Source organism: Triturus cristatus, chromosome 3_1, assembly GCF_964204655.1.
Source record: "Triturus cristatus chromosome 3_1, aTriCri1.1, whole genome shotgun sequence".
In the NCBI taxonomy this organism is placed as follows: Eukaryota; Metazoa; Chordata; class Amphibia; order Caudata; family Salamandridae; genus Triturus; species Triturus cristatus.
Window position 1 is genome coordinate 1,060,810,099 of NC_140583.1, and position 72,089 is coordinate 1,060,882,187.

Here is a 72,089-nt window from a genome sequence, read left to right on the forward strand (position 1 = left end):
CTCTTTGTTCACTATACTCGTCTCCGAAGACCTCTTTCTGAAGTCCTCTTTGTCCACTAGACTCATCTCCGAAGACCTCTTTCTGAAATCCTCTTTGTGCACCAGACTCGTTGCAGAGGACCTCTTTCTGAAGTCCTCTTTGTCCACTAGACTTGTCTCTGTGGGCCTCTTTCTGAAGTCCTCGTCTCCGTGGACCTCTTTCTGATGTCCTCTTTGTCCACTAGACTCATCTCCGAGGACCTTTTTCTTATCTCCTCTTTGTCCACTAGACTAATTTCCATGGAGCTCTTTCTGAAGTCCTCTTTGTCCACCAGACTCGTCGCCGAGGACCTCTTTCTGAAGTCCTCTTTGACCACTAGACTCGTCTGTGGACCTCTTTCTGAAGTCCTCGTCTCCATGGGCCTCTTTCTGAAGTCCTCTTAGTCCACTAGACTCGTCTCCGAGGACCTCTTTCTGAAGTCCTCTTTGTTCACTATACTCGTCTCCGAAGACCTCTTTTTGAGGTTCTCTTTGTCCACTAGACACGTCTCCATGGACCTCTTTCTGAAGTCTTCTTTGTCATCTAGACTCGTCTCAGTGGACCTCTTTCTTAAGTCTTCTTTGTCCACTAGACTAGTCTCCGAGGACCTCTTTCTGAAGTCCTCTTTGTCTACTAGACTGATCTCCATTGACCTCTTTTGGAAGTCCTCTTTATTCACTATACCCGTGTCTGAGGACCTCTTCCTGAAGTCCACCTTCCTTCCCACATGCCTGCTGTTTACTGGTTTCTGGTTGCTGGAGAGACCTTGTCTTTAAAGGCTCTGTGTCCCAAGGTCTGTAGTAGAGATAGGTGGGTGTAGACAGACAGAGCAGATAACTTGACAGATAATCTCACAGGTACAGACCTAACCGGGGACAACTCTACTGCCTGCAACCGGTAATGAGACAGAATATCGAGGGTAAAAAATTCGAACTACCATAATAGCGAGTTAAAAATATAGTGGAATGGAAATACTGAGTGCCAGAATATCGTTGTGAAGAAGGTAAGTAGTATTTATTTAAAAAATATAGAAGTTATTAATATCATTTGGAAAAATATATTTGTTTAAAATATCGATTTTATAATTAGTGTTATGTATTTTGGTATATGTTTTACATGTATGTGATGTATTTTTTGTATAAGTATTGTTTATGATTTTAATATATGTGTTACATTTGTACCAGTTATTGATTTTATTTTAATTAAGTTTTGTGTTTTTTAGTTCTGTAGCGGGTTATGGGTTTATAGGGGAATAGGTTGGGAAGTAATTTAATTATAATAAATTAATGAATATTTTTTATTTATTAATATTTATTTAACTGAGATGTTATAATGTTAATTGTGTTTGTGGTAAATTTTAGGGGAGGGTTGTGGGGTTTATAGGGGTAAAGGGTGGGAAGTAATTTATTTTTAATTAATTAATAATTAGTTGTTAATTAACATTAATTAATTAATTCTCAATTAATTATGGTAATTGTGTAGTTAATTTTAGGTGCAGGTTGTGGGGTTTATGGGGTAAAGGGTGGGAAGTAATTTATTTTTAATTAATTAATAATTAGTTGTTAATTAATATTAATTAATTAATGACAATTACATATAGAAATTGTCTAATTAATTTTAGCTGTCGGTTTTGGGGTTTGCAGGGGTAAAGGGTGGGAAGTAATTTATTTTTAATTAATTAATAATTAGTGATAATTAATATTAATTAATTGATAATTAATTAGGGTAATTGTTTGATTATTATTTTTTGTGTGTGGGTTCCGGGTTTATAGGGGTGAAGAGTTGGGAGAAAATTAATTTAAGTTGCTTTATTATTAGTTGTTAAATTCTATTAGTTATTTGATTTAATTTTTCTTTAATTATGTAATACATTTTTTGACAATGTAATTTTAGGTGTGGGTTGTGGGGATCATAGGTGTAAAGGTCGGGAAGTTAATGACATTTTATGTATTTTATTTGTTTTTTAATTAATATTTGTTTAATTGAAAAATAATTATGTTAATTATGCAATTTTTTTTTTCAATGTGGGTTGTGAGTTGTATGGTGTTATAGGGTAGGATGTAAATAGACTAAATGTATGTAATAATTAATGTTTTTGTTAATAAATAATTTCTAAATAAAAATATTTATTTGTTTGAAAATAATTTTTTTCTTTTGTTTAATATAATATTTGTAGGTATTTGTGAAATGTATTTAACAATATAATCTGTTTTTATTTTTAATTAATAGTATTTTTATTTTTGACGCATTTATTTTTTTTATTTACTTTAAAAAATTTTTTTTGTTATGTTGATGATATTTTGCTTGTTTTTAATTTTGACCTGACTGGCAGTACATTTTACCCCTCCGCAATCCAACACTTTCCCTATTGATGCACTGACTGGAGTGGGAATCCTAAATGTTATCCCTCCGCTGTCCAACACTTTCACTAATGTTGCTCTCACTGGAGTGGAAGTTGTAAATTTGATCCCTCCGCTATCCAACAGTTTCCCTAATGTTGCACTCACTGGAGTGGGAATCGTAATTTTTACCCCTGCGCTATCCAACACTTTCCTTACTGTGGCACTCATTTGAGTGGGAATATTACGTTTTTACCCTCAGATATCCAACACTTTCCCTACTGTTGCACTCACTGGAGTGGGAATTGATGTTTTTTTTTGTTATTTATACATTTTATTGCTGTGTTAAGTGTAGTGGGAATAGTAAATTGTAGTATTTAGTAATGGTATATTTTATGTAATTTTATATTTATTGTCGTTAGAATTGTAAATCTTATTTTTGTGTGGTGTAAAATATTTTGTTACTGTTGTGTTGTGTTGGGTGGGTGTTATTGTTTTTATATTTATTTAGTAGACAAATTCTTTCTTTTTAATGTGGTAGGAAATGTATATGTATTTATTTTAATTTATAATCATTTATTTTATGTTGTCATTTATATAATTCCATGTTTGATTTATTATAATAATAATATTATAATTTGCAATATTTGTTGTTTGTAACTTATTTTTAATTAAATTGTAAAATATGTGTCTTTGATTTTTATCCTAAATTAAATTGATTCACTTTTTTAATATCTTTTGATAATATTCTGCTATTTAAGTTTTTTTAAATTATATAATTAATTAAAATATTAGGTAATGTTTTATATAAATATATATATGTGTGTGTGTGTGTACATTTTTAAAAGGAAGTTTACTTGTTGTATTTGTGAAAATATACATTGAATTATAATTTTTAAAATAAATTAAAGTTAGTAGTTAATTCATGTTTATTTTAATATTTCAAATCATATGTATTTTAAAATCGATATTTAATACAACAATATTTTTGTAAACGGTAATTGTTTTTCAAAATTTTTGTACTTACCTGTTTGAGTATAGAAAGTCGATATTTTTGTATCCTATATTTTTGACTCGATAACTTTGCCATCGATATTTTCATTGTCAATGTTATGTCAGTGAATCCTGCAACCTATGCCAGAGAGCTCTGCTGTAACCAACAAGCGCGAGATGGCTCCACTGTCTTAGACAGATGAGGGGTAGCTCTGCTGTCTGTGGCAAGCAAGGAGGTTCTGTTGTCCGTGAAAGGTGAGAGATAACTCTGCTGTCTGCATTGAAAACAATATAAATCAGTAGAGCAAGCAAATGATTGATCGGTCAGAGATGAGAAAGTGCTCTTCTGATTAAGATAAGTCAGTTGTAGTTCTGCTGTATGGGACTGGTGAAATACAGCTTTGCTCCTTGCACTGAGTAAATTATAAGCCAGCAAAAGCAAGTGTGTATCTGCCACGATCGACTGAACCCTATTGTTAAAACCGTTGTCTGCATTTTCTTTAAATATGTTATCCACTTGTTGGTTGACCTTCTGATTTTTTTCTCTCATTATTTTGTTTGCTGATCATAGCTGTTATACAGTTTATTTATGTGAAGCGCTCCATCACACTTGGACCTTAAACGTGCTACACATAAACTTCAAAAACAATAAATACTATCTTTTATTAGACAGGCTCACGTGTTTCCCAAGACTGGAATCTATTCCCATCCTCTCCTTACTATTCCCAAGCTGAACTAGTCCTCCCAGGAGTGAAAATATTTGTTGGGTCTGAGGGTCGCCAAGGCGTTCAAAGCATCAGGAGTTACAGCACCGTCTTGATGGCTATTAGGGGCCCCAGCACAAGCTGACTCCCTCAAGAAGTGAACGGTTATCAATGAAGAGAATATCCCACTCCCAAAAACCTATGAAGAGCAGGGACAATATTTTTTTTTAAACTTCTGGATGGTGTTTCAGTGGGTTCTAAAATTAGTATGAAAAAATTGCTATTGTGCGCATCATTAAATGTTCTTGATTTGAAAATATTTGAGCGCGTTATTTGTAAATGACGACACATCTTATTGTTTTAAATGAAAAGATAATGATGGAAATTGAATTAATCCATAAAATGTTTGGAATACAGACGACCTATATATCCATGGCTTTAAAAAAAATATTTTATTGAGCAGTACATATCCCATTTTTTTTTTAACCGGGTATATATAAAATAGGCAATTGCAGAGCGTATCCTGTATCGAAGCTGTCCCTGAGACCAAATATGAAGTGAAAACCGAAAAAGTATCTAACGCAGACATTATGATCAATTCATGCTGTAGTAGATGAAATCTGAATGTTATCACATATAAGACAAGGTGAAAATCCCTTTGTGAAAAATTATGGACACTGGAAAATCAGAACGTTAACAACTTTACAACTCATCAATAAGAACATTTGGATGTATGATATGACTTGATTGGAGAGAAATTCTGGAAGGATTAGTGTAGAAAATGAGTAGAGGTGTCATTTAGAAGCAGAAACCATGAAGCAGATAAATTGTCAAGTGCAGGTAATATCGTAAATCCATACAGAGCAAACTATAACCTTATGAGTTGCTTTTTTTCTCCAAGCACAGCCAATAAACAAGAACTGGGTAGGTGGAATAGTACCCAAACTGCCTCGCATACCATTGCATGAGGGCCCGATGGTCCTCTGACACGATCAGGGTCAGACGTGGAACAAGGCAGGAATGCCCTTTGTCCCCATTGCTTTTCCATGGGACCCTTAGCAGTTCTGCTCCGTAGAGTGGCGCGAACTGGGGTATCCCCTTGGATGATGGTCTCCACACGGTGTCCCTATATGCTGAAGACCTACTGCTATACATAAGGGATTTGCATGCTATACCGCCAGCCATATCTGTGCTATTCCGTAACTTCGAGGAAGTGTCAGGGCCTTCGGGTAAATTGGGCTAAACCGGGCGCCTATTCCTTCCACGAGGATGTGGTCGCGACAGACGTAGTTATCAATGGAGCTGTGCTTGCCTGGTACCCGACCACGTTTAGATACCTGGGCATACATATTTACAGATCCCCAGCAGACATTCTGGAGGGTAACTTGGTGCGAGCCATCTCCTCTGTAAGGGCGCAGACACAATTCTGGAAGACCCTGCCGCTCAATGCGATGAGCCGTATTACCTTAACCAAGATGATAGCATTGCCAAGACTTGTATTATTTTGCAAACCTCCCAGTATATGTTCCGGTGCGACTGTTTCGGGAGCTGGAGGGATTAATAAGAGGTCTAATCTGGATTGCGGGACGGCCCAGGATAGCACTGCAGAAACTATATGCACCACCGGAAAGGGGGGGCTTAGCAGTTCCTCACTTAGAATTATATTACCTAGCTGCGCAGCTACAGTGAGTTGCGAAATGGTTGAGTGGCAGGAATCTGATGGATACTGTGACTGAGTCAACATCCTGGACACAGACTCAAATCTACAGTTTATTTCACCCACTGGCGAAACTTCCCCGCCCGACACAGATACATATCGAATTGGCTCACAGATGTTACCGGAGGAGCCTTCAACTCACAAAAGACACCACCCCTTATGCCCCAATACTGCCACTTGTCGGGACGCCCAGAGGCCGAGCTTTCGTAACAGATGCAGTGCTGACTCCCTGGGCCGAAGCAGGGGTGGAGACACTAGGAGACCTATATGCGGATGGTGCCCTGTTGCCTTTTGCGACCCTAACGGCAGACACCGGTTTGCAGGTGGGTCAGTTCCTCCTGCACGTGGCCATCATGCGGACGCTGACACTAACATGGGGAGACTTGGTAAGTGAGCCGCCGACACATCAGTTGTTGCAATATCTGCATGTGATGGCAGAGGGGGTCACATGTGATGCACTGGCTGGTGCAGGCCCTGCTTCCGCATGTGTTAAAACCACCACAGAGACTCCGTGCACAGTGGACTGAGGACAGAGGTCGACTCTAGACCGATAAAGAATGGGAACGTGTCTTAGCCGGTGCCACACACATACCACGCAATTCACGATTTAAACTTATACAAACATTCATACTACACAGAGCGTATCTCTAGCCAGATAAGATCAATAAATACTTTAACATCACCTCCTCTGATTGTCAGAGATGCCATCTTCTGGATGCTGACCTACTATATATGCTGGGGTCCTGCCCCCTTCTTCTGTCCTACTGGCACACGATAACGGAAACACTCACTAGCAGCACTAACTCCGAGGCCCCGAACATGTGGGAGGTTTGTATATTGAGATTTTACAAGCTTACAAAAGCTAACAAAGTAAGCTCTAGATTTCATGACTTGGGCCTAATAACTGCAAAAAGATTGATAACAAAGAGATGGAAACATAAAGACCCTCCGGAGGTACCCCACTGGTTAAAATTTCTAGAGATCTGGGCACAGGCAGAGAGCACCATTCTCCATAGGGAAGAAACGGCTGGGTTGCGCAAGTTTCCCATCGTGCAGGCCTGGGATGACATCCTGAAAGCCCTTACACAGACTAATGCTGTATCACACACACCTCCCACGCAGCAGGCGGGAGTTGATGCCTAACGTGTTGGCTGGGTGGAGCTGATGGTATATACTTACGAGATGTCTTGGCTGTAGCTGCCGAATTGCGCAATGACCCCACATTCCATCATGACACTTCATAGACATAATTTCAAACATGAGAAACCTTAGTGCCCATGCAACTATGCACAGTCCAGGACAAGTAACTTGCATCCACCATGTACACACAGCCCTCGGCATGACTTCACTCGAAAAGCGCATATTACGCTAGAAGTACGTTCCTTTAAGTATTAGATATCTCCTTTTCTTTTGCTTTTATTTTATCCCCCTTTTTATCATTTGGTTGTGGTTAAAATGTTAAAAATGAAGATATCTTGCAATCAGTTGTGATATTCACTTCCCATCGCCCATGTACTACTGTCTACTATGATCGCAAAGCTAAAACTTTGTATGGGCCTTGCATCTCTGTAACACTTGTCATGTCTGCATATGGTTAATCACTGATGAAAAGAGTCGCATGTGATGAAAAAGCCCTGCTCCTCAATTAGAGGTAACAGTATGCGTGGGTTGCGGACACCCATGCTAATATGCAATAGCACGTCTACTCCTGAGATACAGATGCTGCCTGTGTTGTAGATATGAGATGTTAATACCCAGAACTGTGGATATAGCGACACAGTAACAATGATTTTGTAAAAAGTGCACCATATACTAATGCTTAGATTGGTTGTATCAGGAAATTAATAAAAAATGTAATAAAGATATTTTAAAAAAAAACAAATGAGGGCCCGATGTTCGTCGAGCACCCATAAAGAGTGGCAGTCCAATCTGCTGATGAAACAAACAGTGTGTCCTCACCCCTCAATACTAAGCAGATGATACAAATATATTTGCTCTTTCTCTCCGGGGCCTGATGTCCAACTGACCAGACTATCAATTGTGCAATTGTGCACCCCGACTTTAGCCCAAACTATGGAGAACCTCGAGGAACACCCCACTCGCCTGGCATAAGCTTCCTCAAATATTTTGGTTCTCTGCATTTTAGTCTGCCAATGATCTAGAGATAGAATGTTGGTTGTCCTCTATTTTTGTAAAATTAGGCTACGGGCCACTACAATGCCGATGAACACCAGGTACTGGACATTCCTGCTAGATTTCCGAACTGCATGAGAGCAGCTAAATAACGCAAGTGTGACTTCGGGGAATATTGGGAAATGCGCAGTGTCTGCAAGCACGTGAAATACTTTGACCCAAAAGTCATGAATAGCTGGACATGTGAGAAAAGATATGGGCTCAATCCCCTTCTCCTTTTAACTGACATCGAAAACATTGATCAGGGACTGTGCTGACCATCCTACGTAATCTGTGAGGGGTATTATTGCCCAACCAACTAGATAGGGAGGCCATTCTTTTCAAATTTGCAGCCCGCAATTGATTTATAGCCGAGTTCTGCAATAAAATGTCCACTCTCTCTTGGTGATGGCACAACCAGTAGTACGAGGATGCTTCCAGATACAATTTGGTTGGACTCTTTGGGAGCATATGTACCTAACTGCATCGTAATCTGGTCCTCGGTCGGGAAGACACGTTCCTGATCCAATTCGGATGGAGCAAATGCCGTTAGGAGGCCTTCCTAACCGCATTGTAATCGGGCTCTAGGTGGGAATGCGTTCCTAACCGCATTTTAATCGTGCCCTTAGTATTCGAACGGAGACCAATTGCCTACGTCCATTACCTTACTTTTATATAGAAAGTGCATTATCACATGCGTCTCTGGGCTCTATATATCCATGGCTACAGAGGAAACAGTTCAATATTTTTCTTTAAAAGGAATTTATAAGCATCTTCATAAAAAATTGAAGTCAAGTAGTTTTGAGTACAGTGATAATGCTGTTTATGACATTTTGTATTTAAGATATTTCTGAATTTACTTGATGTCTATTGGATTAGAGTTATCTGTTAAGGCGGAAGAACCACTGAAGCTTGTGAGTTGTACATCCTATTGGTGAAAATCATCCAGTTTTAATGTCAACGGGTATCTTAAAGTACATGCAAGCAACCACAGATAATATCAAGAAAAAAGCATGCAGGGAGCACTTTAGGTCAAATAAAGGAAATAAATGGCCCAAACCCCCCTTCTCCGCCACCACCCGATAAACTGTTTGAAAAAGAATTGGTTGAAAAGTAATCAGTTCTAAATACAGTTTGAAACTAAATATGGGAATTTTTTGTGGGCAAGTTTGAAGGCTTGATAATTTATTGCAATTACTAAAACGATAAATTCACCAACAGTTAAGTTTATTTTTAACCCCTCTGGTGATAAGGAAGTTGAGGTCATGCTCTGAACAATGGAATTATTAACTCTTTATTATAAATGTGAGAACAATTTGTATAATATTTAGTGTATATAACCACAGAAAGGGCAAACAGTACTTTTTGGCACCCACAGGTAGTGGGGAGCCTAGAGTAGGTGCCCATGATTCAGGAGAAGAGCACTTTGAGACAAGGGAGGCCTTGGGTGAGTACCCCCCGCCTGTTATCGTTTTGTTGCTGCTTGTGTCATTTTATTTAAAAACACACATCCATGCCAGTCAAACGTTAGCATTTGCAGCAACACCCTCTCACCCCCGCTCAACTTGCTGGCTGTGTGGTTGTGGGGCTAATATAGTCAAAGAATGCTGTGTAGCTGTAATAAGAAAGCTAGTGCGATAAAACAAGGACTTTCTTTTTTTAGCAGTTGAATGTTATTGTTGCAAACAATCACTCATATAGTGAGAATCCCATGATGGGTCACCCTGTATTCTATAGTCTCTGTCAAATGTATAATATAATCTACCTCAAATATAGCAAATCTAGGCCAGCTCTCATTCCCTTTCGTACTTGTAGTAACAATTTTACAAGGTGTGTACACATTTGAATTATCTAGTTTACTTGAAAAGTTTTTTATAAAGTGGTATTGCATATGCCTAGGGCCTGTAAATTAAACGCTACAAGTAGGCTGCAGCACTGGTTGTGCCACCCTCGCAAGTAGCCTTTCAAACCTATCTCAGGCCTGCCATTGCAGGGCCTGAGTGTGGAGCTTTACTGCCACTTCAACCTGGCATTTATAACTACTTGCCAAGCCTTAAACTGCCCTTTTTCTACATGTAGGTCACCCCTAGGATAGGCACCAGGTAGCTAATAGGGCAGGGTGCTGTGTAAGTAAAAGGAGGGGAATGTACTTTTAAGTTTTACATGTCCTGGTAGTGACAAACATCCACATTTGTTTTATTTTCTCCCTTTTTTCTACTGTGAGGCCTACTCCTCTCATATGTTAACACTGGGAATTCCTTACTAGAGAGGAGTAGCTGTTTTTTTAAATATCTTTGGAATGGTATTGATAAATCCTCTTTACCATATTGAGTTCCTCTTTACTGGTAAAGATGGCATTAATATTACTTCTTTTTAGAAATGCCACTTCTAGAACATATGCATTACTCTGCTCTTACAGCTCTGGGGCGGATGTCGATCCGGGTCAGAAGGGCACCGAACGCGAGCCGGCCGGAAAAACTACGAGCCGTACGCGTGATTTCCGGCCGACTCGTACGGCTGTACGAGCGAGCAAGTACGATGCGAACTACATTAAATTCACCGACCGAGTCATTTCTGGGTCCGAACCGCTACGTACGTCTCGGTCGTAAGCTAACCGTGGCATGCAATGGATGCGATTCACGACCGAGCCAGTACGATGCACGCGTTGGACACCCTGTGCGAGCCGGAGATTCCGGCTTGCAAATCGTCCGGGTGGTTGCCTTTGGGGGTCCGTGTCGGACCCCCTGTCACCCGCAGCCCTACGACTCGGACACAGGGGTTGACCCATGGGTCTCCCCAACACAGGCATAAACGGTGCGGATGGCACCAACGCGTACCCACTGTAGGAGGTGCCCTTGCGCAAGACGTACCCATTCAGTCAATGGGAGCCCATGAACGTGTCGTACGACCGGCTCCCATTGACTTCTATGGGAGTCCGACTGAACCGAGTCCGGCAGCATACGGCCGCATTGTACTCGCTCGGTCGGACTGCAGGACTCCGGCTCGGTCGGAGAACACTCCGGATCCGGCTCGGTCGGAGTGCTTTCCGACCCGGATCGGAATCGGCCCCCAAGTTTGCATGCAGCCTGTCTCCAATGCACATCCGGGCTGGGTGACAGCTACACTTTGTACCTTCCGTCTCCCTGTCCACACTAGCATTCCAAAACTATTTTACATAATTTAGACAATTCAACTGAGAGAGAGAGAGAGAGAGAATCAACAGCTGTCTACACTTTTACATATTACTCAAAGAAACACCATTCTATGCAAAAATGTAACAAAAACTTATCTGCAGATGACCATGTAAGTCAAATACAGTTATTGATCAATAACATATTTAATTTTTGCACATTGCAAAATCATTTTCTTCCTTTCCAAAGCAACTTGCCAATCAGATTTCCCCTCACTGTACCCTGGGAGGATACCCCTGCTGGGATATCCAAATCTTCTCTGGCACAGGCTCTCCTGTGTGGGTTGGGATCCTCCATAAAGATCATCCACTGTCAGCTGATATTAGTGGCACGTAGTAACCATAGTTACCTCCTCAGTTCCCTGTTTCACTGCCAGCTATATTCTAAGTGCTGCAAGGTACTCACTTTCACTTACCGGGTGACATTTCACACTATCTGAGTCCGGTCACCATTTGTCAGTGTGAAACTTTTGCACTCTCACAAGAGAAATGAAAGAAACACACCAGACACAGCAGTTGCTCAGGAACAAATTTAAATGTTTTTGTTGGTATCAATATTGTTAGCTAGCAAGGAAGAACAGGAGACACGAAAACCATGTGCATAATACAAAAAAGCTTCTTCTTCGAGTCACTCTTGTGTGGCCCTTATATACCTTACAGAAATGCCACCTAAGCACAACCAAAAGGGTCAGAGAGTCAAACATGGACAACCATAGTAATGCAACAGAGGCACTGTGCCACATATACAGAAATGCAGTGTAGACACAAATGAACAACTTGATGAGAAAAACTAACGTGGAAGTCAGAAAAAGCGAAGTGACCTCTAAGTAGGATCTGAACAGCTGGAAGCCTCTGCAGCTCGGAGCAGCTTGTTACAGGGAGAAGTGAGAGAGTTCAGTAGGTTTGAGATAGTGCAGTTGAGCACTGGAGCTAAGTATAATATCTAAGTAGTGCATACACATGGATATATATATATTCCCAACACTGGGGTCCACAATAATGTTCTTGAAATGGTGGCAAAAAGAAGTATAATGTGAGAGTCCAGTGCTGAAAAGAGGCGTAGGAGTGATAAGAAGCGGTTTTGTGGTTAACCCCATGCCATCGCCAGAATTAGAGAACTTAAAGCATTTTCTTGATTGAAAAGTATAAAAATAAATGGAATTAAAACAATTTGTTATTGGAACATTAATAGAATTTCCAACAATAAGCTTCAGACGGTCTCCTGGGATCAAATGCAATTTTTTTGATTTTTCATGAAAACATGCTGCATTCCTGATTATTTTCCATCTGCATTTACTTTCTCCACTTCAGGGGCTTGTTAGTGACCTGGTGCTATTGCCTCCCTTTATTCCCCATGGAGTTTACGCTGATGGTTTGCAAACAGATGTTGTAGTTCTAACTTCCTGTCTTTCCTTTGGAATAGAAAAAACACAATGGGGTCCATTACGATGGCGGGCGGACTGTAACGGAATGCGGGACCGTCTGCCAGGGGTGCAGCGGTCCCGCACCTGCAATTAGGATGCCACCGTGGCAGTGGCATCCCCTATTCCCAGCATTGTAGCGGGCGGTGCTCACCGCACCGCCCACCACAATGCAGGGAATGCACATTGTGCATTGGCATGCACAAGGTGACAGGCACCGCGCGGTGCCTGCCACCTTCTCCATGCCAATGCAGGGGGGTACCATAGATACCCCCCATGTGCACCCCCCCTCACCCCTCCAACCTCCTGGGGGCCCGCTACGGGCCCCCAATAGCAAAGACCACATGCCTATCCATGGCGGCAATGCCGCCATGGAAAGGCTGATCTCAGCCATAATTGTAATATGGATGGCGGTGTCTTGCAGACACCGCCACCATATTAAACACGTTTTCTGCCCGGTCAACGAGTCAACTGGCGGAAAACCGGCAGGCCTTCTTTCCGTCCGCCGTGGTGCCCCCCCCGCCATCGTAATGTGGCGGGTGGGAAATGGTAGGCGAGCGGTGGGAATTGGCAGGCGGATCGCCACCGCCATACGGGCGGTGGCGATCCGCCCACCAACATAATCGACCCCTATGTAATGTGCTGCTGTTTCCATTATTACCCATGGGGCACATCGTTTTTGTTAGTTACCTTTGTGATTCACTTTTTGTTTGTGTGATATCCAAGTAACGCCAAGCTTTTTCCTTCATTACCCAGGCGGTGCACTGCTTTTTCGGTCATTACACATGCGGCACTCTTTTCATAGGGTACCCACGTTACACACTGCTTTTTACTCGGTGACACTACTTTTTTCATTTGTTACCCATGTTATGCACTGCTTTTGCTTTGGTTACCTGTGTGACACATTACATTTTTCTTTGCTTACCCATGTAATACGCTGAATTGTCTTTTGCAAACCAGGTAAAACTGTTCTTTTCTTTATTACCTCAGGCGATATGGCTTATTTGTTTGCTACCCAGGATGTACTGTTTTATTCTTTAGGTGTGTGAGGTACTGCTATTTCCTTTATTACTCTTGTAATGCACTGCTTTTTGGTTTGTTGTCCATTTAGTGCTATTGTTTCACTGCTGAAATGTTTTTCCAAGCTGTAAAAAATGTATTCCAAAATCCCTGCCATGTATGCACACTCGCGGAAGCAATATGTGGGAAAAGCATTGGGGAAGCCAAATATTCTGGCCCACAATTGAAAGCAAGACCTATTGACTGTGCCAATACATGTTTGTTTTTTTGTCATCCTTGAGTGCTTAATCTATGTGTTTGGGTTACAGTAATTGAATGTCAATTGTATATTTTTTGTGCCTATAAGAATCATCTAAAACTAAAAAAAGGTTTCTGTAGGAAGCTGGCTTTTTATGTAGTGGGCCAATGTAGGGGCACACAATGCAAAAGGTCCAGATGACCCATATTGTTTTACAGGGGCTTACTTTAATTATATCAAGTACTCTATTTGTGGTAGTGTGGTCGGCAGTTTAGGCTTATCAGAGGGGAGTGTTAAGCATTTACTGCATACGTAGAGTCAATAAATGAGACACACACTCAAGAAGAAACCCGAGACCAATTTATAATAATTACAAAGATTTTAATTTGAATTTAGACACCATGATCTTCAGAATCAGGTAAGTATTTCGGAGTTATAGATTTTACAAGAAAACGGTAAAATAAATGAATGGCGTTTTTTGAGGTATGAGCCTCGAACACGGTAATGTTATCCTACAGGAGGAAAGACATATACTGCAAACATATACTTGCAGCTGAAGTTGGAGTTGACTGTGGAACTTAAGGTGCTAGGGGGCCAAGCCAAGGTCCAAAGAACCACCAGCAGTTTTCGTTTACCTGCCCTGCTGTGTCAGGATGCAGAGGTGCTGGTTGGGTTGGTAGCCTCAAGCTCTACACCGCGGAAAACAATGGGCACCTGAAAACAAAGGCTGCAAGGGGGGGACTTGGGACCAGTCCAGCAGAACCCAAAGGGGGGGCTCTGCTCGTGAGGGTCTTTAGCACAAGGATGCCCAGCGGGTTCTCATGAACCCTGATTGTGGGGCTTGTTGCAGAGGTGTTTGGCCAGCTGGCCTCTTGCGCTAGAGGCTCTCACGTTTCTCGGTTGACCTGTAGGGACCATTACATATCTAAAGCAGATATGTTGGATACCTACTTAAACAATTAAAAACAACAACCTCAACCCGTTTCCAACACAGCGACTACACTCCTTCAAAGAACTATCGCCAACTGAATTTCTGGAACTTGTCAAAGCAAGAAAGCCAGCTGGGTGCCCCCCTACCCCTTGTCCACTTCAAATGTTAAAAAACATTCTACTATCAACTTCAGTGGCCACCCCAGTAAGAACACTTGTAAACAATTCCTTCACTTCAGGAAATTTCCCAGAAGAGCTTAAAAAGACATACATACATCCCTTTTTAGAAAACCTAACCTGGACAATCAAGACCTCAACAACTGCAGACCAATAGCAAACAGACCATTCCTTTATAGGAAGAGCAGTTTTCACCCAGATGTCACAATTCATTGAAAACAATTCCATACTTCACCTCCGAACTGGATTCTGTCCAGGAAGAGGCACAAAATCGGCCCTAATTTCTATCTGGGATGACTTTAAAAACATATAGGATCAGAACAGAGATGCTGCCCATATGCTCTTGGACCTATCAGCAGGCTTTGACATAGTGCATCATTATACATTTATTTATTTATTTTATTTACAAAGTTTTATAAAGCGCGAATGTGACCCAAGCGGGTATCAGAGCGCTTTACATTTAGGATAGGTGGGGTAAGGAGGTGAGAAGGGCAAGCATAACTAGAGTATACATAAAAACAGGAAAGATAGGAGTACATCACAAATAGGGTAGGATGGATACGATGCATGTAGAAGAATATTCAATACATAAGTGAGCAGAACAGTTGAGTGCTGTGAATCAAAGGTGCACAATAATCTGGTAGTCAATCAGTAGTCAGTCAATCAGCAATGGGGCCCAGTCCGTTTAAGGCAACAATTTAGTAATTAGGATTTTTTTTAACTTTCTTTTTGAAGGAAGCAGTAGAAGAAATTTGTTGGACTTCCGGTAGAAGGGAGTTACAAATGTTTGGTGCAGCGCCTGAGAAGGCTCTGTGGCTCGTTCTTGTTTTGTGGAAGATCTGTGGTTTTAGGAGCAATGAGCTTGCACTTCTTGAGTGTCTGCAACTTCCAGATAGTTCTAATTTTTGAGCCAGATAAATAGGAGTCTTGAGATGTATGACTTTGTGTGTCATGCAAGCTATCTTTAGCGGTATTCTTGCTTCATATGACAGCCAGTTTAGGGATTTGAGGGGTGAGGAGATGTGGCCGTTTCTTTTTGTACCCGTGATCAGCCAGTCTGCGGCATTAATGGAGGCTCTTAGTGGGGCCAAGTTATATTTGGGAAGTCCATATAGCGTGGAGCTACCATAGTCGAGCCTGAGCAGTACCAGATCTTCTACTGCCATCTTGAAATCCTCCTGTGGAAGGAATGGTTTGAGGTTCCTTAGTATGTTAATCTGGTGAGTAGCACCCTTGCTTACATTGCTGATATGAATCTGCATGTTTTAGTGCTTATCTAGTGTAATTCCGAGGGATTTTGCAGAATTGATAATGTGGGGAGTGCAGCTGAAGGCCGAAAGGAGTTTCAGCCAGTGGTCGATCTTGAGGGTGTGATTAGGCGGAACAACAAGAAGGAATTCTGTTTTGGATGTGTTGAGCATGAGGTAATTATCAGTTAGCCAGTTTTGAGTAGTCATAAGGGTAGAGTAGAGTGAGATGAAGTCTTCAGGGGAGGTGATTTTCAGATAAAGTTGAGTGTCATCTGTGTACATATGGAAGAGAATGTTCGCGGAATTCAGAGTATTTGCCAACGGTTCCAGGAATAAATTGAAGAGTATTGGTGATAATGCAGACCCCTGTGGAACCGCCATAGTAACTGAGGAGGGTTGGCAAAGGGTGTGATTCAGCAAAACCAAAGGGGATGATGGACGAAGTGTTGAACATTGTAAGCACTCACCCCCAGTCAACTGATCTGGGTTTAATCCATCATCATTCTTTAACTCACTCCGCCACCCCAGTTCAGACATGGACGTGAAGATAGGAGGTCAGCTGGAGGGCCAAGATGGCGGACGCGCTGGCGTTCGAGTGAGGAGTACTGAGGCGCTCTCGTTGTGCTCGCTCAATCTGAAGATATCAGCGCTTACCTTGAAGACTTGGGGTGTAGCGTGGTTAAACTGGCTAAACCGGCGAAGCGGAATCCGTATGTTTGAGGAAACGCTGTAGAGGAGTTAGTACTTGCAGTTTTGATGCGGTCGGATCTCCGTGGCTGTTTTTGTCGCTCACTTCAACGGGTTTGGCGTTCTTCGACCGTTGCTGTGTGGCAATGATGGAGTGTAACTGACTTGGTTCTCTGCTTCTCGGATCAGAGACGGACGCAGCTTTTCCTGTTGTGTCATCAGGAGAAAGACCGTTTCTTCAGCATGGCACATAAAAATCCGACTCCTGCCATAAACTCTAAAACTCAGAAACCTAAAACTAGAGCGGTTACGGCTGCCGCTTCAGTTGTTACTCAGAACGCTCCCGCCGTCAGTTCCTCTGCTGGCAACGGATCTAGTCAAGTCACCCAACCTTCACCAATCGATCTAGGAGCAGTATCCTCCAATGCATCTCCCGTTTTTACTCCATCTAATTGTTCACTGGCTGCCCAGGTGGATTCTGGGACATGTAGTCCTGGCATGACATTAAAAATACCAGGAATGTTTAAAAAGAAGAAGAGTCAAAGCAGTCTTAACTCGACAGATACTGCGGAGTGTGCAGTTAAGTCCATCGACAATGCAAGCTTACTTCAGACTGATCCTTCTGCAGCCGTGATTTCTGTCGGAGAAAACATACAGGAGGTTTTGGTACCGGTGGGTGATACTGATTCTGATACACTTGACTCTGCAGGGAATTTTTATTCTATGTCAGATTTGTCTAATGCGTTGGAATCCGAGAGCCTTGAAGGGGACATAGATCTGCATGGGGCGACGGGGGATGCAGTCAGTGTTAACAGCTTGAGTAGCTCACAGGACCACAGGAGTTCTCTTGATGAAGATGATGAGGAGATTGAGATGGAGGGGCTCCCGGCAAGCTCAGAATGGGAGACAGACGAAAATACTGTTTTATTGATACAAAGAACTAGTGTTGGCTCTCCCACTATCAAGAGCTCAAGCAATACAGACGACTCTCAGGCTCCTGTGGTTACATTGAGCACTCTTTACCAGCTTATGCTCCAACATCGTGAAGAAACGAGAACTGAGAATCTACGAACACAAGGGGCTGTACGGAAGTTGCAAAATAATTTAAGACGAGTGGCTAGATCATGCTCCGAAATTACTGCAAGGGTGGTTGAAGTTGAAAGGAGGATCTCTGAAATTGAGGACAGGATGAATACTCAAAAAGCACACCTATCCTCCTTGGAGGGTTTAAAGGAAGAGATTAACTGGAAACTGGTTGACATTGAAAATAGATCACGGCGTAATAACCTACGTATCTTGGGTATTCCGGAGGGGAGTGAGGGGGGGAATGTTAGGCAATTTGTTAGTGAACTTTTTGTTGAAGCATTTCCAGAATTATCGCATTGGAAGTGGGATGTGGAACTTCAAAGGGCCCATAGATTTCCATTTCAAATGAATACTAGATCTAGTAATACTGTTAGGCCAAGAGCCATACTGATCAGCCTGAATAACTTTTTGGCCAGAGAAGCTCTGTACGATTTAGCCAGACCAGATCGTAAGCGCAGGGGGAAGGGCCAGGAATTTTTTGTTCGGCCTGACTATTGCCATGCGACTGTCCAACAACGCTGGCAGCTGATTCCGTCTTCTCTGGCTAAGGGGGCCCAAGCATTCCTCCTTAACCCCTCCAAACTGAAAGTAATTCATAAATCAAGAACAAATGTTCTTGTATCTGAAGGAGCAGCTAAGGAGTTGTTAGCCACATTATGAGTATGTCCCCTGCACTTTTTTCTATGCCGCTGAGATATTAGTTTTCACTGTTTTTGCGGTCTACTCGACTTCATTTAAATTAATTTGCAGTGAATTCTATTTTGGCTGGTTCTTTCATTTATTAAGCCCGACATATTATACGCTGGAGAGCGAGCCACGAGACGCAGGATACTTCTCACACATCACATGGTAGGGACTTTTCAGTCCCTCGGCCCATTATGGGTAGGGATCAGGGAAGGGACAGGGGAGGGGGTGGGCACCCATGTGAGGTGGTGCTTTCGGGGTGTGGGGGGGGCAAGCCTGGTTACAAAAGAATGTTCAGAGAAAGACAAATGCTATAAGATGATTATGAATCTGATTAGCTATATCTTCTTGCAGATATACATACAGTTTAATGTTATAATCAATTGGAGTTCTAAAATAAAAGGGCACTCTTTCTGGGCTTTGTTTTTTTTTTGGGAGACTTGTGCTAATTTGGATTCATGTAGAGATAGTATGCTATGATTAATTTTAACAAGATGGGTATATTGAGGATTTGCTCTTGGAATATCTGTGGTCTAAATAATAGGGGAAAAAGGGGGGGGGGTGCCCAATTAATACAGAATATGAATCTTGACTTATTGTGTCTTCAGGAAACGCACTTGGTCTGGAATGATAGACACTTATTTAATGATTTGGGTATGCAGTTATTGGGCTGTACCCACCAAGGTAATACCACTAGAGGTGTTGCTATTCTTATGAGGAAAGGACTGGCCACTCTGAAACGATCTAAAGTAGACGAGTACGGCAGATGGATGATTATTGAAATCTGCTTTGATAATAAGCTATGGACTATATGCTCAATATACGCCTCCAATACAGACGATCCTGACATACCCAATTTCTTAAATCTAGAATTAGCAACCTGGCCATCCCCCCTAATCTTCTGCGGAGATTTAAATATTCATATGGAAGATGGCTTGGACATACGGGCACTTCAATATATTCAGGCTTGAAAAAAAAGACATTTAAGGCATTAAGAGCTCTAGTGTTGGATTTTGGTTTGTTTGATGTCGGGTTTGAGAAAAATCCCCTGTCACCGGGGTATACTTTCTTCTCTGCACCACATCAGAAACTCTGTCGACTGGATTACTTTTTTGTTACTTTAGGACTCAATCATAATACTGGCTTTCAAATTTTTCCATGAATAATTTCCGACCATAACCCAGTTCTGATAGAGGTTAAAACTGACAGATCAGATACACCTTCGGTCAGGGCTTGGTCTTTTGACCAGAAATTATTGGCGGATTCAACATATATATAGAATCTATGGGGAAATGGATTAGTGATTTTTTTTAGCTTAATAGAGGGAGTGCCTCGACACAAAATGTCTGGGATGCTTTTAAAGCAGGTGTTCGCGGGGAGACCTTATCGTATTCAATTAGAAAACAAAAGAATACCCGGATTAAGCTTGATGGTTATTATAAAGCGATCCAGGAATGGGAGGCCAAACTAATTATTTCTATTAGTTTATCACAAGATACAGACTACATTAAAACCATTCTAGATGGGGGGAGGAGCCTAGCGCGCAACCAAGATGGCCGCGTAGGCACAGGGCTCCCGCGGGCCTCCACAACTTCCCACGTCTATCCTGAATTTATCCTGATTCCATCGACGGGCTTCTACGGGCGAACCTACGCGGAGGTGATACTTGTTGTCCAAATTTGAATCGGACATCGGGAACCAGAATAGCATCGATTCCAAGTTGGCGGCCTACTCAGGACCTTGCCCCGGACTCGAGTTGGCATGGTGCCCGGGCAGAAAGTGAACAACAACGGCATGCGGGACTTGGACCGGTGCGCACCCCCTACTTTCACTTTCGGTTTCGGGTCTCCTCGCTGAAACTGAGGGGCCCTGGATTGTCAGCACAGATTTATAGTGGGACGACTGAGTATCCTGCCTGCTCTTGGACACTAGCCTGGGCTACCTTTCGGGATCACCGAGGCTCCCTAGATCGGCTCTCTGGGGATTGCTCATCGTGTTGGTGGCCGACACCCTTGGCGACCATCTGACAATGGCGGCTAGACTGGACGGGGATAAGCAAAAATCCAAGACGACTAGGCGGGGAGCTCATACTCAAGCTAACAGCATGGATCGCTATACCCAGTCGAGAGGTTCCCCTGGTGGCCCTCATAAGTCACCGGAGAGACCCAAGGATGGCCCGGGATCGTCGTCGGAGTTAACATTGCAGGACGTCATGGGTGCCATCGATGAGATGAAAGTGGCGGTCGGTCAGCAATTCGACACATTGGCCCATAAATTGGACGCGGTCTTGATCGACGTTAAACTAGTCAGAGCGGACCTTTCACAAACAAATGAAAAGGTCAAATCCTTGGGCCTGACGACGTCGAGTCTGGTAACAGACGTTTCTGACCTGCAAGCGGAGGTCCGTAATCTGCGGGCGTCCACTGCTTTGTCTGTCCGTCGACTGGAGGATTTTGAAAGCAGGGCTCGGCGGAATAATGTGCACATAATCGGGGTACCGGAGAAATCGGAGGCCCCTGCGGCTGACCTCTTTGTGGAAGACCTTGTGATCAACCATCTCGCACCCAAATGCTTGAGTAAATTCTTTGCAGTTGAGCGGGCCCATAGAGTTCCGGGTGGTAAGCCCAAACCGGGCGCTCCCCCACGGCCCATCATCGCCAGAATTTTTCATTTCAGGGACAGGGATGCTATACTGCAGGCCTCCAGGGTGAGTGGGCCGACGAAGTTCGAGAACACTCATATCAGCTTCTACCCGGACTTTACACAATTGGTCCAAAAGCAGCGACAGGAGTTCATGGGCGTTAAACGGCGGCTGAGAGACATGGACCTGAAATATGCGATGCTCTTTCCGGCCAGGTTGCGTGTTGAGTTTGAGGATCGGACGCACTTCTTTGATCGGCCGGAGGAGGCTGGAGATTGGCTTGATACCCTGCTTCAGCACCGACGTCGAGAGGGACAGACCGAAGGGAACGGAGCGGGTTTGGCTGGACAGGAATAGACTTTTGGTTCCCGGTGACTGACTACTGTGATGACACTTCCATATTTTGGTTTGGTGTTTCTATTCAATGCCCGGGGGTTGTGGGGTGCTCAGTGGGGCTCTTTCCTCCTCTGGGGTCTCTTTTTGTAGCGTAGTTCATGTTAGGGCGACAGGCACAATGCAAGTTGGGGGGGCTACATGGGCTCACGCAGGGGTGCAGGGGTGCAGGGTGGGGGGAGTTGTAACGGGACGGTTGGGGGGGAGGGGGGGAGTTGGGGAATGTTTGAATGTTCTACAAGGCAACTTCACGCTATACTATTGGTGGTCGGGATCGTGTTCTCTGGGGGGGGGATTGTGCGCTGGGATGGGATGGGGGTAGTGGATTGAGGATACTCTCGTGGAATGTGAATGGCTTGGGAGATAGGATTAAACGCGGAGTAGTGCTGCAGTTTTTGAAACGACTGTCGCCAGATATTGTCTTTCTGCAGGAAACGCATCTAATTGGGAATTCTTGCCATGCTATGAATAAGAGGGGATATCGTCTTGTTGCGCACTCTGGTTTCACTTCTGGCTCACGCGGGGTGGGCATCCTGATCAGAGCCTCTCTCCCGTTGGAGGTGGACAATGTGATCCTTGATGATAGGGGGCGGTATGCTGCACTTGTAGGCCGATGGGAGGGCAGAACCATCTCGCTTGTTTCTGCTTATGTCCCGTCAGGATTACAGACCGTAACTTTCGCTGATTTGGGGCGCATGGTCCTGGGACTCACGGGGGGGGGTTCTGGTGGTGGGGGGCGATTTTAACTCTGTCGTATCTGGCGGGGCGGATCGTCACCCTCCCAGGGATCTCCCAGGGGCACAGGCCTGGCTGAGTGAATTTATAGACACCCTCGGACTGATAGACTGCTGGAGACTAATGCACCCGGGGCAGGCGCAATACACCTTTCACTCAGGAGCCCATGGGAGTTTGTCGAGAATTGATTATGTCCTTATGCCGGCGGCCCAAGCTGGGATGATTAGAGAAGTAAGACATCTGGCCCGGGGTATTTCCGATCACTCCCCACTACTGTTGCACCTTGAGGTCACACACGGGGCTGAAGGGAGGGTGGCACCGATAAACCCCTGGTACCTGCGTGACCCTAAAATCCGGGCGGACCTGGTCTATTGACCGCTATTTCACTGAAAACGTGGGGTCAGTATCCTCTGCTGTCTCGTTATGGGAAGCCTTCAAAACAGTGCTCCGTGGGCAGGCTCTTTCTCTTATTTCCCACTCCAAGAAAAGCAAGACTGAAGAGGTGGTTCGCCTTGAAAACGACATAGCCAAGTTGGAGGGGGACCTGGAACTGGGTGTTACGAAAGAGGCGTTGCATGTTCTCAGTCTTAAGCAGCTCGACTATAGAGCGTTGGTTACTGACGCAGCCAAAGTGATGAGTAGAGAGCAACAGGGGCGCTTATACGATGTGGGGGACAAGGCTGGTAAATTGATTGCATGGTTGGACAAGAAGGAGAGAGCGAGTCGAGTGGTGCCGGTTATTGAGAGAGCGGATGGCGTGCGTGTGACTGACCCTGCGGAAATTGTTGATTGTTTCGCGACTTATCTCCGTGACGTCTATTCTCCAGTCTCGAATGGTCTTGAGGATGACTCTCATCTGTTGCTGAGAGATATAGTGTTGCCGTCTTTGTCTGAGGCGGATAGGGCACTGATGGATGCGACGTTGTCGCCTGACGAGATTGCTTTGGCCATTCGCTCGATCGCTTCCGGCAAGGCCATGGGTCCCAATGGTCTTCCCATTGAACTGTATAAATTGCGCCCGGACAAGATGGCGCCTCATCTCCGCGACATGTTTCTTGAGGCACGTGACGTGGGCTCCCTCCCCTATGATCAGCGTCTCGCTACCATAGCTGTGATTCACAAGGAGGGGAAGCCGCGGGATCGGTGTATTTCTTACAGGCCCATCTCCTTATTAAATGCTGAGCCTAAAATTCTTGCTAAGGTTTTAGCTAACCGTCTGGTTGGGGTCGTCGGCGACTTGATCCATCCGGATCAGTCCGGTTTCATTCCTCACCGTAATACGGCCCTGAACCTGAGGCGTCTTCATGGAGTGCTCGCCAGAGCGGAGTACATACGTGAACCGGCCGTTTTGGCGTCCTTGGATGCCACTATGGCGTTCGATACCCTAGAATGGCCATATCTTTGGGCGGCGCTTGCGAAATTTGGTTTTGGCCCCGGGTTTATCGGTTGGGTGAGGTTGCTGTATGAGGAACCGTTGGCCCAGGTAGTTGTGAATGGAAGAGTGTCGGCTCCCTTCGGGTTGGGAAGAGGCACGCGGCAGGGTTGCCCGCTGTCACCTCTCCTTTTTGCGCTTGCCTTGGAACCTCTGGCTGCCTGGTTACGATGGGAGCCCTCATTGCGCGGCATTAGATGGACACCTGAATTTGAGGACCGCATTTCTCTTTATGCGGACGACATTCTCCTGTACCTCACATCTCCCCGGCAGTCTTTGATAGTACTGGTCGATGTTCTCAACTCATTTGGTCGCAACTCCGGCTTGGTCATTAACTGGGCCAAGTCAGGCGTCTATGTTCTCTCTGGGGACGCTCCTCTCCTTCCGCGTGGCTGCCCTATTCAGATTGCGCTGTCAGGGTTCAAATACCTGGGAGTGTTCATAACTTTGGACCCTGTGGCCCGTTATGAACGGAACCTACTCCCCCCACTCCAACGACTGAGGGCCGACGTCTCGAGGTGGCGACAGCTTCCGCTTTCGCCGCTCGGATACGCGGCGTTGTTTAAAATGATGTCGCTGCCACGATTCCTGTATGCACTGCAAAATACACTCGACGTCATACCGGCCCGCTATTTCCGTGAGGTTGAGAGTTTGCAGAGGCGGTTGTTTTGGGACGGGCGATCCCGAATCGCTCTCACAAAATTGACACTCCCTTGGTATGACGGGGGTATTGCACTCCCCGATATCAAGCGATATTATTGGGCGTCCCAATTGGCGGCGGTGAACCACGGGATGTACGGGCCGGCCCTGAACCCGGCGTTCGAGATGGATAAAATGCTATTGCCTGGGGGGGATTATAATAGAGCACTGTATTCAAGGTTTCCTGGTGTGCAGTTGACAGGCCCAACAAAGATAGCGGTACGTGTGTGGCATGCTGCTAATGCTGCGATGGGTTGGAAGGGCCGCCTGACTCGAGCGACTCCACTGTATGCTTCGGATAGGCTGGGCTGTTTGTGGAAAACCAAAGGGTTTGAGAAATGGGATATGATTGGCATATGTAAGGTGAGTGACCTCTGGGTGAAAGAGGAGTTTAAAACGTTTGAAATGTTGAAAGCGGAATATAAGCTAAACGATAGAGAGTATTTCCGATATGCCCAGGTCCGTCATGCGTTGCGCTCGGTTTTCCCTGATGCCACCGCTATCCCGTAAAATTCCCCGCTGGAGGATAGGGTGCTCGATGGCTACGTGCCTGACAGCACAATCTCCTTGATCTATAAAAAGCTTATCAACGATCGGGCGGATCTGTTGACCCGCTTGAGGGAGATCTGGGTGGCTGACGGTTTGGAATTAGATGACGAGGACTGGGTCTCGGCAATAGCCTCCCCGCGGGAGGTGGCAATTCCAGCCCGCCTTCGGTTCGTACAACTAAAGATACTCCATAGAGTGTACGTTACTGGTCCCCACCTGATGCGCATGGGTTTCTCCGAGGATGGGATGTGTAAGCGTGGCTGTGGTTCGCTGGGTACTTTCCTTCACATTATATGGGAATGCCCTGAGGTGGCGCTCTTTTGGCGTCGGGTGCATGCGGTAATGGAGGAGGTCACTCATGTTGCGCTGCTTCCAGAAGCTAGGAGGTGCCTGCTGAACGTGTGGGAGCCAAACGATTATAATGTGGCACAGACGCGGTGGGCGACTTTGGGAAATATGGTGGCCAAACGTAACATCGCCCAGTTATGGGGTTCCCAGAGGCCGCCCACGGTCTCGGTGTGGAAGGAGAATATGGATTGGTGCATGTTTAGAGAAAAGACGGTGTATGTAGCGAGAGGCAAGCCGCGGAAATGGACTGGGGTGTGGGGTCCGTGGAACGCCTATCGCGGAGACATCTGTGCCCCTCCACTGGCTGTTGGGCTGGATGCCTCTTCGTCCCCCTAGCCGAGCATTCCTCGTCTGTTCAGTTATGAGTGTGTTACAGTTTGCTTTTTCCTCTGCTCCTGTGCCCCCCTCCCTTCTCTGCTACTGATCATTGGTTCCCTACCCCGGGGAGCGCGTCCTGCTATTCACACTGTCTATTGCCTTGTTTGTGTGTAATGTTTCTTAATTTTAAATTGAAAACTGAAACCGTATTTAATACTGTCACTCAACTGTTGCTTTCGCCTTCATTGGGTGAGATGATGGACCGACGGGCTACCCGGATTGATCAATTTGTATAACGGTGAATGATAAGTTTCATGCTACCTAGCGGCCGGCCCAAAGGGTTGTAGGCCCCTGTTTGTAACTCATTGAAGTCCAATAAAGGTTTCTTTTAAAAAAAAAAAAAAAAAACATTCTAGATATACCTAAAGCTAGACTGTATGAGGTGTTAGCAACTAAAGTGGCTGAGCAGACGGCAATATTTAGATCACAGATTTATGAAATGGGGGAAAACTCTGGTAGGATTCTTGCAAAAACAACAAGACAAAAAGAGGCCATGAATGCAGTCACTGCAATTGAGGATGCTAATGGACTGACTCATAATAACCCCGATGAAATCCTTGAGGTATTCCGACAGTTTTATTCAAAGCTATACGAGCAGGACGCTCTATCATATTCTAATGAGCTTTTCCTGAATTTCTCCTCATTGGATAATTTTACAAAATTAACTACCACTCAAGTTCAGACTTTGGACGCCGAAATTACATGGGATGAAATCGAGTTGGCTTTATTTTCACTTGCCTCAGGCAAAGCTATGGGACCTGATGGCATCCCTCTGGAGTTCTATAGGCTCTTCAGGAACTTATTGAAAAAAGACATGCTGTCCACGTTTTTAGAAGCACAGAAAGGGACAGCACCTGTTTCTTGGAGACAATCAACAATAATGGCTTTCTTGATGAAAGATAAACCTCCCACCAACCCGGCCTCATACAGGCCAATATCGCTAATTAATGCAGACAGTAAAGTCTTTTCTAAAATATTAGCCTCAAGAATATCAGGGATAATTGCTACTATAGTCTCTAGGTGGCAACATGGGTTTATACCGGGGCGGGACACCACTGACCATGTCCGCAGGGTTATTGCCCTCATGGATTGGGCTCAGGGTACCAAAACATCTTGGGCTCAGGGTACCAAAACATCTATGGCAATCACCCTGTTGGATGCTGAAAAAGCATTCGACAGGGTGGCCTGGTCCTATCTCTGGGATATGCTTTAATTGAAGGGGTTCGGACCTATTATGATCTCAGCTCTGAAAGCCCTTTATAAATCCCCTTTGTCTTCTGTTAGAATTGGGACAAAATCCTCTGCCCTGTTCTCCATCAATCGGGGGACCAGACAGGGCTGTCCAGCCTCACCATTACTTTTCGCTATTTATATTGATCTTTTTCTTAAAGAATTGAATCGAACGGAGGATATTTCTCCAGTTTTGGTCGCGGGAGTGAACTATAGAGCTTTAGCCTATGCCGATGACGTGGTAATGATCACGACAGATATTGTCAAAGCTATCCCAAAGGTGGAAGCGTTGGCAATTAAGTTTGGTGTATTTTCTGGGTACAAGCTTAATGTGGCTAAAACGCAAATTCTTTTAGTGGGCCAGACTTCTCTGACTCGTCTTCCGGCTCACTTTAATATTGTCACGGTGGCAACATATTTGGGTATTCAGATTACTACCCCAGTTTCTGCTATTCCGGAACTTAATTATAAACCAATTCTAAAAAAGGCTAATTCTATGCTGGAGCGCATTAATCATTTGCATTTGTCTTTATACGGGAGGAACAACGTGCTGAAAATGTTAATTCTCCCCAAATTTTTATATTTATTTCGTTCTATCCCTTTAGAATTTCCTCTTATTTTTTTTAAAGAACTTGAGAGAATGGCGACCAGATTCTTGTGGGGTTATAAACGTCAACGCAGAGCCTATAAGAAGATGATTCTTCCCAAGGATAGGGGGGGTGGAGTACACCATACTTCTTATTTTATTATTTAGCATCTGTTTTACAGTTTATTTCTCCTTTGATAATTGGTGCGAATGCGCAAATACAAGAATCTCATGCCCCTTCAATTTATGAATTCGCGATGGGAGTTGAGGCGCGAGGATGTTTGCTATCTAATATAGAACCTAGTTACTATAAAAAACCAAAATTTAAGATATTGAAAGCCACTTTTTTTGTTTGGAGGTTAATCCGTCGCTACGTAGGGTTTCACAATATTAGTAGATATACCCCTTTGACGTCAAGACATATTTTTCCTCCTATCTTTTGAGATCACACAATGACGAGATGGGGAAATAGTGGCATCTATTCTTTAGGTGACTTATGCTATAAAAATCGTATTATAACATTTGTGGAACTCCAATTTAAGTTTAATCTTACGAATGTGGATTATTTTAAGAACCTCCAGATCCACAGCTTTCTTAAGAATATGATTTCTTTGGATCGCTCCGGATTTGTTGAAATCCCTATTATCGACGCTTTATATACTAAAAAAAGGATAGGCGTATACTACAACTTTTTATTATCTTCTTGCTCTGATGATATGTCGGATGTCCGACAGCGATGGGCGGAGAAGACGAGCTGCGATAGCAATTCGATTCAGACATCTATTTTGCTTGCTAATTCTGTGTTGTTGACGGGTAGAATGCGTGCTCAGCATTTCATGGCCTTATTTGATCTATATTATACGCCTGCAAAAATCTCCAAATGGGGATCAACAACTGGCGCTGCATGTGGTAGATGTGGGTTATTTGCTGCTGACGCAGTTCACATGTTCTTTAGTTGTCCACTTTTAACATCTTTGCTGCATGAAATTCAATCTTTTCTCACTGTAGTACTTGGATCTGTAATAACAATAATAACATCAGAATTAGTATTGCTAGGAGTTTCTCCTGAGATATCGAATGTGTATAACAGAAACCTGGTATTTATTTTCATGGCAATTCTTCGAGGATGTATTACTCAAGAGTGGATTAGTCGTGAACCACCATTGTTTTGTACTTGGCGTGCACGGTTACTAGCAATATATAATCTGGAATATGCTATCTATAGAACAAAAGGGTCTAAAAAAAAGACTATGGGAATGAAAATTTGGGCGCCAATATTGCGATGGATTGAGGGCAAAGTAGTATAATTTTTTGGGCCACTCTTCTCTTACTTATAATATATGTTTCTATCTGGTCTGCCATTTCTTTCTTTTATTTATGGGTTAAGATTGGCTGTTAAATATAAACTGTGTGTATGCTCATTCTTATTACTTTGCTGTTGCTTATTCTTGTTTTTCTGGCTTATATGTTTTTCTGCTGTATCCGGCTTGCATTAAATCAATAAAATAAAAAAAAATTTAAAAAAAGATTTTTTTTAACTTTCTTTTTGAAGGAAGCAGTAGAAGAAATGTGTTGGACTTCCGGTAGAAGGGAGTTACAAATGTTTGGTGCAGCGCCTGAGAAGGCTCTGTGGCTCGTTCTTGTTTTGTGGAAGAACTGTGGTTTTAGGAGCAATGAGCTTGCACTTCTTGAGTGTCTGCAACTTCCAGATAGTTCTAATTTTTGAGCCAGATAAATAGGAGTCTTGAGATGTATGACTTTGTGTGTCATGCAAGCTATCTTTAGCGGTATTCTTGCTTCATATGACAGCCAGTTTAGGGATTTGAGGGGTGAGGAGATGTGGCTGTTTCTTTTTGTACCCGTGATCAGCCTGGCTGCGGCATTAATGGAGGCTCTTAGTGGGGCCAAGTTATATTTGGGAAGTCCATATAGCGTGGAGCTACCATAGTCTAGCCTGAGCAGTACCAGAGCTTCTACTGCCATCTTGAAATCCTCCTGTGGAAGGAATGGTTTGAGGTTCCTTAGTATGTTAATCTGGTGAGTAGCACCCTTGCTTACATTGCTGATGTGAATATGCATGTTTTAGTGCTCATCTAGTGTAATTCCGAGGGATTTTGCAGAATTGATAATGTGGGGAGTGCAGCTGAAGGCTGAAAGGAGTTTCAGCCAGTGGTAGATCTTGAGGGTGTGATTAGGCGGAACAACAAGAAGGAATTCTGTTTTGGATGTGTTGAGCATGAGGTAATTATCAGTTAGCCAGTTTTGAGTAGTCATAAGGGTAGAGTAGAGTGAGATGAAGTCTTCAGGGGAGGTGATTTTCAGATAAAGTTGAGTGTCATCTGTGTACATATGGAAGAGAATGTTCGTGGAATTCAGAGTATTTGTCAACGGTTCCAGGAATAAATTGAAGAGTATTAGTGATAATGCAGACCCCTGTGGAACCACCATAGTAACTGTGGAGGGTTGGCAAAGGGTGTGATTCAGCAAAACCAAAGGGGATGATGGACGGAGTGTTGAACATTGCAAGCACTCACCCCCAGTCAACTGATCTGGGTTTAATCCATCATCATTCTTTAACTCACTCCGCCACCCTAGTTCAGACATGGCCATATGCAAATCAGTCTGACCCTGTGCCTCATGGCAACAGTCCAGCCCGAACTGCCAAGCCATGTCTTCCCTGGACCGGAAACAAGCATCCTGGGACTGGTTTCTGGCTAATCAGCCATCATCAGCCAGGCTAGCTTGAATCCAGTGGCAAATTGAGCAAGGGACCCACATCTGGGCATACCCTGCCAACTTAGGGCAAACAAAGCAAAACCAAAGGGGATGATGGACGGACGGAGTGTTAAACATTGCAAGCACTCACCCCCAGTCACCTGATCTGGGTTTAATCCATCATCATTCTTTAGCCCACTCCGCCACCCCAGTTCAGACATGGCCATATGCAAATCAGTCTGACCCTGTGCCTCATGGGAACAGTCCAGCCCGAACTGCCAAGTCCTAGGATGCTTGTTTCCAGTCCAGGGAGGACCTGGCTTGGCAGTTCGGGCTGGACTGTTCCCATGAGGCACAGGGTCAAGACTGATTTGCATATGGCTCGGTTCAAACTGGAATGGCATGGTGAGCACAAAAACGATGGATTTAGGCCCAGATCTCTGTACTGGGGTGAATGTATGACATTGTTCTGCATTCTGTCCATCACTGTTGTTTTTGCATGTGTCACCCCGAGTGGGACGGGTATGCCCAGACGTGGGTCTCGTGCTCTCCATGCCACTGGAATCAAGCTATCCTGGCTGAAGAGGGGTGAAACCCCCAAACTGGTCCTAGGATGCTTGTTTCCAATCCAGGGAGGACCTGGCTTGGCAGTTCAGGCTGGACTGTTCCCATGAGACACAGGGTCAAGACTGATTTGCATATGGCTGGGTTCAAACTGGAATGGCATGGTGAGCATAAAAATAAGGGATTTAGGCCCGGATCTCTGTACTGGGGTGACTATATGACATTGCTCTGCATTCTGTGCATCAACTGTTGTTTTTTCATTTGTCACCACGAGTGGGACGGGTATGCCCAGACGTGGGTCCCGTGCTCTCCATGCCACTGGAATCAAGCTATCCTGGCTGAAGAGGGGTGAAACCACGAAACCGGCCCTGGGATGCTTGTTTCCCGTCCAGGGAGGACCTGGCTTAGCAGTTTGGGCTGGACTGTTCCCATGAGGCACAGGGTCAAGACTGATTTGCATATGGCTGGGTTCAAACTGGAGTGGCATGGTGAGCAAAAAAACGATGGATTTAGGCCCAGGTCTCTGTACTGGGGTGAATGTATGACATTGTTCTGCATTCTGTCCATCAACTGTTGTTTTTGCATTTGTCACCCCGAGTGGGACGGGTATGCCCAGACGTGGGTCCCGTGCTCTCCATGCCACTGGAATCAAGCTATCCTGGCTGAAGAGGAGTGAAACCACGAAACCGGCCCTGGGATGCTTGTTTCCCGTCCAGGGAGGACCTGGCTTAGCAGTTTGGGCTGGACTGTTCCCATGAGGCACAGGGTCAAGACTGATTTGCATATGGCTGGGTTCAAACTGGAATGGCCTGGTGAGCAAAAAAACGATGGCTTTAGGCCCAGATCTCTGTACTGGGGTGAATGTATGACATTGTTCTGCATTCTGTCCATCAACTGTTGTTTTTGAAAGGGTTTGATTTACCTTGATTTTTTGTGATCTATTGTGGAGGAAGGAAGTAAACCATTGTCGTACCAGTCCTGAAAAGCCCATCCTGTGTTCTAGGATGCATAGGAGATTGTCGTAGTTAACAGTGTCAAAAGCCAAGGATAGGTCAAGGAGAATCAGGAGGCATGATTAGTTTTGGTCTAGCATTTTTAGAATGTTACCCATAATGTGAGTGAGAACAGATTCCGTGCTGTGACCTCCCCGAATCCCCGATTGATATTGGTCCAGGAGTTGGAACTGCTCCATGTATGCACAGAGTTGCGTCTGCATGCATTTTTCAAGCAGTTTAGCCAGCGTGGGGATGGTGGAGATTGGCCTGAAGTTATTGAGGTCAGAGTTTTCTGTATTAGTTTTTTTTTAGGATGGGGGAGATCTGCGCTACTTTTAGGCACTCAGAGATCGTACCTTGTAACAGTGAGGCGTTGACGATCCTTGTCCCTAGTGGGATGATGGTCTCCTTGATATCTTTGAAAATGAGCAGAGGTAGCGGGTCCATGAAATGTTAGAAGGGTTGATCACCAGTAGAGTGTTGTAAATATCTCTTTCCCTGAGGAGAGTGAAGCAGTTCCAGGAGGCGTTCTTCTTGGTGCTGACTCTGGAGGGAATGAGCCGCTCATGGCTAGCTGGATGCGCAGCCCTCCCGGGGGATGGGAGAAGGGCCCTTTTTGCTTCAAGGTCGAGACTGATGCTTTTTGTTTTTCCAGTGAAGAAGGCTGCCAGGTCGTTGCATGAAGGATTGCTGTTGCTTAGGTTCAAGCTGTTCGGTGTCCTACCCGATTGTTGTTTAACTATTTCAAACTGTTTCTTGGGGTGGTTTCTGGCTTGATTGAGTTGGGATCTGAAGAACTCGGCCTTTGCATTCTTGATTTTTCTGTTGTAGGTATTCCTGACAGATCTAAGGTGAATTAGATGTTCAGTGGATGGTACCGTTCTCCAGGATCTTTCCGCTATCCTTAGGTTGCGACGTTCCGAGTTTAGGTTGTCGTTAAAACATGGTTTGGATATTTTGAAGGAGGCATTTGTCTGTTGTAGAGGGGCTATTTTGTCCATGATGCCAGAGATGGTGGAATTATAGAAACCCATGAGAGCATAAACATCAGACATGTCCGATTGGGGAGTCAAGGCCTTTCTACAGTGCATTGCTAAATCCTTAGAGTTAATATTCCTAATGTTTCTCTTCTATTGCTTCGTTTTTGTGGGCGGGACCCTCTTCGGGCCACCTCTTTGTTAATTAGGAAGATGATGCATTAATGGTCAGACCAATCGCAAGGGACAATGGAATCAATTGAGATGTTTTTTCTTTAGAAATGATGAGGTCCAGAGTTTCACCTGTGTTGGGCTCTCACAGAATTGTGTTAGCTCATGTTCCATTATGAAGGATTTAAGGCAATTTACTGCTTGATCTGTTGAGTTAGACCAGTGTAGGTTGAAGTCTCCCAGGAAGATTTGGCAAACAAGGGTGTCATCATTGAAGGAGATAATTTCTATTAATTGTTCAATGAAGGAGAGATTGTCTCCAAGAGGGTGATAGAAAGTGTGAAGTTTGCATACAGGTTGGTGATTGCTTGAGATGTTGAGGCATAGGTACTCACTGGGGGTCAGCGCGGAGGAGTCAGAATGTGAGACCGAGAGTGTATTTTGGTGTATACAAGCTAATCCAGCACCCTGTTTTATAGGTCTGTCCATACGAATTATGTCATGGCTAGGCGGGACTAGAAGGTCAAGGATAGGGGTGGACGAACAATTTAGCCAGGTTTCCGTGAGGATGATAATATCAAGCTCATTGTTTAGAATGAGGTCAAAGATATTGGATGCATGTTTACATGCTGATCTACAGTTGAGTGGTGCGCATTTCAATTGTAGAGGTGTGTGGGCAGTCGGGGTCTGAATGATATTCACATGCTTGAGGTTGTCTTTGTTTATAGCTCTGATGTTGCGGAAAGGTTCCCTGTTCGGGTTTGCATGAATGGCTTGGATTAAACCCGTAGGGGCCTTGTCTGAGTCCATAGGGGTCTTGTCAGTATTTAATGGGCGGGCGTAAGAAAGGAGATGAGTATCAATATCAGTCGTCGATAACTCAGTCTTTATTCTTCTGGGGTGGGAGGGATCCTTAGGGAGGGGTGTGGTTTTTGAGGAAGGGTGAGAGGAGCGATTGTCTGGGACAGGTGCTGTGCCTGTGGGGATCAAGGGCAGGTTCGCTAGTGCACATAACGTTCTGAGCAGGGGGAGATGATCGATAGCGAGGGCTTTCAGTTCATGAAATTCATCCGTGGGTAGGCGCATGTGGAGTGAAATCTCATCAAGGCGAGCAGCTAGGTCTGAGTGTTCATCCAAAGACTTAAGGAAGCCGGAATAGAGAGCTCAGCTTCCATTTATTTCACATCCTACCAACACAACAGAACGAATAGAATATATACACACCCCTCATTCTCTTCTAAACCATACAACATTAAAGCAGGAGGCACTCAAGGCTCAATTACCTCACCCATGTTGTTCAACATCTGCATGAAATCATTACCAGATGTGATCCATCACTATTGATTTACAAAAATATGTAAAAATAAATAAATAAAATTAATTCTTTTAAAGTACAACAATACTTGAAAGCCTGAGTTTATTTAATGTATCTTTAATCTACTCATACAACCTTCCTTTATGCATCTATATACCTTCCATTTACTTATGGATCTACATATTTATTACTTTTCTTCTAGTTCAGCATATTCAATGGACTTCCCTATTTCTCCCCCGGTACCACTCAATATATCCTCTACCTCAACTCTTTGGCTCATCCCAAACCTCTTTCCACTACTCTTTCCCATGCACTACCCTATTGCTAACCCTATACCTCTATCAATATATCCTCTACCTCCACTCTCTCATTCATACCAAAGCCCATACCACTACGATGATCCCGAAAACAACTCTTTCTAGGCTCTTCCCTACTCTACCCCTCCTTGCATCATTTCATACCTCTTTTACTATTATGATTCCCCAAAACAAGCCTTTCTAAACCCTTCCCTCTGACTCTTCCCCCTCCACCTCCCTTTTACTCATCCCAATCCTCCTCCTACTGTTATGAGCTTCAAACAAACAAACACAAACAATAAAAATATTTCTAAATCCTTCCCTCGTCTATCCCTCCACTATCCTTTTCAATCCAAGTAACAGACTAACATGTCCGCCACTCAAATTAATTTCAAATGTCACTATACTTATTCACCTCTAATCCTTTATGGGTTCCAGAGTAGCGTGCTACTCGCCAAAAAAGCACTTTGACGCATCGTCAAGGGTAGTAAGGGCTATATAAATGCAATTACAATACAATATCACCTGCTATACTATGCAGATGACATGCAGATACTTCTGACAGTGAAAAGCCTGAAGGACATTAAAATATCAAAAATCTTTGATGCCTCTGAGCCATAGACCAGTAGATTTATTTATTTGAAACTTTATTTACAGTTTTCATTAAACAGTTCACATCAAAATGCCAGCTCCAACAAAATGGCATGGAAAAACGTTCATTTTCAAGAACAGGTGTTTTGGACAACATATGACATTGATCTCTACATTTTTAGACTGGAAAGATTTGCTTAGTCGAGAATGCATACAACATATATCTACATGACCCTTTAATTTGCAGCTTTGTATCATACATTACGTCAGCCCGTGATGCCAGTGACTCACGAGGAGCTAGGTGATGAAACAACTTTTCAGATAAAACATACATATCCCCGCTGATTAACCTACTCCAGCAGGAGTTGGGCGTCGTGTTGTGAGTGCGCTGTCGTGTTGTAGTGCCTAAGGGGGGCCCAAGAATGTCACGGGTGCGAGATGTGCTGGGGGGCGTGGCAGCATATAAATCATGGTTGAGGTTGCAGTATGCTAGGCTTGTAAGCCAATCCTTATGTCGCGGCGCAGCCCTGCGCCCCCATTTTAATGCTATTTCCCGCTTGGCAAGTAATAGACACAGCGCTGTATACTTCCTGACTGACTTCGGAATGTTTTTAACGTATCCCATCAAAGTCACCTCAGGGGTGGGAGTCAGGTCCAGCCCTATCATTTCCCCCAATGTGTGGTGTATGGCAGTCCAATAACTATTGAATTTGCTACATGTCCATGTGAGGTGCGCAAAGTCTGCATGCGGGGATTTGCATTTGAGGCAACAGTGCGGTCGATCCGCGTCTAGTTTGTGCGTTCTCTAAAGCGTGATGTAAATCCTCCAAAGGAACTTGAAAAGCCATAGACCAATAGATGACATGAAGCCACCTGAAATTGAATGTCTCCAAAACTGATATAGTCCCCTGTGGCCACTGGAAAACCTATGACCTTCTCTGCACCTGGCCTGATGATCTAGGACCACCTCCAAAAATATCTAAGGAGGTAAAAAACCTTGGAGTTACCATGGACGCTAAACTGTCAAAGAGTGAACAAGTGGATAAGGCAGTCAAATCAAGATTCCTCACAAGGAAAACACTATGATGCACTCCCCCACACCTATGACTCCCACACAAGGGTCAAGCTATAGTCTCTCTTGTCCTATCAAAACAGGGCTAAGCTAATGATCTGCACCAAGGCTCGCCTTTGTCAGCTATGAGGAGACTACAAAAAATTCAGCACGCTGCTGCTAGACTCCTCCTGCATGTAAAGCCACAATCACACATCTCCCCTGCGTTGAGGGCCCTGCACTGGTTACCAGATGCCAGAAGATTCACCTTCAAGCCTCTTTGTATCACACACAAAGCAATAAATGGCAAAGCCCCTCTCTTCATCAGGAAGAAAATCAACAAATACATCCAGCAAAGGAACCTACAGTCAAGAATGCTCCCAGAATCATAATTACTACATACAAGAAGAAACCCACGAGTAGAACATCTTTCTATGTTCAAGCAGCCAAACCATGGAGTTCCCTACCCTCAAACATAAGCTCCAGAGACATCTCCTCTTCAGAAGGTTATTCAAGACCTGGCTCTTAACAAAATGATGTCGGCACTCATAACTCAAGAATATACCAGAATAGTATACTCAGACATGACATGGCAACCTATCCTTCTCACAGTATGGAAAAGAGCTGTCGTTATACAACTACATGGCGTTGTACTTTGACCTATGCCTCCTGTTAAGAGTAGGTACATTTAAACTATTTTTTACACCACAAGATACATTTGTGGATCATACCATGTCAAAATTGCTTCTTTTATGTACATAGAGGTGGATATATAGAGGGATATGCCTGCTACTAATAACTCCAATAAGTGGCATGTGTATATTTATGTATGTATAAGTTAATTACGGTTATTTGAAACCATAAAAAATTTATCACAAGATAAATATGGACAGCAAAGGATGTAAATATTGCCGCTTCAATTTACATATGAATATTTATATAGAGGGGTTTAATCAACCAAACATAACTTTACCAAGAATTTTTTTTTTCCTTTTAATCCATCCAAGTTTTTCTTTTAATCCGTCAATCGTTGTTACCGATTTTTTATGATCCAATCACTTTATCATCCTTTTGATCCATCCATCGTTACTTTCCAATTTTATAATATATTGTATGATCCAATCATTAGATCGAGAGGTTATACTTCCATTCCTAATGTCCAATACTCTCAACAGCCGACGCGTTTCGTCCCCTCCCGGGACATCATCAGGGCTGTGAAATAAATGAGAATATGCCATCATAATCAAGACTTTCCTGTCCATATATTCACACCTTCAAATCAAATCCTGCCTATATAACATGCTCCAAAGTAAATCAGAATAGTAAACAAGTTGTTCTAATTTATTCCTACCTATATAACAGGCTCCAAAGTTAATCCGGATGTTAAACCAGTAGTTCTAGTTTATAACAGACATCATCTCTATCAGTCAAAAATGACAATTGGTGATATAATAAACCACATGGGTAATATTAATAGCACTCATTGCAATAAACACCACATTTTTTGTTCCAAAAACCAAATCCTTCTATAGAACCCTCTTCATATGCATCATTCTGTCCCTGTTCTCTCCTTAGTCTCAATTCCTACATTCCTGATCAAAATCTGCCCCTTTTATGACCCTACTTCTGTTGTCTCTACCCTGTTCTCAAAGTCCTAAGAACCAATCATCTATAACATCCTTAATTAATTCTCAGCTACATTTCTATATTCCCAGATCAAGTACAATTGAACCGGTCTCACCTTTATCCAGTAATATTGGTGAGTGCATCCAAGACACGTTATTTCTAATGCAGTCTGTTCAATTCGACGAACACAAATATTATCTGTATCAGAGAAAAAGAAGAAAACACTTTCTATAACCTTTCCCCAACATAAAAAGTAACCTAAATATTCCAAAAACCTATTTCCCAAACTCTCTGTCCAAGTACCTGTGAAAATTCAGAAGTCTTCACCATCCTCTACGCATCCCCTCGCGGTTTCTCTGCAACTCACGCTCCGTATTTTGAACAGTCCGCTCCTCTGGTTTATAAAGGCAAAGTAGCCAATCACTAAGCCCCCTTTCTAATTGTTAACCCTGTTCCCTCTCTGGTCCGCTCATTCAGTGGGCCAATCACTAAGCGGCATTTCAAAGCCTTACTTCCGCACGATTTCTCGTCTACTTGCACTTCGTATTCTAACAATTCCGCTCCTCTAATTCGACCAGGCAAAGTAGCCAATCGCTAAGCCTCCTTTCTAATTCCTGACCCTGTTCCCTCTCTGGTCCGCTCATTCGGCGAGCCAATCACTAAGCGGCATTTCAAAACCGTACTTCCCTGGTCTCAAGGCAAAGTAACCAATCACTGAGCCTCCTTTCTAATTATTGACCCTGTTCCCTCTCTGGTCCGCTGATTCGGCGAGCCAATCACTAAGCGGCCTTTCAAAACCTTACTTCCCCACGATTACTCATCTACTTGCACTTCGTATTCTAACAAATCCGCTCCTCTAATTTGACCAGGCAAAGTAGCCAATCGCTAAGCCTCCTTTCTAATTCCTAACCCTGTTCCCTCTCTGGTCCACTATTAAGCGGGCCAATCACTACGCGGCGTTTCAAACTGTAGAATAATAATCCAGTTTCCTATATATCCCGCCTAGTCCAACGACCGGAATCATGGTCATTAAAACAAAAATTTTAATGAGCATGATGGACGGATTGCATTTTATTTTGGGTCCGATTCATAGATGACATTCTATTGATATGGAAAGGGAGTGGGGGAGAACTACATGAATATTTTGATTTTCTTAATAAGAATGAGTTCAATATAAAGTTCACTATGAATTACAGCTCAAAGGGTTTAGCATTTCTGGATGTGGAACTTTTTACGGAAAATTATCAAATTAAGAGTAAACTATACAGAAAAACCACGGCCACTAATTCTATCTTGTGTGCTGATAGTTTTCATCCAAAATCCGTGATCAAAGGGATCCCTTACGGGGAGATGATCAGGTTAAGAAGAAACTGCAGTACCGAAGGGGATTTTGATAACGAGTTGGATGGTCTGTACAGCAGACTATCAAAGAGAGGCTATAATAGGACTGATCTATTAGAGGCCAGGAACAGAGTAAGAAGGGTACAGAGGAAAACTACTCTTGTTCAAATAAAAGAGGACAACTCAAGGAAAAAGTAGCTTTTGTGACCACGCATTGTATTGAGGAAACTGGAATTTACAAAGCACTCAAGAAAAATTGGGGCTTATTGACGGGTGTACCAGGATTAGTCAGTTCAATAGGGGACAAACCAGATATAATCTACATGAAATGTGTAACTATAAAAAATATTATCACAAGGAACTATATACCATCAGATGTAACGGAGGGTCTTAATTGGTTATCCAAGCAACCAAGAGGCTTTTATGTGTGAGGTACATGCATTATGTGTGAATTGGGTATTAACAAAATCAAAGAATTCATGTATAACACAAAAAAAAGATTTGTGATAAGAGAATTTATTAACTGTAACAGCACAGGAGTGGTTTATGTAATTATTTGTTCTTGTAAGAAGATCTATATTGGTAGCACGAAAAGGACTTTGAAATTGAGAGTACAGGAACATAGACGTGCTATTCGCAATTGTGATACCAGATCACCTCTGTACATGCATATCAAGGAATGTCACAATTCCCAACAGGATTTTAAATTCCATGGTATTCAGAAGATATTTCCCAGTAAGAGGGGTGGAGACTGGGAATTGCGAATTAGACAGGAAGAAGCAAAATGGATCAGAAATGCAGAGCAGTTACTATGGGTTTAAACAGTGATAATGAATTTCATTATTTTTTGGCCTAAGGACTTTATTCAATGTTGTGTGATGTAGCAAAGGGTGTAGAAACTTCTTTGATAGATGATATTTTGGGAGTGAGGATTGAAGTTCAATTTTGATATTCTGACAAGTACCTTGTGCTTTAAGGTCGACCTACGTGATCAGGTGACAAATCTGCAGATTAGGAAAATAAGGAGTGGTGAAGTGGAGGGAGGAGCCGTATAGTGAGGATGGAAATGAGTCCAATTGAGTGGAGATTAGAAGATAACTACGACTCCACTATATGTTGCTTTGGATGAGACTGGGGATTTCATGTGGACTGGAAATTCACACACTTTGGAAAGGGGCACTAGAGTATTGTGTTGTAACTTTAGAATATGGAATGGCTGCCCATTGGTAAAAATACGTAGTGGAGACAATACGGGGTAACAACCATACAGTTATATATGACAGTGGTGTTATGGGCGACCCTTCCCGTATATAATTACAGGAAAGGGGTGAATGATGGGGGAGAATTTGACAGGATTCGAAATAACGCATCATGATGGGGCATCGTGAATAAGAGATTTGAGGTGATTGGTGGGTGATATAAATAGTTGGAGCAGGAGAATATAGCGTGAGTATGGGCCACCATACTAGTGATGATTTGAAGAGCGGGAGGTATGAGTGTGTGGATTATGTTGAAATATGACATGGATATTAACCGCATATGGCGGAATAATTCATACAGAGGGTTTTTATTAAACTAGTCGGGAAACCCACGTATTTGGAAAATAACTGGATTCAGATATATATGCGTGTTGGTGGCAAGATATGATTATTGGAATTTTTGTTTTAATGACCATGATTACGGTCGTTGGACTAGGCGGGATATATAGGAAACTAGATTATTATTCTACAGTTTGAAACGCCGTGTAGTGATTGGCCCGCTTAATAGCGGACCAGAGAGGGAACAGGGTTAGGAATTAGAAAGGAGGCTTAGCGATTGGCTACTTTGCCTGGTCAAATTAGAGGAGCGGATTTGTTAGAATACGAAGTGCAAGTAGATGAGTAATCGTGGGGAAGTAAGGTTTTGAAATGCCGCTTAGTGATTGGCTCGTCGAATGAGCGGACCAGAGAGGGAACAGGGTCAATAATTAGAAAGGAGGCTCAGTGATTGGTTACTTTGCCTTGAGACCAGGGAAGTACGGTTTTGAAATGCCGCTTAGTGATTGGCTCGCCGAATGAGCGGACCAGAGAGGGAACAGGGTCAGGAATTAGAAAGGAGGCGTAGCGATTGGCTACTTTGCCTGGTCGAATTAGAGGAGCGGAATTGTTAGAATACGAAGTGCAAGTAGACGAGAAATCGTGGGGAAGTAAGGCTTTGAAATGCCGCTTAGTGATTGGCTCGCTGAATGAGCGGACCAGAGAGGGAACAGGGTTAACAATTAGAAAGGAGGCTTAGTGATTGGTTACTTTGCCTTGTGACCAGGGGAGTACGGTTTTGAAATGCCGCTTAGTGATTGGCTCACCGAATGAGCGGACCAGAGAGGGAACAGGGTTAACAATTAGAAAGGAGGCTTAGTGATTGGCTACTTTGCCTTTATAAACCAGAGGAGCGGACTGTTCAAAATACGGAGCGTGAGTTGCAGAGAAACCGCGAGGGGATGCGTAGAGGATGGTGAAGACTTCTGAATTTTCACAGGTACTTGGACAGAGAGTTTGAGAAATAGCTTTTTGGAATATTTAGGTTACTTTTTATGTTGGGGAAAGGTTATAGAAAGTGTTTTCTCCTTTTTCTCTGATACAGATAATATTTGTGTTCGTCGAATTGGACAGACTGCATTAGAAATAACGTGTCTTGGATGCACTCACCAATATTACTGGATAAAGGTGAGACCAGTTCAATTGTACTTGATCTGGGAATATAGAAATGTAGCTGAGAATTAATTAAGGATGTTATAGATGATTGGTTCTTAGGACTTTGAGTACAGGATAGAGACAACAGAAGTAGGGTCATAAAAGGGGCAGATTTTGATCAGGAATGTAGGAATTGAGACTAAGGAGAGAACAGGGACAGAATGATGCATATGAAGAGGGTTCTATAGAAGGATTTGGTTTTTGGAACAAAAAATGTGGTGTTTATTGCAATGAGTGCTATTAATATTACCCATGGGGTTTATTATATCACCAATTGTCATTTTTGACTGATAGAGATGATGTCTGTTATAAACTAGAACTACTGGTTTAACATCCTGATTAACTGTGGAGCCTGTTATATAGGTAGGAATAAATTAGAACAACTTGTTTACTATTCTGATTTACTTTGGAGCATGTTATATAGGCAGGATTTGATTTGAAGGTGTGAATATATGGACAGGAAAGTCTTGATTATGATGGCATATTCTCATTTACTTCACAGCCCTGATGATGTCCCGGGAGGGGACGAAACGCGTCGGCTGTTGAGAGTATTGGACATTAGGAATGGAAGTATAACCTCTCGATCTAATGATTGGATCATACAATATATTATAAAATTGGAAAGTAACGATGGATGGATCAAAAGGATGATAAAGTGATTGGATCATAAAAAATCGGTAACAACGATTGATGGATTAGAAGAAAAATTTGGATGGATTAAAAGGAAAAAAAAAAATTTTTTGGCAAGAACCTTTATTAATGGATAAAGGACTAACCGACGCATCAAAGCAATAACACATTGGTACATGAACAATTGGACATTCTCCATGTTAAAAAATATGCGATTTGAGAATAAATGTTTTTGAATCAAAGACATTTGTTTGGAAATATTGTGTATATTTGTAGTGCTCCTTACAAGTGTGAAATTATTTCAATGTAGGGATGGTTTAATGGTGACCATTTGTTAAGTGAGCACTGGTAATTTAAATATTTTGAGGAAGTGACTCCCTGTGCGCATGGGTGCGGGACCCTCATCGTTGTGGTACAATTTTTTTGATAAATTTACCAAGCATCATGTGTATGTATTAGGACCCGGAACCCCAGGTTGCTCTCAGCCCCGCTCCCATCAAAAGCGATTCGACTACCAGTGCTGTGGGTGAAAGAGGCCATGTTTATTAGCATAAAAAACATTCAAAATAAACACAACAATTAATAACTAGAAATTCAATAATTCAACACTACAAAACTAATCAAAATTTCATCACAAATTAATCCTTACATAAACGTTCATCCTAATATCATAATCCATTTGCAGCAATGCTAAAAACTTAATTTTCATATAAAAGATGTTATCCATTGCTCCAGCACTAAGGGGCCCTCTAACTCGCACCCCCCAAATGAGAACCACGTAGGCGCAACCCACCTGCGTCCTTGACAGGTGGGCCCCTGCCATCTGGTTCTTGTTCACAGCCCTAGGGACCCACCTCTCCACCACCAGGCTGCCCAAGGGGGGGGGGAGTGGTTCGTAGGGTAGAATCAGGGGACGCAGCCCCATGCCCTAGTTTGTAACATGACGCCCATGCACAGCAGCCGGTGTACCCATTCCCTCTGGGGTGAGTTTACCATCTCTCCCCCTCAGTGCTGGCCTATGGAGTATGCAGGAGGACTCTACGTAACAATGCAAGGCACTCTATGTGGCCTCCTTACCGCCACCACACCTAGCTTGACCTATACCTATCGAAACCCTAGCTCTAAGGGATGGGTGGGAGTGAGATTTGCCGAGGTTCTGCAGACTCCGGGGCCGACGCTGGAAAGAAAAGAGGACAAGTGCCCGGGCAATGCGCCCTAAATAGGCCCCCATCCACCCCTTCCCCTCCAACACCGGACATAACGTCATGGACATCTCCCCGGAAGCAACACCCACCAGTCGCAAAGGCCAATCTGACCACCAGGAAGCAAGGAGGCGTGGCCAGGACCTTGGGGTTCCGTGCCCATAAGGAGCACTTCTTAGAGTACGCGCATTTCCATAGGACCCGGACGACCCAGGTTGCTCCAAGCCCCTTCCCATCAAAACCCACAAATCAGTGATTCAACAACCAGTTCTGTGGGTGAAAGAGGCCATGTTTATTACCATACAAAACATTCCAAATAAACACGACAATTAATAACTACTAATTCAATAATTCAACACTATAAAACTTATCAAAATTTCATCACAAATTAATATTTACATAAGCGTTCATCCTAATATCATAATCCATCAGCAGCAATGCTAAAAACTTAATTTTCATATAAAAGATGTTATCTATTGCTCCAGCACTAAGTGGCCCTCTGGCTCACACCCCCCAAAGGAGAACCACACAGGCGCAACCCACCTGCGTCCTTAAGAGGTGCCCCCCCCCCCATCTGGTCCTTGTCCGCGACCCTAGGGACCCACCCCTCCACCACCAGACTGCCCAAGGGGGCGTTCGTAGGGTATAAGCAGGGGCTGCAGCCCCATGCCCTAGTTTGCAGCATGGCGCCCTTGCCCCCCAGCCGGTGTACCCATTCCCTCTGGGGTGAACTTACCATCTCTCCCCCTCAGTGCTGGCCTGGGGAGTATGCAGGAGGACTCCTCTTAACAATGCAAGGCACTCTATGTGGCCTCCTTAACGCCACAACGGCGACCAGGGCCAACTGGTCCTTCGCCCACCCCACCACAAAACAAATTCCGCACGAATGATCAAATGCCATCGATCCATAAATCAGTCCCAATGTCCGACAGGTGCACACCATCGTGGTGAAACATGTGGTCCCCGCTCAGCAACCTGTGAGGTATGTGACATAAGTGGCCCTGCCCGGAACACAGTTTAGCCAGTTCCCCATTCAAGCGTCTCACTGACACGTTCAAGGCCCTTGACCTCACTCCAGACCCCCATCTCTGCCGTGGAATCATGAAGGACCACGCGATCCACGCCCCAGGTAAGTTCCTCCCCAACCACGCAAACTCTGTCAGCAACGCTTCTCTGAGAGCCCGATGACCCAGCTCCACCATGTTGTTTCCGCGCAAATGAAGGATGATTAAGTCCAGGAACTGGAGTCCCTCGTGTGCCCTCGTCTCTTCCACCAACTGCTGTAGCTGCCTGATCCGGAGGCCTCTAACGCCCGCCAAAGAAATGACATCCCATCCAAACACGCCGGCCTCGACTTACGCCACTGCTGCAAACGATAAGGAGCCTGCCGCACGAAAGAGTGTCCCAACACCCATATCACCTTAGAGGGCATGCTACTTCAGAAAAGATAAGACAAATATAAGAGTGGCAACGCACAAAATTGACTCATCAATATTACAACAACTCTGGATGCACATAGCACTTGAAACAAGAAAAAGACCAACGCCCACATGCTTAACTTCATCAATGGAGAGACCCGCTCATGCTGCTAAGGTCGCCGCCCCAATTCTAAAGGAGTGAGAAGAATAGCCAGCCAAGTCCAATCTTAAGCTTCGCAAGGTGTTTTTGAATACGGCTATGAACTGATATTTTGATAAACACCCTCCATTCTCATGTACGAAAAAGAGGTGAAGCAGCCCATGCGGGCGAACCGCCAAGTACGCTGCCATCCGAACCACCGGACACACTAGGGCCCCAGAGGCGGGTTCAAGCCGAATTGTGGTCCCCTTGCCCAAGGGATCTGTCTTTGATCTACGCACTAGGATGGAAAGTCCGCCCTGCTCTAATTTAACATCTTGCCATTGCAGGCCACCCGCATTATCAGATTTCGAAGCCCCCACTAACTCGCCTATTCTGAAAGCCCCATAAAAGGCTAAAGTGAAAGCAGCGGCAAAAAGGGTCGCCTCATAGGCGGATGAGCACACCGACTGCAGTGCATGCAACATCTCCCCCAGTGTGCGCAAATTAAGGGGCCTTTTACCAGCTTTCTTGGGACCCTCTAATCTGGACCAGCCGGGCAACGTGTCCTAAATAGGCCCCCATCCACTCCTCCCCCCCTCCAGCATCAGCACGGCCCGGAAATGACTTCACGGACCTCTCCCCCGGAAGCAATACCCGACTGTCGCGGAGGTCAATCTGACCACCAGGAAGCACGGGGCGTGGCCTAATGGCGTGCTTCTTAGGGTATGCGCACTTCGAATATTTATATATATAATATAATATATATATATATATATATATATATATATATATATATATATATATATATATATATATATATTACCTACTGGCGGTCGCCAGTAGGTAGTTATAGTTAGGACCCCTTTTCCATAGGAAAACCTCAACATTCTATTTTGAATAACTTTGGCGCCGGTCGACGAATCCTCGCGAATTTCTCAAAATAGGTGGGGCGCTACGCTCCGCTCCTACCCTGAAAGTCTCGGGGGGATTCGTCAAGCAGGGGCTGAGATAAAAGGGGGGTCCCAAAACGCGTTTTTCCCATGCATTTTTCCATAGGACCTTTAGAACGAGCTACAGCCCGAACGGCTGAACAGAATTACTAGAAATTTGGCAGAGAGGTAGTCCTCAGGTCAAGGAAGTGCCTTTTGTAGGTTTGGTGTAAATCTGTTCAGTAGATCCTGAGAAAATAGCCTTTAAATCAATATATATATCTGTGGAAGCTTACGGTGCGCTTACCGTGCGCTTACGGTAAGCTTACGGTAAGCTTATGGTACGCGTACGGTGGCGTGCGCGAGCGCGATTCTGATTGGCTGTTAGATCTTAGTAAACATTCGAATCGGTCGAAACCAGGAAGCGGCGGCCGCCATTTTCTCTCTCGAACTGTCAGGGGGGTGAATAAAAAAGGTGGATAATGTGAAAAGGGGGCAGGCTCGACAGTTCCTGACCCCCTAGCCTTGGTCAGGGGGTCCCAGAAGGACCCTCAAGGGCAAAAAAAAAAAAAAATATATTTTTCGAAAAATCGCCGTATGCGCGTAGCGTACGCGCACGGCGACCTGCGGAATTACGCGTACCGTGCGCGAACGGAAAAAAAAATTTTGCAAAAAGGGAAGCTTAAAAAAAAATAAAAAAAATTGTGAGGTAAGGTTGGCTCTTATAAGAGCCGTTGGGTTCATACAGGGATGGAGGAAAGAAAGAATGGGAGTATTATGAGCGTCTACAAACATGCTGGTCTATCTTATTGTTAATAAGGGGAAGACTGACCTCCCCAAAAACAATAAGACCACCACATTTTGTACACCTCATTTCAACACTCGCAAATCGAGGGTTGATGTCCAAAGGAAAAGAAGAAGGTGATGCTCCAACAACAGAGGAAGGGCTCAGCTGAGCTGCCGATGATGTACTCGGCTGAGCATCTGAGGCTGGGTTCTGGTGACTTACTGAAGAGTTTTCTCCAGTATGTCGAGCAAAGGTCCTTGGGTGTTTTGTCCTGAAGGTGTCTCATCATAGAGTGATTTCCAAAGGAATATTTCCTACTTGGATTTCCTCTTGATAAAACACGATCACAAAGTATGCAAGTGACCTTTGGAGCATTGACCTTTTTCTCCCCCTCTGGAAAAGTGAAATACTCCCATACAAAAGAAGTCTTTTGTTTCCTCCTTCTCTGGATCATGGTGGTGCTGCTGGCCTCACTCTCAGAAGAGCCCTGCTGTTCTGCCATTGTATCCCAATGTCAATCCAGCTCCTGCTCCTAGAGAATCACAAGCAGAAATGAGGGGAATGGGTGTGGTGTGGGAAGAATCTGGAACTGAAAGTAGTATCAACCAATGAAAAGTGTTCTTTCAAGCAGTAAAGAGGGGAATGGGTGTGGTGTGGGAAGTTTCTGGAAGTGAAAGTAATTTCAACCAATAAAAAGTGTTCTTTGTAAGTCACATGACCTACCGTGCGCGCACGTGACGCTTACGGTGCGCTTACGCAGCGCTTACGTCACTTTCGCGCATGCGCATTACACGCCCCTGCGTAACCGCAACGTTGCTTCCGGGTGTACGCGTACGGCACGCACGTATCACGTATCGCGCATGCGCATTACACGCCCCTGCGTAACCGCGACGTTGCTTCCGGGTATACGCGTACGGCACGCACGTATCACGTAGGCGCGCTGCACTAATTACGTCCAGAGCGCGTAGCGTCAGCTTACCGTACGCGCACGGAAAAAAATGCATAAAAAAAAACCTTTCGATAATGCAGGATATAGTACATAAATTATTAAAAAAAGGCTTACAAAAAATGAAATAAAAAAAAATTGCATTAAATTATAATAAAAATATAAAATCGAAATAAAAAACCACTATCCACATTGACCCCACCCCCTGTGCTTTTGGTGGCGTTAAGTGGGCGCGCACGCCACGAATGGCGTAAAGTAACTTAGCATTTAAAAAAACGAAAAAAATAAACTGAAAAAACCATAGGTTTCACACACGTTATAGTTAGGAATTAGCATTTAAAAAACCTTGCAAATTCACTGAAAAAACCATGGGTTTCACACACGTTATAGTTAGGAATTAGCATTTAAAAAACCTTAGAAATTCAGTGAAAAAACCATAGGTTTCACACACGTTATAGTTAGGAATTAGCATTTAAAAAACCTTAGAAATTCAGTGAAAAAACCATAGGTTTCACACATGTTATAGTTAGCTGGACATTTTACTCGTAAAAAACCAATGAAATTGCCCCGTTATAGTTAGTTCAGCTAACTATAACTCGCGCGCCCGCAATGCACTGCTGATGACGTCACATATTACATCACTCATGACATGGTCAGTGACATCACTCATGACATCACTGATGACATCTCAAATGACATCACTGATGACATCACTGATGACATCATCCTTGTGATAGAGTGGCAGACCTCCTCTTCCCCTAATATAACCTTTGACACACACATTCAAAAATAGAGACTAAAATTTACAAAACAATGGACATACCAATAACAGTTACAACAACCTCTTCAGTAATTCTAAGATCCACATACACATCCACTCATTCACCAACAGTCCAATACAGTCACTCATACATGTACTCACTCATCATATGTACTCATACACCTATACATCCTGTTACACAATGCCACTCATCCATAGAGCAACTCACACACATAGTCACTCATACTAATAAAGAATCAAACATACATTTACTTGCATATACAGTTATACACACACCACCACACTTACTTCTACGGAAACTTACACATACTTAGTCTTTTAAACAATCACTTATAGAAACACATACTTATTCATACAGGAACTCTTTCAATCTCTCACATATACTCACATATATACACCAATAGTCACATATACTAGTTTTAAACATATGTAGTTACTCATAAAGACACTATTGAGACAGTCATTCACTCACTAACACACCCATACACACACTCATCCACCCATGCAGTCCTGCACACATGCTCTGTTCAACACATACAAACAGTGAGTCACTCATTCATGCACCTATGCACTACGTAATACCCCCCACCGAACCATGCAGACACTCAGACTGATACTCAAAAAACCAACTAATAACCTATATAGACACCCATGTAGCTACTCACCAACCCATGCAGCCACTTATACACAAAGTGAGAGACTGATACAGATATTTACATATTTAAACATTACTCACTAAGCCATGTATTCACTAAGATACACTTAATCAGTCAGTTATACAATCAACTTTTCAAAAACAAATCATCCATTTAGACACTTATATACCCATTTATTCTTCCATCGTCCTTGAGATATACATATATAAAACATATTTAATTTTCAGAAAAATACACATTCACTGGATGATGTCATCAGTGATGTCATTTGAGATGTCATCAGTGATGTCATGAGTGATGTCACTGACCATGTCATGAGTGATGTAATATGTGACGTCATCAGCAGTGCATTGCGGGCGCGCGAGTTATAGTTAGCTGAACTAACTATAACGGGGCAATTTCATTGGTTTTTTACGAGTAAAATGTCCAGCTAACTATAACATGTGTGAAACCTATGGTTTTTTCACTGAATTTCTAAGGTTTTTTAAATGCTAATTCCTAACTATAACGTGTGTGAAACCTATGGTTTTTTCACTGACTTTCTAAGGTTTTTTAAATGCTAATTCCTAACTATAACGTGTGTGAAACCCATGGTTTTTTCAGTGAATATATATATATATATATATACTACTTCAGCTTTCGTTCCATGCAGTCCCCTATTTCAGGAAAAATGAATGTGGGCTACAATTTAACTGGCGCAAAGAGAATTTATTTGTCCTTTACACCGCCATGACGCGTTTCGACCTGAACAGGATATAAATACATATGTATGTACTATATATATATATATATATATATATAGATTCGCCGAAGTTCAGCAGACTCCAGGGCCGGCGCTGGAAAGAAAAGAGGACGAGTGCCCTTGCAATGCACCCTAAATAAGCACCCATCCTCCCCTCCCTCCTCCAGCACCGACACCTCCCGGAAATGACGTCACGGACCCCTCCCTGGAAGCAATACCCGCCAGTAGCGGAGGCCAAACTGACCACCAGGAACCACGGGGGCGTGGCCCGGACCCAGGGGTTTCGTGCCCTAATGGCACCCTTCTTAGAGTACGCGCTCTGCCAATACATATATATATATATATATATATATATATATATATATATATATATATATATATGTATCTCAATCAAAAAAATACCCTTTCAGGCATAGAGTGACGAATAAATTATGCAAAAAAGAAGTAGAGAGCTCTGGGTAGTTCTCAAGTTTAGGTAGAAAGCAGCTCCTGTATAGAGCACTCTCAACACCTGCGACACTATATCTGCTCACCTCAAATGTCTGCTTTTCTATCAAAGTCTTTAAGCATAGGATTAGCACAGTGCTATCCACGCCGAGATAGAAATGGACAAAGTCTTTTGCCATTTCTACAGCAAAGTCTTTAAGCGTTCTTTGTTACTTTCAGAACTTTCATTGGCATATATATATATATATATATATATACACATATTACCTACTGGCGGTCGCCAGTAGGTAGTTATAGTTAGGACCACGTTTCCATAGGAAATCCGCAACATTCTATTTTGAATAACTTTGGCGCCGGTCGACGAATCCTCGCGAATTTTTCAAAATAGGTGGGGCGCTACGCTCCGCTCCTACCCTGAAAGTCTCGGGGGGATTCGTCAAGCGGGGGCTGAGATAAAAGGGGGGTCCCAAAACGTGTTTTTCTCATGCATTTTTCCATAGGACCTTTAGACAGGGCTACAGCCCGAACGGCTGAACAGAATTACTAGAAATTTGGCAGAGAGGTAGTCCTCAGGTCAAGGAAGTGCCTTTTGTAGGTTTGGTGTAAATCTGTTCAGTAGATTATGAGAAAATAGCCTTTAAATCAATATATATATCTGAGCCAGCTTACGGTGCGCTTACGGTACGCTTACCGTACGCGTACGGTGGCGTGCGCGAGCGCGATTCTGATTGGCTCTTAGATCTTAGTAAACATTCGAATCGGCCAAAACCAGGAAGCGGCGGCCGCCATTTTCTCTCTCGCACTGAGAGTGATGTTTAAAATATAAAGCACAAAAACATGTAAAGGGGCTGTTTAGACAGCTCCCACACACATAGCCATGTTGAGGGAGTCCCCAAAGATCCCCCAAGGGCAAAAACGGAATTTTAATTTTTTTGCTAATTTCGCCGATTACGCTTACCGTACGCGTACGGTAAAAAATTATAAAAAAAAAAAAATTATCCACACTCTCCCCACCCCGTGTGCAATTGGTGCCCGAAGGGCACCATTTGTGCATGGCTTATAACATATACGAAAAAGTAAAATATTACCTTTCAAAACGAAGTGCATCATATGTCCTCCATGTGCGCACGGTGCGCGAAGCGCATCGTGCGTACATGGCCCATCTAGCGTAACGTGGGCACGCGGTGCGCGTAGCGCACCGCGTGCCCACCGTGCGTGCACGGCACTAACTGCGTAAAGTGGGCGCGCGGTGCGCGAAGCGCACCGTGCGCGCACGGAACGAACTGCGTTAAGTGGGCGCGCACGCCACGAATGGCGTAAAGTAACTTAGCATTTAAAAAAACGTACAAATTCACAGAAAAAAACATAGGTTTCACACACGTTATAGTTAGGAATTAGCATTTAAAAGGGCACCAATTGTCCATGGCTTATTCTTGCTGAGCTAAACTAAAATATTTAAAAAAAAAAAATTATCCACACTCTCTCCACCCCGTGTGCAATTGGTGCCCGAAGGGCACCATTTGTGCATGGCTTATAACATATACGAAAAAGTAAAATATTACCTTTCAAAATGAAGTGCATCATATGTCCTCCATGTGTGCACGGTGCGCGAAGCGCATCGTGCGTACATGGCCCATCTAGCGTAACGTGGGCACGCGGTGCGCGTAGTGCACCGCGTGCCCACCGTGCGTGCACGGCACTAACTGCGTAAAGTGGGCGCGCGGTGCGCGAAGCGCACCGCGTGCTCACTGTGCGCGCACGGTGCGCGAAGCGCACCGTGCGCGCACGGAACGAACTGCGTTAAGTGGGCGCGCACGCCACGAATGGCGTAAAGTAACTTAGCATTTAAAAAAACGTACAAATTCACAGAAAAAAACATAGGTTTCACACACGTTATAGTTAGGAATTAGCATTTAAAAGGGCACCAATTGTCCATGGCTTATTCTTGCTGAGCTAAACTAAAATATTTAAAAAAAAAAAAATTATCCACACTCTCTCCACCCCGTGTGCAAATGGTGCCCGAAGGGCACCATTTGTGCATGGCTTATAACATATACGAAAAAGTAAAATATTACCTTTCAAAACGAAGTGCATCATATGTCCTCCATGTGTGCACGGTGCGCGAAGCGCATCGTGCGTACATGGCCCATCTAGCGTAACGTGGGCACGCGGTGCGCGTAGCGCACCGCGTGCCCACCGTGCGTGCACGGCACTAACTGCGTAAAGTGGGCGCGCGGTGCGCGAAGCGCACCGCGTGCTCGCGCACCGTGCGCGCACGGAACGAACTGCGTTAAGTGGGCGCGCACGCCACGAATGGCGTAAAGTAACTTAGCATTTAAAAAACCGTACAAATTCACAGAAAAAACCATAGGTTTCACACACGTTATAGTTAGGAATTAGCATTTAAAAAACCTTGCAAATTCACTGAAAAAACCATAGGTTTCACACATGTTATAGTTAGCGGAAATTTTACTGATAAAAAAACCAATGAAATTCCACCGTTATAGTTAGTGCAGGCAACTATAACTCACGCGACCGCAATCTTCTGCTGATGACATATGTGTCTTTATGAAAAAAAAATATTTGTAATATATGTATAGCTAAAAATGTATGGAAGAAGACATGGGCAAATAAGTGTCTAAATACAGTATTAGCATCAGCAGAGGATTGCGGTCGCGTGAGTTATAGTTGCCTGCACTAACTATAACGGGGGAATTTCATTGGTTTTTTATCAGTAAAATTTCCGCTAACTATAACATGTGTGAAACCTATGGTTTTTTCAGTGAATATATATACAAGATATAAGTGCATATGTATGTACTATATATATATGATGTAAGTACATATGTATGTACAATATATAAGTATATATATGTATGAATGATTTTGTTTTTGCTTTTAAAAACAAAAAAAGTCCCCTCCATTCATCCCATTCCTCCTCCCTCTGTCTCATCCCAAACCTTTCTGACTACAATGAGCTCCCAAACATCCTTTTCATCTTTCACCCCTCGTTTGTAGCCACGCCAACCAATTAACAAGCACGAACGGCCACTATTTACGCAACACTTACTACTTCCCCCTTTTCAATTCCATTCTTATCATTCTATTCCTGCTTTAAATTCGCCCTTTTCAAACCTATTCCTGCCATTCTATCCCTATTCCAAACTCTACTAAACACACATGCAGTGCCTGCTCCAGGGCGATGCGACCGGTGCCGCCGCACCGGGTGCTAACTTCGCATGGGGGCGCCTGTTTGCTAGTGTATATTGTGCTTAAAAGCACCTGCTGCCGCGTTCCTGGCCTCCAGCAATTTTCAGGCAACAATTAATATGTGAAGAAAACTCCGGTGATTAATGTTCTTCCAGGCGAGATAGGTGTTTTATCTAGTAGAAGTTTTAACTCATGGAAGTTTTGATTCATGGCAAGGTAGCACAGTGGGTTAATATGCCTGCTGCAAAAAACATGTACCATGCAGATCACAAAGTGGATGTAATGTAAACAGGTCAGTGGGTTACTGCTTTTGTCAGAGACTTCCTTGTGTTAGTTGCAGTTCACAGTGAGCTATTAACTGTCATCAAAGAACTGCGTGCAGACTTCAAGGTATAGATTAGAGCGTATGGATTTTTCCCCCAGACGTTTATTATTCTAATGTTGCAAAAAGGGTTCATTTGGGTATAAATCAGTTCTTGTTATTAAAGAGACATTTTAAATCCAGAGTTTGTGCTTCTCCAGACCAAGTACTCTGAAACTATACTGCCTACCTGTATGGATAATATGTGAATCCACCCCTTGTTGTCCTCTGTCTAATGTAACATTTCCTATACACTGATTTACACACCTATGATTGATAGACTCTGTGTAATGTGTGTGTTATGTAAAGTGCTCTGACACCCTTCACTTTTATGAGTGATGCTATAAAATTTAATTAAATGCATCTGAGAGAGAGTGGTTATGGAGACTGTTAAGGTGAACAGCCACTAGTACGCGGCTGTTTGTACGCATGCCATTACTTTGCAAGCGGTACTATGCATGCGATGTAACAACGCATTGCCTTTAGTACGCGTGCTGTAACATCGCATGCGCAGTAACGCCGCATGCGTAGGGGGCGGGCGCCGCTCTTGCAGCTCGTCACGGCGGCCATTTGGTCCAGTGAGGATCTGAGGGTGTGCAGCTGCTGCTTTTCTTGAAGAGGCGGCAGCTTTTGGCCACTCTCTGAACCTGCCCTCCAGCCCCCTATCAGCTTTATATCCTACCTGCCCACGACGGAGGAAGCCGGAGGAAGCAGGAAGAGGGAGAAGATTTGAACCACACATGGTAAGAGGTAAGTGGGGCTGTGTAGGTTCGTGTAGGGGCTGTGTACTTGTGTTAGTGTAGTGTAGAGTAGTGTCGGGGGTCGTGCAGGGTAGTGTTTAGGAGTAGGGAAAGGACTGGGGCTAGGGACAGTGTTGTGCTGGGGGTAGTGTTTTAGGGTTTAGGGTAGTCTTGTGGTGTTAGTGTAGTGTGGGGTAGTGTTTTAGGGTTTAGGGTAGTGTCGGGGGTTGTGCAGGGTAGTGTTTGGGAGTAGGGACAGGAATGGGGCTAGGGACAGGGTCGTGTTGGGGGCAATGTTTTAGGGTTTAGGGTAGTGTTGTGGTGTTAGTGTAGTGTAGTTTACCGTTTTAGTGTTTAGTGTAGTGTCGGGGGTTGTGATGGGTAATGAATGAGTGTAGGGACAGGAGTAGGGGAATATGTATGTTCGTGCAGGGGGTAGTGATTTAGGGTTTAGGGTAGTGTAGTGGTGTTTCAGTAGTGTAGGGATATAGTAGTGTTTTAGTGTTTTGGTAGTGTTTTAGTGTTTTAGATGTGACGGGTAGTGTATTTCTATTTATTATTTATTGTAGTATTGTGTTTTAAACATTTCTTTTTTTAATATGACATGTTATTCCACATACCATTTTTTATTACTAGGCAAGTTTTTACTTCGCATACATTAACACTTTCAATGTAATGGTGTGCGAAGTAAAAACTTGCGTAGTAACGGTTATTGCTAAGTAATAACCGCGTAGTAATAGCATGAGAAGTAATAGCATGCGAAATACCATCTCATATTCGACTGTTAAAGGGTGGTGGGGAGTGAATCAGTGGTGGAGGTGGTCATTGGGAGGCGCCCAAAAACATTGCCGCACTGGGCGCCACCAGTGCTAAAGCCAGTCCTGCCCACATGAAATGAAGAGCACAAACCGAACACAAGTATGCACAAGAAAAAAAGTAAATTGCACTAAGCTACTAACTAATCTAGGGTTATGGAGTAGCACGTTACCCGCTGAAAAGGCATTTCAATGCCACGTCAGGGGTCATAAGCGCTATATAAATACATTAACAATTCACATCCTACCATAACTTTATTGAACCAGCCGCGTGCAATGCCCAGCAGCGGCTCCCAAGCCCAGGAGTTTGCGCAGTGGTGATGGTGCTGGGATCCTGCTTCTACAACTGTAAGTGTTGTGGCAGAGTCACTCTGCTCCAGTGCAGGACTTGTCTCCTTGTAGGGCCTAAAAGTGAGGCCTTCTATGTCAGGCACTCAACTAGGGATATGTTTAATCGATCCTGCCTGCTTTCTGGGCATGTTGCAGCGTGCACTGTTGGGTACTGCTGCTTGAATGTTCTGCGTGCATTTGTATTTCAAGCGGTGTCTGTATTTGCTTATTTGGGTCATAATCTGCATATATTTTCCGGGATGCAGTGCATGAATAATTGAAATTTCTTTGGCAGCCAACACAATGTTATTCCCTTCACTGGCCTATCGACTCGGAAGACATCATCCCAAAGACGTAGGGCACTGGTGGCTAGTCCATGAAATCTATATATGCAGCTAAAGTCCAGGGAGAGATTGTCTTTTAAACCCATGAATCAGTTTCAAGGAACAGAGAAGGCCGCAGCTCCAGTCGAGCCGAAACACGAGCTTTAGGCTGACACCTGACACATTGTTTTTTCTTTAGCGCCATAAAGCTCCGAATCAATTATAGCGCTTAAAAAATCCTCATGAATACGACGTAGCTTGCCACTCTGATTCATTAAAAGTAGAAACGGCGTTTTATCTCAGCGTCCTTTTATTTATCTGGATGTTCAGGGCCGGACTGGCCGTAGTGGGCACTGGGCATTTCCCCGTGGGCCGGAGGGGTTGGGGCCGCTTTTGTGCCCACGGGGTCCGCTCATCTTACTGAGGGCACAATATCGGATCCCCTATAAGAAAAGCGGGGGCGGTGCTTTTTGCTAGCACCCCCCCAGCTCCCGCTCTCAGGGCCGGTTGAGCAGCACCCTCCCAGGGCTGGTTGCTGTTCCCTGTCCAGCCCTTCGGATATTGTCTTCATTAGCACACATTCAGCTCTAATATTTGTTATGTTCAATTAAATAGCACAGATTCTGTATAATGTATCCAATTACGCTCACAGATTCTGCACTGTTTATCCAGGCAGGTGATACTGATAATGTGTGTTTTTTTAATTTACCACACTTCTATCGTTACAAACAGTAAATAACGGATTTTACTAGTACGCAGTATGATGGCACACAGGACTGCCTGTTAAAAAACACACATCATTTAGCAAGACGTATACGTGATATTACACAAAGAGTATAATTACGAATAGAATAATAGGGGAAAAAATCAAATGAATGCTGAAGCTTCGCGAGGAAAAAATACCATTTGCATTTTCTCCTAAAATATCCCAATATTTCCGATCGACCTGGAACAGATCATCTCTTCTTTTTTCTGGCTGCTCTTTTTCCACTACTGCGAACCCCAGTTCAATTTTGTTGGGAAATAAACATTGCGTTTGATCTGTAAGTATATGAAAAAGATATGTATTACACAGTTGCCTGGCTGGTGCATGCACGGCCATTTAACCCAATGAGTTAAAGAATGTGCTGCTAAAATCTGTGTGTGGATTGTTGGTCATAATGTGGCAAAAGAGTTCATCCTTGGGGCTTCCTAAAGTGGGAGGATATTTGATGGAGAGCTGAGTGATTAAGCTGATTAGAGTAGCTTCAGAAATCTTGTGCCTCATTAATGAAGTCTGACCGGCACTTTTGCGCTTCCGGAACGCCACCTTTTTGATATTCCGGTGGCGCAATGTGCCACTGACATATTTAAAAGGCCACATAAATCCATGTTACGAGGGTTTTCATGGCCTTATAAATATGTGCCCCTTTCACACAGAAGGACGTTCCATGGGTGTTGATGGGGGCGTTACCAGCAACTTCCATGGTTTTCTGACACTGCGCCAGATTTACGAAAAATCATAAGTTTGAGGCAGCGCCAAAAACTACGCATAGAAAGAGGAAAAAGCCTCTTGTGATTGTTTTTGTGCAGGGAGGTTTCCCTTCCTGCACAAAAATAATCATCCCCGCAACGCAGGCACCCTTGCAACATGACTCAACGGTGTCTGTGTTGGTGCACGGCAGACCACTGTGCTTCGGTGCAGGGGTAAAGAACAGGAATGCACTGTATCTAATAGATACTGTGCATTCCTACCCTTTTCTTTTGTCGTAGGGCAGCGCAGCAGGAAGGCCTGCTGCGCTGCCCTATGGCAAAAAAAACAAGCATTGGCATAGCCAATAGGTCTCGCCTTTGGGACCTTATAAGTGTTTAGCCATGCAACAGTTGCATAACTAAATACTTATAAGGTCCCAAAAGCGAGACCTATTGGCTATGCCAAGCGGCCGTGCGGCCGCGAAAGTGAAAGTATTCGGTAAAGCGCGTCGCGCCCACCCGCGCACATGCACTGTAGCTACAGGCTGGCCTGGTAGCACTTTTTGGAGCCCTCTCAATAAGTCTCGCCAGACCAGAGCATGCGCTGGGTCAGGCGAGACCTAAACATATGAGGCCCCTAGTTGTCTAATCCTTACTTGCTGACAGTGTGATCCTAGACAAATTACACTCAGTTGTGTTATGTTATGTTCAGTGCACTAATCACTGGACAGGGTATCCAGGCGCTCCTGTCATCCACAGCACTGTCATAAATGTTGTAAAGCGCATAAACGCTCCTGAGCCCGGCGCTGCATATTGGTAACTTCTTTTTCAGAGGTGGTTCTACTCTTAAACAAACAGAAGACACCACTCATTCATACTATTTACACTTTTCCCGCCAGTGTTCATCTGCTCGAGTATAATCCACCATCTGACAGCTTGTGTGATTTTCGGCACATGTTGGTGACTACAGGAAGCCCCTTTGGCTTTCAAACCTATCCCTTAAAACTGACAGATCAAGGTACTGCAGATGATTGTGCAGGAGGACTTCTGCTATGTGGCCCCTGCATATATTTTAAGGATAAAAGAGCCAGGATTACATTTTCTAAGGAAAAAGTAACAAGGCAGCATATATGATTGTATTAATAAAGTACCTCAAACACAACCGGCTCTTTTCTTGGGCATATGTAGGGCCTCATTTTCATCTTGTGAAATATTTTTCTCATACATGTATACACTGCTGTAATAAAAGATGTTAATTTTTTTATTTTATCTACACCACCACCTATGTCTACAGAGCTGTTCCTTTTAATTCAAGGCAGCATGGATTCCTGGAGAGGATCACAAGTCCATTTCAAAAAACAAATTCTCTTTGGGTTCTCATAAAGCATACACATCCACACTTCTTTCATACCAATTAGACCAAATCACCGAAAATTGAATAAAAACCAAAAGACAACCATATAATGTGTTTTATGTGATCAAATTCTTTTAAAAAGATTTTTAGAAAATACACAATAAGTTATATATTTAAAAAAATGTCTGTCTTCATGTATGTTAAAAACAATGCATATGAAAATCATGGGAGAATCTCACAAACAATAAGATATCCTGGACCCAAATAGGTCAGAAAGTCGCACACCAAGTAAACAGAACAAAATATAATCGTCACTGGTGCAACATTCTATATGGTTCTTTTACTCCTGATGGAACCGGTGTGTCTTGGGCGACTTCTAAACACAGAGCGACGCGTTTCGGTGGTATGGTCTGATAACCACCTTCTTCAGGCTTAAAAATCTATGTGGTGTCTCCAAACACCGTCATCTAAAAACACAGCATAGAAAACAATTTTAGGGATTGTAAACTCTATTTTCAATTTCATGCACATATATTCATGTGGCTTCTAACACATCATATTGACATTATACGATACATAGAAAAACAAAGCACAATAAAAATAAACACATTTATATAGAAACCCTCTATCCATAGGGATTCCCATTCAAATCCAAGCAACCTCTTCCCACTGCATCATACTTCAAACAAACACCTCCTAATGTATGCACAAAGGCCTTACCCACTATTGTAGGTGGAATGATATATGATTGTATTAATAAAGTACCTCAAACACAACCGCCTCTTTTCTTGGGCATATGTAGGGCTTCATTTTCATCTTGTGAAATATTTTTCTCATACATGTATACACTGCTGTAATAAAAGATGTTATTTTTTTATTTTATCTACACCACCACCTATGTCTACAGAGCTGTTCCTTTTAATTCAAGGCAGCATGGATTCCTGGAGAGGATCACAAGTCTATTTCAAAAAACAAATTCTCATTGGGTTCTCATAAAGCATACACATCCACACTTCTTTCATACCAATTAGACCAAATCACCGAAAATTGAATAAAAACCAAAAGACAACCATATAATGTGTTTTATGTGATCAAATTCTTTTAAAAAGATTTTTAGAAAATACACAATAAGTTATATATTTAAAAAAATGTCTGTCTTCATGTATGTTAAAAACAATTCATATGAAAATCATGGGAGAATCTCACAAACAATAAGATATCCTGGACCCAAATAGGTCAGAAAGTCGCACACCAAGTAAACAGAACAAAATATAATCGTCACTGGTGCAACATTCTATATGGTTCTTTTACTCCTGATGGAACCGGTGTGTCTTGGGCGACTTCTAAACACAGAGCGACGCGTTTCGGTGGTATGGTCTGATAACCACCTTCTTCAGGCTTAAAAATCTATGTGGTGTCTCCAAACACCGTCATCTAAAAACACAGCATAGAAAACAATTTTAGGGATTGTAAACTCTATTTTCAATTTCATGCACATATATTCATGTGGCTTCTAACACATCATATTGACATTATACGATACATAGAAAAACAAAGCACAATAAAAATAAACACATTTATATAGAAACCCTCTATCCATAGGGATTCCCATTCAAATCCAAGCAACCTCTTCCCACTGCATCATACTTCAAACAAACACCTCCTAATGTATGCACAAAGGCCTTACCCACTATTGTAGGTGGAATGATATATGATTGTATTAATAAAGTACCTCAAACACAACCGCCTCTTTTCTTGGGCATATGTAGGGCTTCATTTTCATCTTGTGAAATATTTTTCTCATACATGTATACACTGCTGTAATAAAAGATGTTATTTTTTTATTTTATCTACACCACCACCTATGTCTACAGATCTGTTCCTTTTAATTCAAGGCAGCATGGATTCCTAGAGAGGATCACAAGTCTGCCTTGTCTGTTTTTTTTCTTCTTGTTCGATTTTTAACTTGAGTCTGTAAAATTGAACAGTCACGCTTATTTTCGTGCAGGTTTATTGCAGCGGCCTGAAAGGAGTAAGGGATGAAAAGGTAGAAATGTATTAACGTCCTTTTCCCACTTTACCATGAAATTGAACTAAAAACGACACAACTGTCTGAAAGGAAACAGAAGTCTGTCTTTTGTCAGAGTACAAGCGGGGTGAGTGGGGTTTGAACGTTGAGTGAGACATGTCTGAGTGTGCATGGCGTGAGAGGTGTGAGTGTGTGTTGGAGAGAGGTGTATGAGTGAAGGGTGAGAGGTGTGTGAGGGCAGGGTGAGTGGTGAACGTTAGTGGTGTGTGAATGGAGGATGTGGGCGGTGTGAGTGCAGGGTGAGTGATGTAAAACTGATATGTGAGTGTAGGTTGACAGCAGGGTGAGTGGTGTGCAGAATGGCTGATGTTCGTGGGAGGTGTGTATGAGTGCAGCGAGAGCGGTTTCAGAGTATGCAGGCTAAGCGGTATGGGTATGTGCAGGGTGAGGGTTGTGTGAGTGCATGATGACCAGTGTATGAGTGTGCAAGATTCTCCCAATATATGGCATGCTGTTTTGAATGTTATTATAAAGGCATTCATTATTAGGAAAATGTAAGAGCTTTTATAATCCCTTAATTCTTTGGAAGTTTAATAATTTTTATGCTAAACAGCGCCTGTTTTATTCTTACGTCAATGACATGTTTTCAATTCAATAAAAATCGGATTTGTAAAGGGTGGCTTATCCCCCGGGGGAAACCAGGCACTGGGGACAGGAGGGTCAGTCAAACAGCCAGGTCTTCAGTGCTCTTCTGAAATCCGCATGGGTGGTGGAGGTCCAGAGGTGGAGGGGCAGGTCGGTCCAGGACTCTGTAGCTCGACGGATGCGTGGGATGTGTGCGAGGGCTAGATGGGCTGAGCGGAGCTGTCTGGTGGGCTGGTGGAAGGTCAGTTTGTGGTTGATGTAGGCTGGTCCTATGTTGTAGAGGGCCTTGAGCGCGTTTTAAGTCTTATTGTATGATGATAAATGCTTTAATGACAAATGAAGGTATGATGACTGTGTGTGCAAGATGAGTGATACATGTGTGTAGTGTGTGGTGTGTGAGTGCTGGGTAAGCAATGGTTGAGTGCTCGGTGAGAGGTGTCTGAGTGATGTGTGAGTGCAGGGTGACTGGTGGATGAGTGTAAGGTGAGAGGTGTGCGATTCCAGGGTGAACAGTGTGAATGCAAGGTGAGATGTGTGTGAGCTGTGTGTGAGTGCAGGGTGAGTGTGCTGGGTGAGAGGTGACTCAGTGCAGGGTGGAAGTGTCTTACTGGAGGATAAGAAGTGTGTGAATGTGAAGGGTGATAAGTGTGAATGTGAAGGCCGAGTGATATATGAGTATGCAGAGTGAGTGATGTGTCAGTGTTCCAGCTGAGAGGCAAGTGAGTGTAAGTTGAGAAGTCAACATGAGTGGTGTTAATGGTGAGTGAGTGGAGTGTGATAGGTATGTTAAGAATGTGGATACAGATTAATGGGTGTTTGATTGGTGGTTATAGGAGTGTGGGTGTGTCTAAGTGCAAGGTGAGCGGTGTCTTGGTGCAGGGTGAGTGCTGTCGGTGCATGATGCGTGTGCTGAGTGAGCAGTGCATGAGTGTGTTTGGTGAGTGGTTGAGTGTGCAGGGTGAGTAGTGAGTGAGTGCGGGGTGAACATTCAGCGTGAGTGATATGTTAGTGGAGTGAATGCAGGTTGAGAAGTATGTGAGCAGGGTGAGCGTTGTGGGTGTAGTGTGAAAGATGAAGGAGTGCAGGGCGAGCAGTGTGTGAGTCGGTTACCAGTGTGTGTGTATAGCTTGAGAGAATATGTTCAGTGTGCGCTGGGTGAGTGTAGGGGTGAGAGGTGTACGAATGTGCAGGGTGAGGTGGGTGCAGTTTTGTTTTAGTGGTATGTGAGTGCATAATGAGAGGAGTGTCTGTATAAGGCAGGGTGAGAGGTGTGTCCGTGTGAACTCAGAGTGAGCAAGGGGCTTTTGTGAGTCCAGGTTGCAGCACATGAAAGCCAGACCTATCGGCATTGCTCTTGTTCGTTTGTTATGCGTAAGTGCTAATGCTTTCCCATGGTTATCCACGTGACGTACTGCATTTTTCTTTGCCACGTGTGTCCCATTGTTGCGGGTGAAGTCTAGTTTTCCCTCCGCTCCCCGCTTGATTCTATTTTACTCCATTTTATTGCAGTATTTTTCAAGTTTTGAGGACTCCTTTCAGGTTTCGCTTCCCATTTTTTCCTCGGCTGGCCCAAACCCCGCCTTAAAACACAAGACCTGTTCGGGTTGGGCCCCTGGAGTGGGGCCCGGTAATACTTTTGGGCCCCGTCAGTGTCCTGAGACCACAGCGAGCCAACCCCTCTTCCAGAACGGCTTTCTCTGACAGCCATGACCTGACATGTTCTTTCCGGACACAGAACCTTCACCTGGGAGAGATGGGATCTGCGGCTCTTTGATGTCTGCCCGTCTCCCCTGTGCTGCTCTCCCAGCTGCGGGCGCCATCTTTTATGCTCCGGTGACCTGGGCTCAGCCCCCCCCCCCCCCTCCCTTCACATGCCCCGGCCCCTCCGGGCTAACATTCCTGTCCTCGGAGAGGGCCTTCCTGTCACGCAGTCTGCTCTAGAGATGCGAGAAAGTCTGGTACCAAATACTTCAGTGACACTAATGGCAAAGTGGGCTGTTAAGGTAATAACATACCCCATCCCAAAGGAATGGCCGGCACGTGCTCTTTTCAGTAGGTCTCTCCACGGGCTTTCTAATAACTTGCTTAGCATAATCACAAAGGCCTTAAATAGTGAACATACTAAAAACAGAATTGCTTCTTTGAACTTTTTTTTTTAAGAGTTTTATATAGCGCGAACTTAACCCGAAACGGGTATCAGAGCGCTTTAGGTAGCACCAGTTACGTGACATTAAGACACACATTCATTTTTGTTAGGCACAGGGAGATTAAGTGATTTGCCCAGAATCACAGGATGTTCAGCGTCATTGCAGAGACTCGAACCAACTCCCCAGATTCGAGGTCGACCGCCCTAGCCTTTAGCCCAACTCCTAATAATTCATTTGAACTCGCAGTCTCGCACCTCAGTTGTGTGCATGGTCTAGATCTTGGAAAATAAGAAAGCTTACAGGGAGTAAGCAGGTTACACAGCCAACCAGTCACAATCAAACACAGTTTCGAGAATCTAAATTTCCATGAGACAGCATCTAACAATTTGTATTGTATTGTAATTGCATTCATATAGCGCTTACTAACCCTGATGAGGCGTCAAAGTGCTTTTTCGGTGAGTAGCACGCTACTCCGGAACCCATAAAGGATTAGTGGTGAATTACTATAGTGAAATGTGAAGTAATTTGCGTGGTGGATACGTTAGCCTGTTATTTGGATTGAGAAGGATAGTGGAGGGATAGAAGAGGGAAAATGTTTGAATTTATATAGCGCTTGCTACCCCTAATGAGGTGTTGAAGCGCATTTTTGGCGAGTAGCACGCTACTCTGGAACCCGTAAAGGATTAGTGGTGAATAAGTATAGGGAACTATAAAGTATTTTGAGCGGTGGATATGTTAGTCCATTATTCAGATTGGGAAGGATAGTGGAGGGATAGAAGAGGGAAAAAGGTTTGCATTTATATAGCAAATGGACATTCTGGAGTCCAAACTCCGGCCAGGATGTTGTGGAATCTAGAACCTGATCAAACAGTATTCAACAATCCAAAACCGAACCCGACACCGCCAAATATTAGGGACTTCCGGAACTCGTCCACAAGGAGACATCATCAAACAAAAGGACATTATGGAATCCAAAACCCAAACAGATACAATCAAACAAAAGGACATTCTAGAATCCAAAACCCAAACAGATACAATAAAACAAAAGAGCATTCTAGAATCCAAAACCCAAACAGATACAATCAAACAAAAGAGCATTCTAGAATCCAAAACCCAAACAGATACAATCAAACAAAAGAGCATTCTAGAATCCAAAACCCAAACAGATACAATCAAACAAAAGAGCATTCTAGAATCCAAAACCCAAACAGATACAATCAAACAAAAGAGCATTCTAGAATCCAAAACCCAAACAGATACAATCAAACAAAAGAGCATTCTAGAATCCAAAACCCAAACAGATATAATCAAACAAAAGGGCATTCTTGAATCCTAAACTAAGACAAATATAATCAAACAAAAGGACATTCTACAATCCAAAACCCAATCAGGCATCATCAGACAAAGGGACATTCTGGAATGCAAAATCCAACCAGGTGCCATCAAACAAAGGTACATTCAGGAATCTACATTCCAAGCGTCCTCATTGTAGAAAGGGATGTTCTGGAACCCAAAAGCCAACCCGGTCAAGCAAGGGGACGTTCTAGAGTTAAAACTCAACCAAGTTGCCTTCAAAGAATGAGACATTCTAGAATCCAGAATGACGTCATCAGACAGTGGGAGAATCAAAACTAGGTTTTAAATTATGGGATCCCACAAGCCATTCACACACCATCAAACCAAAGGGCATTCTAGAATCCAAACCTCAATTAGATGTACTTTCACAAAGGGACATTCTGGAATCTAGAAAACAATCAAACACCCTCAAGCAGATGTTAAACAGTCTACAAATCCAGATTCTATGTCCCAGGCCAGTGGCGTAACATTAGCCCCCGCAGCCCATATGGCGCAGTGGGGAGGCCGAGCTCCACTGGGCCCCCTCCGACACTGTGCACTGCCAGCAGGCCCCTGGCCAAGAGCTCCAGTCTGGGTCCAAAGCGTGGGGGCCCTCCCTGTATTTGCAGGGGGCACCCTTCAAGTTTTGTTACACCACTGTCCCAGGCTCGTGCTGTCAAATCCTGCTTTCCATTTTTGGACACAACCTCAGATTCTGCACTACACCCACTTTGAATTCCGATAACATGTTTTGTGCTGCAGAGAGAACAGCGGGTCTTCCCCACCAACGGTCATAGAATTGAAGCAGGAAGCCCAAGAGACAAAAATGTCAAAGTCCACAAATTCCACACAGCAGGAGAGGTTGCAGAGGCGTAGCTTGGTCAGTAAGATGGGGGCGGGAGGGGTGAACTTCGGATTTTCCGACAATCACACTGGCATATAATGTTTACAGTGTATGACAACCAGGGTGCCTGAGAGAGGCCTAAGGGGCAGTGGTAAGGAAAAGGAAAACGGATTGGCATGAGCAATAAGAGAGAAAACACAATATTTTGTAAAATAACCAATATCTTTGAGGACTTTCGAGACAGAGAGGGAGAGAGTGTGTGTGCCGTTTTGTCTGTTTGTATGGAACAATCTCTGGGGTATCCGACAGACACCTCACCATAAGCGACTGAAAGCACCTGAGCCCAACTAATTGTTGAAAAATACATCTACTGGGGAGGAGGGCGGGGTATCACCCCAAACACCCCCTAAGAGGATAGATCCAAGGCACATTGTGGTATCACGTGTCAATGCCATTGGCACTGATATTGATCACGTTCTCCTGGTAGTATAGTATTACAGACCTTGCGTAGACCGGGATAACCTTACAAACCACCAGGAGACTTCAATCAGGATTTCCATCGCAGATCAGACTCTGCCTCGTTTTGATGCGCCATTCATAAAATAAAATGAATGGGTATTTCGCTTTTCAGGTGAATCTGCCAAATTCTTCGAGTTGTGGGTGAATGTTCTCGGTGCTTGATAGGTGAGAACTAGGCCTGAGCTAAATTTCCGTTCCGATCGCGGAAATTGCGATAATTTGACATTTTCGCATTCCGCAGAGAGCGCGAAAATGTCCAAATTTCCGCATTCCGCAGCTTAGCGATAATTTGGTTCTTGCTCTCGCTGTAAAATAATACATTCTCGCGCGCGATCGCCTTACCTGAATCCCCGCGTTCGCCGACAAGTTTTCCCGATCCGGTCGCGTTCTCCACGAGATGTTGGATTGTTGGTAGCCATTTGCGCTGTCTCGCGACAGTTCGCGCCCGCAGTAACGTCATGCGTCGCGCGATCACGTCTTTCTTCTCGCGATCATGCACCGCGAGAAGAGTGAAAACAAGATGGCCGCGCCCGCTAGCAACCGCATGGGTAAGTTGGCGAGCCGCGAACACGCAGAAAATACCGCGAACTGGTGGGAAAAAAACTTCTGCATCTTCGCGATATTTCCGCGTGTTTGCGGAGATTTTAAACATTTTCGCGATAATTTGCGAAAGTCGCTTTCGCAAATTCCGCCCACCCCTAGTGAGAACACAAGTCTGTATTGAATTGCTTGTGCATCTTCCAGGAAGGCATGCCCATCGCCCAGCAAAGGTATGTGTGCCAAGCAAGCACCTGCTGGTTGCGAGTGCTGTTGGGTGTCGTAATAGCATATTACACCCGTATTTTGGGTTTGTCAGATGTACGTTAGGAGTTGTGTGTTCAGTGTTCTTCTGTATGATAGTGGATGGGGTGTCTGGAGTGAGTGTGCTGCTGTGAACATTGTGATGACCAACCAGAGGGCATCTCAGGGCTCTGCTGAATGTATGTCAGGAGATCTGTTTATAGCAGTGGGATTACAACTTGTTAACGTCATGCCTCTCCTCAGGTACACAATCTTCATCGGACCCCCCAGAATGACAACCATATTTTCTGGTAATTACTCCCTAAATTGGCAGCTCTGAGTGTATTTAACGATGAAACCAATGCAGTTATGTGCAGTTATCCCTTTTTAAAATGTAATTAAATATATGCTTGCCAACACGCTGCTGGACTCCCTATGTGTGTAAAGGTTCCCACAGGGGGATCCGTTGTTCAGAAATAGGGAGGATGGGGGCTTTGAGGGGTCTTTGAACTCTTATGTGACCCCTCAGGACTTTAACACCACTCCTGGCCGGAACATGCGTAAAAAACAGACATTACTCATTGCCATTACAGAGCGGCTCCCTGACACTCCCTTCAACCTGATACGTGCTCCTCTTAGCCAGAGGCTGTCGGTCCCCTAAATGTTGCTACACAAATGTTGCAGTGCTAACCTTTAACCCTGTTTTACCCTGTGAAGAACTTTAATAAATTCGTATTTTTATCCTGCAAGTCAGTGTTGTAAACAGACCATACGTTGTCGCACATCCCTAATTTGAAGGGTGTATGCCAGAGAACCGTCGTTTTATAGTAGTGTGGCCTCAGAGTGGGGTCTCGGTAAGTGCAGCGGACACTGGCCTCTTGTCTGCTCTGCCTAGCGCACAGAAGCAGTTGCGAGGGCGAGTCCTGGCGCGTTATTTTCCACCGGTGTTTTGACAGGAGGCGAGGGTAGGGCTGCTTGTCCAGAACAGAGGAAGCGCTTGTGGGAGAGACGAAGGGGAGGGGTTGGCAAGAAAAAAGACTGTTGAGTTACAGGGCAGGGAGAAAAGGCTCTTTCTTGGAATAGAGAAGTGTGGCTTTCCGTGACCACCCTCTCTGGTGGCAGTCATCGCCTCGGCCATTTTTTTTCTAATTCTTTGCCCTCCATATCCCAGTGATAGTGTAGCAAATGTATAGCGATGCGTAACCTTCATAAAGCCTCGAAGCGCTTTTGTGTAGTACTGTAACATGGTACTCCATTTGTTTCGCATGGTTGTGAGGTGTGAGGTTATATAGTGCTGTCGATTAGAAAGCGCCTTGAGGCGTTTCAGTTGCCGGTGCCACGCTCCACTAAGTGAATTGTCGCTGAGTGATTTAATCATGGCTGTAATTACTGTAATCATAGCTGTAATTACCGTAATCTTAGCTGTAATTTACTCATGTTATCGGCTTTAGAAGGATTAAAGGCTAGCCAGCCCAAATCTCGCGGCAGCTTCGAGGAGTGAGCGCCTTTGTGTGAGGAGCAAGCAAGCGAAGAACCACGCTCGGAAAGCCCCCTCCCCCTGCGCCCCCTCCCACTCTCCGAGTCACATCTGGCCACCGAGGGCGTCAGTCCCGGATTCTGCGGTCGGGGCACCAGCTGTCCCCCTCAGGAGGGCCCATCATACGTGCCCCAGAATAGCCAGGCTCCATGTATTTTCCTTGTGTGCGTCTTGAGGCGCTATCCTGGTCTGTGAGTGTGGTTGAATGAGGGGGTAATGTCCGGAGACAGTTTTAATGGTGGTTCTGGGTGGAGCATGTCTCAAACTCGGTTTTCGTGGTGAGGTCCCTCCCTGTGGCGAGGCCAGCGGCAGCAGCCGCATCAGTGCCTCATTGTCCCTTCGGCCCCGGCCCTCCTACCCCGCCCCGTCCGGCCCCGGGGGCGGGCGCATCCCAGCTGGCCCGGCCTGCCATCCAGTGTGTGTCAGAGCCGGCGCCACATCCGAACGGCGGAGCCGGGGCTCGGGGAGGTGCTCGCTAACGGAACCATCGGACCGGAGTTTGGACTGACCCTCGGAGGGAGCCGCGCACCCGGGGGGATCACAGAGGATCGAGACCACCCCAGCTCCCCTCAGCATCTCCATTCACAGAACCCTACACCCCAGATCACAGCACCGGGCACCCTGGACCCCTGGGTTACAGCACTGAGAACAATTGGACCCCAGAACACAGTATTGGGCACCCTTGGACCTGCAGGTCACTGAACTGTGCATCTCTGAAGCCCAGATCACAGCACCGTGCACCTCGGACCCTTGGGTTACAGCACTGAGCATCCCTGGACCCCAGGACACAGCACCGAGCATCCCTGGACCCCTGAACACAGCACCGGGCATCCCTGGACCCGTAGGTCACAGAACTGGGCATCCCTGGACCCCTGAACACAGCACCGGGCATCCCTGGACCCGCAGGTCACAGAACTGGGCATCTCTGAAGCCCAGATCACAGAACCGTGCACCTCGGACCCTTGGGTTACAGCACTGAGCATCCCTGGACCCCAGAACACAGCACCGGGCATCCCTGGACCCCTGAACACAGCACCGGGCATCCCTGGACCCTTGAACGCAGCACCGGGCATCCCTGGACCCGTAGGTCACAGAACTGGCATCCCTGGACCCCTGAACACAGCACCGGGCATCCCTGGACCCCTGAACGCAGCACCGGGCACCCCTGGACCCCTGAACGCAGCACCGGGCATCCCTGGACCCGCAGGTCACAGAACTGGGCATCCCTGGACCCCTGAACACAGCACCGGGCATCCCTGGACCCCAGAACACAGCACCGGGCATCCCTGGACCCCTGACACAGCACCGGGCTTCACTGGACCCGCAGGTCACAGAACTGTGCACCCCTGAGGCCCAGATCACAGCACCGAACACCGCTGGACCCCTGGGTCACAGCACCGCGCACCCCTAGATGCCCAGGTCACCGCACTAAGAGCCCTCGGACTCCCGAACCGTCGGCTTGCACTGAAGAGAACTGCATTCATTGTCAGACCCCGGGACATTGCTGTCTCCCTGAGTCCCAGACCCCTGGGTCCCCGGATTGTAGGACCCCTGGAGCCGAGAAGCACGAAGGTCTAAAACCCCTGGTCTGGCAGGGAGGACACGCGCAGCTCCGAAAGGGACACGGCCCGGAGCGGCGGGCGCGACCCGCAGTGTTTAATTAAGGTAAGACCTACCCGGCCCAACTTACCCCGGAGTATCCCGCGCTGACACCAGTGATTGTTCTCTCAGGGCGGGAGCTTACAGTGGGCGCTTCCCCTCTGACCCGGTCTCGTGGAGTTGACCACACCCCCTCACCCGGTGCTGGTTTCCCTGAACCCACCCCCCTCAGACGACCCCCCCCCCCCCTCCACCCCCACCCAACAAAACTCTCTCAGTGCAATATACAGTCTTTGCCCACACAACATTCCTGGTTCATTGGGCCTCTGCCCCAGCCACCCTCTGCCCATCCAGTGGGGGGCATGTTGTACCCTCTGCCCCTCCTAAGCCAGGGGTCTTCAAACTGTGGGGCGCGACCCCCAGGGGGGGCGTGAAGTGATGCAAAGGGGGTCGCGCCTTCCCAGTCACACTTCTGCCGAGGCCCATGGAACAACAGGGCTTCAGCCCCCCTCCTCCCGTCGTGTGTCTCAGCCGGGGCTGCTGCAGCTCGGCTAAGCAGTGTCTGGAGTCTTATCTCCGAAACGCCCGAGTTTTTGACAGGTCGTTAAAGACCATTTGTATATTTACATGCCTTTGCAAGCAGCTTACTGAGGCTTAGTTTTTTTTTCTTGTTCCAGTACCCCCTGGGCCCCCACTCTGCCTATTCCTTACATTTAAACAGTTCTACGAAACTCAGCTGTGAATAAAACTCCAGGAAGTTAAGAATGTCACAGTTCAACAACAAATGAAATTAACCAAGAACAAAAAATCGTTTAGCGCTCAGAAGTGACAGAAGGGTGGGATACGGAGGGATTGCACAGACTTTCCTTTATCTGAGGTCATTAAAGAGAGGGCTGTTTTAGCAGGGATCGTATGCAGTAACACTTATTTTACATGGTGTTTATTGATACTGCTTGTCTGAAAACAGCACATAAGCAAGTTGTCCCTTAATGAAACAATTTATCTGTGCATTTGTAAGGCACCAATATTCCACCTTTCATCTAATTCCCAGGGCTTCATTTATCTTAAAAGGGTTTTTTTCTGTACACAAAGTGTTTTCCACTTTTGCCAATATCTATTATAAGAATAATGTATCTTATAAAAACATTATGTACAAGTCCCATTGCATCTCAGCACTCCAACTCGTGAGAATTTGGTCCAGTGGATGTGCTGGAGTTGTAAAAATTTTAAAGCACTGAGGGTCAGATTTACAAGAAAGTGATGCATCTGTACAGATGCGTCACTTTCCCTGCGCCACCCTTAGAAACCCTTGCGCCACCATAGATGCGCCGTATTTACAATACGGCGCACTATGGCGCAAGGATTGACAGATGCGTCTGAAATTCTGACGCATCTGTTGG

The 72,089-nt window shown here is 44.5% G+C and overlaps 1 protein-coding gene and 2 long non-coding RNA genes across 17 annotated transcripts in view; 2 read left to right on the forward strand and 1 right to left on the reverse strand.

The window, feature by feature from the left end:
• Positions 1–35,362: 35,362 nt before the first annotated feature.
• Positions 35,363–38,280, reverse strand: LOC146861515 (uncharacterized). Its single transcript, XR_014979269.1, has 3 exons — positions 38,223–38,280; positions 38,035–38,117; positions 35,363–37,505 (listed from the first exon to the last, which is right to left on the reverse strand). It is a non-coding gene; the product is annotated as an uncharacterized LOC146861515 (long non-coding RNA).
• Positions 38,281–41,711: 3,431 nt separating this feature from the next.
• LOC146861516 (uncharacterized) lies at positions 41,712–42,690 on the forward strand. The gene is made up of 3 exons (XR_014979270.1): positions 41,712–41,774; positions 41,880–41,962; positions 42,492–42,690. It is a non-coding gene; the product is annotated as an uncharacterized LOC146861516 (long non-coding RNA).
• A 27,935-nt stretch (positions 42,691–70,625) lies between these two features.
• PHLDB1 (pleckstrin homology like domain family B member 1) overlaps positions 70,626–72,089 on the forward strand; it is a 390,210-nt gene continuing 388,746 nt past the window's right edge. For all 15 annotated transcript variants that reach the window (XM_085645850.1, XM_085645851.1, XM_085645853.1 and 12 more), the window contains exon 1: positions 70,626–70,755. The gene's annotated coding sequence lies outside the window, so the exon portion shown is untranslated. The remainder of the gene's footprint in view (positions 70,756–72,089) is intronic.